Below are 72,089 nucleotides of genomic sequence, written 5' to 3'. Positions count from 1 at the left end.
TGAACAAAACAATGGGGTGTTTGTGTTTACGGACACAGTTGCCGGCCCAAGTACTGAAGAGCCTCATACTGAGAGTAAGGTGGTCCAGCTGCAGGCTCAACTCCTTAAGAAGGACGCTGAGATCCAGGAACTCAGTAACAGCAACAAGGCTTGGGAGGCCAAGTACAAGGCTTTGGAGGACAAGAACAGAGCTTTGGAGTCCACCAAAGGCCTGGATGAGAAATGTCTGCCAGGTCAGATCACTGAGATGAAGGCACAGATTGAGGAGATGGAGGCTGACATCAAGGTGCTCACCAGTAGGAAGGAGCGTATGTTTCAGGTCGTCACCACCACCAGAATCCAGCTAGAGAGCAAAGATGCTGAACTTGTTCAATGTGACAAAGCTTGGGAGGCCAAGTACAAAGCCCTGCAGGACAAGTTTGAAAAAGACCTAGCAGAACAACAATGGAGCTGGGAGTCCAAAGTCACCAAGATGACAGAGGAGAAGAGAAAGCTTGAGCGTATCCTCAAAGACCAGGCGAGGAATGAAACAGTCTGGGAGGAGAAGTACAATGCCTTGGAAGCCTTGAAAGCCAGAGACCTGGCAGAGACACAACAAGGCCTTATGATGCTGCAAACTCAACATCAAGAGCAGGTCTCGGAGCTGGAGGAGAGTTCTAGAAACCTTGAGTGTCTGCAGGTTGAACTCAAGGAGAAGGTGAACCAGATGGAGGAACATGTCCGCCAGAGGGACACTGACATCCTGAGTCTCTGCAAGGAGAAGGAGTCTCTCTCTCAGCAGCTCCAACAGACCAAGAACATGTTGAACAATGTACGAGCTGAACTCCTTCACAGTGAGACCGAATTCATCAAGGTATCGGAGGAGAAGAAAGAACTTGAGGAGAGTTTGGTGATGAAGGAAAAGCTGATGGAGACGGAATGGAATGATGAAAAGAAGGAATTGGAGGACTGTTGTCTGAACTTGAACAGGAAGAGGAAATGCTTCTTGTTTCGCAAGAATAATAATCCCGACAACAGAGAGGAGGAGCTGCAGAAGATAAAAAGCAAAATGCAGCAGAAGGGACTTAAAAAGAAGGAGAAGGCTGAGATACACAAGAAGAAGTGTGAAGCTGACAATAAGGTGGTTGAGGAGGTGGCTGCTGGTGGTTCAGCTCAGGCTGGACATCAGTAGCTCCCTCTTCCTCTTCCATCTCCCCCTCCCCTCCATCTATGTCACCCCCTCCATCAGGTACATATGGTTATAAGGTTTCCCCGAAATATATACATGTAGTATATAATATCTTTTAAAAAACCTTGATCGAAATGAGGGTTTTCTCCTGGTGCTCAGGTTAACCCGAAAATATATACATTAAAGGCTAATGTAACACTCTTTACAGCCCCTAAGTATATATCTTCAAAAAAACGTTTATCAAAATGAGTGAGTGACGATCCCATGTAGGGTTTTCTCCTGGTGCTCAGGTTTACCCGAAAATATATACATAAAAGGTCTAATTTAACACTCTGAATAGCCCCTAAGTATATATCTTTAAAAAAACGATCAAAATTAGTTAATAGTAAGTCACAATCTCATGTAGGGTTTTCTCCTGGTGCTCAGGTTACCCGAAAATATGTACATAAAAACATACATACATAACATACATAAAATGTAACACTCCGAACTCCGAACACTGACGATCTGGTTGCCCACATTTTTCTATATGGGCTTTTATTTTGAAAACAGCCTTCTTCTGGGTTTCCTGTTAGGCTACAGTGACCTCTCTGGCGTTTATTCTAGTTAACTGTTAGATATAGATAGATAGATAGATAGATAGATAGATAGATAGATAGATAGATAGATAGATAGATATAGTAACTTTGTGGGGCTTTTATTTTGAACATTATCAGTTAATATCTATCAGCTGAGTGAGGTCATTTAATAGAGAGTGCATCTCTCAAACTGTGAGTCCTAACAACAGAATAGTTTGCTCATCAGAAAATAAACGCTCTGCTGAACATGTTTATGTATTTTCATGTCTGTAGTTTACAAGCCCTGCAGCTATGGTAGACAGCTCTAGAATGTCCCATTGGAATGAATGGAGCTCAAACACTCTAAACGGGTTACATGACTCCTGACTATATTGGGTGATTGGGTATTTTGATCACTTGCACGGTTTTCCCAAATCCACTGTTAAAAAAAAACACAAAAAAAACACACTGTTAAAAATCAAACAAAAACCAAACAAAAAACCTGTGCTGGGTCTTGCAACTTTCACTCTTCATAAATCATTTTGGGGCAGATTGTAGAGAAGTTTTTGCTGGTCACAGACATCTTACTCTCGAATCAATCGGATATACAGATTTGGCTCAGTGAGCCTGAATTTGACAGCAACTCCAACAAACTGTCCCATAGAGACTAATGAGAACTGGGACCCTACATTTCTAGAGGAAAACAGAAAACGACAGTTTTCTAACGGATGAAGTTGCTCATTTTTTTTTTTTTTACTACAGACATGAAACCTATATCAGGGTGTTCAGTAGAGAATTTTCTATCTGATCATAGGGCTATTATTCAAAATAAATGTCCCATAGTTACTATATTTTAGTAGTTTAGCATAATAAAAGCCTGAGAGGAAACTTTCAGGCTGTTTCTCAAAATAAAATCCCGACAAAATAAATATATCTATGTAGTTTAGCAAAATAAATGCCTGAAGGGCCACTGTATTTGAACAGGAAACCCAGTACAAGGCTGTTTTTCAATATAAAAGCCTGCCACAGTAACTATAAATGTAACTATCCCATATGGTCTAGTAGGTTGAGATGGTTGTTATCAGCCCATTCAATGACCACTAACTCACAACTAAGTGGTTACGTTTAGATTAAAGGCAGCAGTGTCATGATGATTAAACTACAAAAAAAACTTTGCAATGTTTGGGCAAAAAGCCATGATAAAAGAAAGAAGATGAAGGGAAATAAATGCCGAAAGTGAAGTTTTTTACGAGGACTACACAAGTATCAGATGAGACACATTATATATGGGTCAGTGACAAATAAGGCTTGGCAAGATGTCAAAAAAAAAGATAAATATTAAATACTTCATCCACCTACATTGTATTTAATTGGACTTATACATATAATTACTTCATTTTAAAAAAAACATCAAATGAATTTATTTTTTTAGTATTTCTACATTTACACATTTCGTCAATATTGAGCAGAACAGATTCTAATTACAGCCATTTTTTTGACAAGTTTTGACAAATTATGTAAAATTTGTTATATACCATAGTGTTGCAATGTAAACGTGGATTGTATTTTTTTCTCATTTTAGTTCACATTTATTTCCCTGTTTATAATCTGATTTTTATGGGGAAAAAAAATACTGGCTACACCAACTGACACTGAGTTAGATCAAGTCATTGATTATGTGATGGACAGAAGTTTAGTGCTGTTACTTTCACCTTGACATTGTTCATAATTACCTCTAGAGGGAAAATACCAACAACACATGTTAATATAGCAGCACATTGAATAGGCTGATAACCAGTGGCGGTTCTAGACCAGTTTTACTGTGGGGGCCAAGGAGGGGCCAGTGTTTAATCAGAGGGGCACATTAGCACATGAAAAAATGGCAAAGATGATATTTAAGCATTCAAAATCTTTGAATGTCTTGAAAAAGACACAAAATGACCAAAAAAGACACAAAATGACCAAAAAAAGACAAAATGAGAAGACAGAATAACCACAAAAAAAATCCACAGAAGACATAAAAATGACAAAAAAAGACACAAAATGACCAAAAAAAGACAAAAATAACTAAAACAGACACAAAAAAGACACACAAATGACACCAATGACAAAAAAGACAAAAAATAACTAAAAAAGACACAACAACAGACACAAAATTACCAAAAAAGACACAAATGACCAAAAAAGACACAAAATGACTTACAAAGACATGAAAAGGATCCAAAAATGGACAAAATAGCCCTATAAGACTCCATAGAGTTAAACTATTATACAATGTTCACATTCTGGGTTCCTTTTGTGTCCAATGAGATATTGTTTGAACAAAAAAAAGGTTAGAATTGTTCCATTGTTCATTGTTATAAATTGATCATTTTATTATTAATTTGACACAGGGGCCACAGCAGGGGCCAAAGGCTTCTTCACAGGGGCAGTGGCCCCTGGAGGCCCCTGTGAAGAACCGCCACTGCTGATAACAACCTACTGGCCTGCTAGAAGGTGGAACAGGCTCCATACTTGTGGGATGACCAGTGCTGATAAACGCCCTCTCAATGATGAGATAACATCTGAATCGGGGTCTTTGGGCCCCTGGACCTGTGCCTGATAGGCCCATTCAGTAATCCATCCAACCCTGAACTCCAGCCAGCAAATTGTTATAGAATGATAGATTATTCCTGGTCTGCTGAACTTAGACGATTGCATCATAGTGAGGAAAACACCCACACTCCACAGATCCAATCCATATACATTCCACACGTCCACATATTTCCAGTACAGTGACACAGACAGAGCAACAAAGGGGCCTTACAGCACAGTGGAGGTGATTTGGCCCCGTACAACCCTGCTGTTTCTGTCTTCACATCAGACTTAATGACCTCAGGAAATGTTGGAAACGGCGGTTAGCGTCTAATGATCCTTTTCCTGTGATATCACGTGGATCTGGCGTGCTTGGGTCTGCTCGGTAATTGGCCTGACTTCACCGAAAGCGAAAACACGCGGTGACAAAATGAATAAACAGCATTCTGCTGCCTTTCCAGCCCCGCCGTAAGTGGCACCACCACTGTTATGTATTCTGTTTTCACAAGCTGTCCCCACGCCGCACTGAATGGCTCACTCATTGTAAGATGCTAATGCTAATATTTGAGCTTCTGAGCAATTAACATTTTTTTAAAGCACAGGTTTGGTGTTTGTAAGCAGTGGCGGTTCTACACATGGGCCTCCAGGGGCCACTGCCCCTGTGAAGAAGCCTTTGTCCATTTTTGAATCATTTTCATGTCTTTACGTGTCTTTGTAAGTCATTTTGTGTCTTTTTTTGGTAATTTTGTGTCTGTCGTTGTGTCTTTTTTAGTTATTTTGTGTCCTTTTTTTGTCATTTTGTGTCTTTTTTTGTCATTGGTGTCATTTATGTGTCTTTTTTGTGTCTGTTTTAGTTATTTTGTGTCTTTTTTTTTGTCATTTTGTGTCTTTTTTGGTCATTTTGTGTCTTTTTCAAGACATTCAAAGATTTTGAATGCTTAAATATCATTGTTGCCATTTTTTCATGTGCTAATGTGCCCCTCTGATTAAACACTGGCCCCTGCTTGGCCCCCACAGTAAAACTGGTCTAGAACCGCCACTGTTTGCAAGGGTTCTTTATTCTCACAAAAGCTTAGTTTTTGTTAAAAGGTTGTTTAAACTGTTCTTGTGCAGCTACAATATGGTAGTTTCCATTAAGAAAACTCTCAAATATGCTTTATAACTGTAGTTTTTTGTTTTTTTTGCTTCACCATAGAAATACATTTTGATATTACACTGTACAAGGGCTTGGTTATTGTTTATCAAAACCAGATTTCTTGTGATTTAATTAAATGCATGTTTGGGGATTTTCTCCGAGCAGTTAGACAGGAAGACAGCTGTGAAACTGTCTCTGAACTCTGACTTTTGTATTGTTGAAGATGCTCTGTAAGCCTGAAACGTGACATTAGGTGCTTCATAGATGGTCTTTAATTAAACTGAAACACCAGTATTCTTCTATGCTAAAAACAAACCTGACCCAGTCTGATGTGGGCCACATTTGGACCTTAAAAACTGATTTTGGTCTCAATCATTCACGTAATATTCAAAGTAAAGTTAAGCTATGAAAGCACAAGTTATAGTAGTATTTTTCATTAAATTCAGCCAATTAAGCTGTCTCATGACTTCACTCCGCTACTATCTGTCATTAAGACACAGTCTCAGGAGCTCAAAGGACAAGCGAGACACACTGTAAAAAATAATCTGTTTAATTTACGGAAAAATTGCCAGAACTTCACCGTAAAATTACAGTGAGTGGATTGTCTATTCTAAATTTAAATGTAAATATCAGCAAAAACTGTAATTTAGTCTGAATAATCCTGTTATTTGCATGAAAATGTTATATTTTACAGCAAAACTGTGTGTTTCTTCCAGTTTATGACAGAAAAAAGTAAAAGTGTTGTGCTATTCTTTGATTTACGGTAATTAAAAGTGTCTAATACGGTGATGTACAATTTTTCATTTCACGCCCTATTTCTGATGTATTTGACAGAGTTTTACTGTTATTTCTACAAACCTTTTTTACAGTGCAGCTAAATGATTTCTTTAAAAGTGTCAGACCTTGTGCCTTTTCACACGCCTGCTGGTTTTAATGCTGGATGAATACAATCTGTCTCTGTCTCTAGAACCTTCTGTATCCAGCTGCCAAACTCTCAAAACCGTCCAGCAAAGATGGAGAGGAACATTCCAGCTGCAGCTCCGGCTCAAAGCGCGCTCTGAGACAACCGGATTAACAGCCAGACAGAAAAATTCAGAGGTGGTCATGAGAGAAAGAGAGAGTCGTCAGCGCATGAAGTAACTGGTTCCAGCAGGAATCAGCAGGAGTGCATGTTGAACAGTGGGGAAGTAGTGCAGACAGTGATGACTGATGTAGAACCTTTAATTTGCTCACTATACGTATGTTGTGACTGGGAACATATATGCACAGTTCTGCCTCATCGCAGTAGGACCATTAGTCTCCTTGCCCCGCAGCTGTAACTGCTATTGAGTTTGCACCGTTTCATGTAATGACATCATGTAGCTGCAGTCAGGACCCTCGTTTGTAAAGTTCTTATGGGCCAAAATCTTACAAAAGCTTTAGACCGAGGAGGAAAAAAACACATCCAGTATGTAAGAAAAGCCGGGCCCGGTGTTGGTTGGTGACCAGCAACAGCATTTCCCACAGGATTTTGTGAAAAGATGATGGGTGGACCTTGGATCTTAAGTTTTGGCTACAACCCTCCTGTGAACCTGGTCTCACAGGAATCCGTGAAATAGCCACGGATTTCGCTTAACTCAAAATCCGTGGAATAGCCACGGAATCACTCAAATTTCCGTGAAACTGACACGGATTTCGCTACAATGCAAGTTAATGACAGTCATATCCCGTGGCTATTCCATGGATATTTGTTCCTATTGGTTTGTTCCAAGTCACGTGACTTTCAAGGTCCCGGCGGTCAGAACAAAAAACATGGCGGACAGTTCTCTCATTTTTAGTGAAAAAAAATCTATATTTTGACTTAGTTTCTGCATAAAAATGGATTTTGATCACATTTCTAGCGAGAAATATATGTTTTATTTTCTAAATATTCACTCAGTGAATGTACATAATCACTTTGTATGTTGGAATAGCCACGGGATATGACTGGCATTAACTTGCATTGTAGCCAAATCCGTGTCAGTTTCACGGAAATTTGAGCGATTCCGTGGCTATTCCACGGATTTTGAGTTAAGCGAAATCCGTGGCTATTTCACGGATTCCTGTGAGATCATGTTGCACAGGATTTTGTGGAAAAGATGATGGGTGGACCTTGGATCTTAAGTTTTGGCTACATTTTAACCCTCCTGTTATGGTTGTTTCTCAGGAACAGCAATAATGTTCGTGGGTCAATTTGACTCCCTGAGGCATGTTTAATTAATTAATTATTTAAATTTAATTATCCAGAAGTGTCAAGAACCAAAAAATCTCTATAAACATAGTTTATACTTCATGATTAACTCCATTACTAACAATCTCAATCAATATTTAGTGCAATGGTGTTCTTTACCTCTCACAGATCATGCTTCAATGAGGATAATTCGCTGTTTTTTCATAATAAAAACATGTTAAAACTTTTTTTTTAAGTACATTAGAAAGATCTACATATAAAATACAATAGTTTTACATGACAATGAGTTACTGAAAATTTTTATTTCGCATTTTTTATTTTTTATTTTATAGAGTGAGTTGACAAATTAACACGAGTCAACTCTACTGTTCAGGGTCAGATTGACCCGAAAAGTTTCTATGTAATATAAACACGCAAATATGTGAAATGAACCATTTTCATTTTATATGTTGATTACACTTATTTAGCAAAGCAGAAGAAGTTTCATCCCGAAAAAATACTTTTAACTATTTCTATTTATTTTTTTAACTTTCAAAAGGGTCAATTTTGCACTCTTCAATCTCAGAAATAATGGGCAGAGTTTGAACCTTTAGGGCCACAGCAGCTTGTTACTAAGGTAACGCTGGTGTATCCTGGACTAAGAAACATATATGCACCTTTTTGGCTCTCAAAAAAGTATGCATAGTTAGTTGAGGACCAAGGGGGACAGAAATTGACTTCCATTGTATTTCTGAAAGGGCTCATCATTGCATCTTAAGTCAACAACTTTGATAACGCGGCCAAACATCAAGCAAGTGCAACAACACAAGACATAGCAAGCCAGCTAATATTAGCCAACCTACTATACACTACTGGTCAAAAGTTTTAGAACACACCAACTTTTCCAGAATTGAATTGAAAATGATGCAGTTTAATGTCTCAGTGTACTCTGAAATTAATGCACATTTGCAACATTTAAATTCTTTATTGAGCATGATAGTGTTTTGAAAGTAAAAAAAAGATTCAAAATCACATTTTATGTTGGACTAAAGGACTAAAAAAAGACACAAAATGACCAAAAAAAGACACAAAATGACAAAAAAAAGACACAAAATGACTAAAAAAAGACACCAAAAGACACAAAATGACTAAAAAAAGACACAAAATGACAAAAAAAAGACACAAAATGACTTACAAAGACATGAAAAGAATTCAAAAATGGACAAAATAGCCCAAGACTCCATAGAGTTAAGTTGTTAACCCATTTCTTGTTCCCTGAAAAAGGCCTACTTGTATAATTCTGAAATGTACATTATTTTTCAGTTTTGCTTAACCTTACCTTTTTTTATTTACCTCTGGCAGTTCACCACTTACCTTTGGACCCTTTTCATTCCATTTCAACAAAAAACTGGAAAAATTGGGGCGTTCTAAAACTTTTGACCGGTAGTGTAGTTCAACAGTTAGAAGTCTTTCTGCAGCCTTTTATTTCACAAAGCTCTCCAAAAGACAGTCAGAGATTAACTCCAGTCCAGCAGCTTCCTGCTCGGCCATTCTTTCCTTTCTCTCTTCTTGTCTCTGTATAAAAATTCTATCCATCAGCGTCTTTTTCAGTCTCTTTGCGTCAGTCGAAGCTGCGATTTGTCTTGTCTCTCTTGACAAAGTCATGCTGAAGTCTGTTTTTCCCTCCATACAGTGGATGTCTTGATTCTTATTTCTTTTTTGTAGCATTTTAGAAGTCTGCTTAAAATTCTCTTCACAATTGAAAGGAAGCATGGCTACAATAAAAAGGCAGAAACTGGGACTAGTAAACTCACTAAAGAGAAAAACCCTCTTCTTTATTTCTCTTCTGCCAAGGCAGTGGTCACATTGTAATAATGGCTGTGCTTGTGAAATAGGTAATTGGCTCCAGTCTGAATTCTCACACTATTTCGCTCCATAATGAAATTCCTGCCACAGTCTATCAGAGCAAACCTTTATTTGCGAGCTAACATCATTTACAGCTGATCCTTCTTTCCCGTCCTCACTCCTAAATGCTTAATTATTTCCTTTCTCTACCAAAATACCAAAAGGTGCATTGGAACAGGGGGAAGGTCTGCATTTTTCTGAGTCTTTAGGTGACTTTATGAGATGTTCTTGCAGATGGGATCATCGACAGCCAACATTGACAGCTGTGGGTCTGCTAAATGGAAAAAAAAAAGTCAGACGATGTGAACAGAAGCTGAGAGTGGTACTCAAATCTGTGGTGACAGGCCTGGAGCCAGGGCACACCGTCCAATTTTCTTCCCTTCTCCTGCATCTGGGTCTTGTTTTTCTTTCTTTGAAAAGTGCACACTGAGAAAACAAAAATTGTCTGATTTCATAAATTAGTCTATTAAAGCTGGGGTAGACAGCTTTCTGGAAAAAGGCAAAAAAAAACAACAAAAAACGTTTTATAACAGCAATTCAATGAGAAATGTCGTCCTGTTTTCTTTGCAAGTCTGTTGGCTTGTGAAGTCCTTTGAGATGACTCACTGGATTTCTACAGCTACGTAAACATGAACTTGAATAAGCCGAAGCTGTGAACCATTGGCTATGGTTAGCAGAAGGCTAAACCATTAGCAATATTTTCTCTCCATCTCTGAAACGATATCGATACGTTTTATTGTGTTTATTGTCAGACTCTCTTTTAATCTCTTTGGGTTGCAGAGCAGGCAGTTGGTGCCAATGTTGTAATAGCAACTTTTTCTGCTGATGATGTGCGTGTGCATTGCTGACCTTCTTGGTTTTTATTCCGATGTGAAGTTCTCTGCAAAAAAACAAAGTGAAAATATGTTTTTATAGACATACTGACACTGTAACAGTATTAACACACCTTTCTCTACAGTTTTATTGTCTATATCTGTTGAAAATATCACAGACAATACAAAAAAATATATTTTTATCTCAATACTTCCCGTTTTCGGCCATTTCAAAATAAAAGCTCTGCAGCATTTCTGTTGACAGAATTCTTACATTTGTTGACTCAAAACTTTTATTCTGAAAAATTTGCAGGACAGTGTTGTGGAAAACGCAGTTAAATGTATTTAATTGTGAAAATAAAACGTGTCCCAAATGTAAGACATGCATACGGAAATTACCTGTGATTGGCCAAAGTCTCTGACTAGATTTTCTTGAATTACAATATGCTAAAAGGCTGTTTGAAATTTTTGACCAACAACTCAAAAACTGCCTACCCCAGCTTTAATATCCCATTTAAATAAAGGATGAACATTAAATATAAAAACTTAATCTAAAACCTTTTAAAGCAGCCAAATGTGAATGAAGCTATAGGAATCACCATTAATAGAAACAACCCTCTAGTGCTGTCATTTAGGATAAAATATACGTATAATGTATGTATATGCCCCGTTGCCCTGCCAGGAAAGCAATAAAAAGAGCGCCCACGAAGAGCTGATTATTTTTTTCCAATGTCCACTTCACTTCACTTCAGATGTTGTGAAGCATGAACATATTTCTAGCTTTTGCCAAATGGTAGATGAGACCCGTGCCCACCAACAAATTATGTTTATGATGACTGGATGAATCATATTTTCAGTCAATCACATGGATCACATAGCATAGGAAAAAGTTAGTGTGGGAAATCCATGACTTGTGCCAATATTTAAGACCAAAACTATATAATATAATGTAAATTTCCATCTTATGTTAGAAAGAATCAGAGCATCCACCTCTTGGCTTTATTTACGACAACCAGCTGCCAATGGAGAGATGAAAGAGAGCTGATTGAGGAACAGGAAACTGGGAATAATGAGAGTCATTGCTTGGGTTTTCTGCAGCAACTTGGCCTTGGGATCTAAGTCGCAGGTTAATAACTACATGAACAGGAAGTCTGCACAGACAGGTATGAGGTCAGTATTTCCACGCAGCTGACTGCTTGTTGTTCTTTCTGGTGGATGTTGGGAAACAGTTGCTGCTCTGGACTTTGTAACGTGATGACAGCGAAAAGAACAATGAGAAATGAAGACGAGGTTCATCTATTAGATTTAAAAAGTTGGAGGTGACTGAAGGGTTTGTGTGACTAGTTGTGTTTGTCTGAGCATCTTAACTGACTTGTAAGCAAAGTTGTCGTTATTTGACTGGCTAATTACTCCGACAAGTAGGAATTAGCACGGTGGATTTCAGCACAAAGAAGATGACAGTTAAATCAGCGGGCTGGGGGAGCAAAATGTTTTCTCTATAAGCAGTTTCTGCACGGGGAAACCACGTTAAAGAACTGAAATAGCAAGACAAACAAAAACACAAAGAATAATTCCTCAAATGTGAACCAGCTGTTCTCTCCCCTCCGCCTCTGCTTGTAACTTCGACAGTGAAAACTTTGGACAAAAGCTGAATTTTTTTCAACATTTTAGAAAGAACTGGGGCAGAGTTACGTGCAGAGCTGCATGTATAAACCCAATCCTCTCCTTGTAACATGCCAAATCCCAAAGACTGGGAAAGATTTATTCGTTATTGTTAGCCATGCTAGCGACTTTTAGCCACTTTGGTGCAGGCTAAAATGTGTCAAAAATATTGGATGGATGCCATTAAATATTGTATTCAGGGTGGTTGAATCACCTGCAAAACTGCAGCCTCAGGTGGAGTTGTGTTTGGTGCTAATTCACAAATATTGGCACGCGCTAAGATTTAGCTTTCACGCTAATATGGTGACCATATACTGTGTCTCAATGTGGATACTTTCAACACTGTGTACTTTCAAATTGCACACAGCTGAAATGACAGTCACAACATTTGACCACTTTTCTTCTTTTTAATGGCAAATTACAACCATGCAGAGCATTTCCATCGTTTAGCGCATTAGCTAGTTTTCGAAAAAAGATAAAAAACCACCTGAAGCGAGCATAAAAACATTGCACATTGCAGGTTTTATCTAATTTCGGTGTTTCCTCAGCTGGAGTTTGTGTTGATGCTAATTCACAAATATTGGCACGCGCTAAGACTTAGCTTTCACGCTAATATGGTGACCATGTGCTGTCTCACAATGTGGATGCTTTCTGTACTTTCAAATTGCACACAGCTGTTGTACATTTACCTGAAATGACAATCACAACTTTTTTCCACTTCTTCTTTTCCTCTTTTTAGTGGCAAATTACAACCGTGAAGAGCATTTCCATCTCCCGTTTAGCAATTTAGCTATTTTACAAAAAAGAGGAAAACCACCTGAAGCGTTTGTAAAAGTTTGTGTGCACATTTTTGAAGGTCTTCATTTACTTTTGGTGTTTCTGTCAAGCTTTTCTCATGCAAATCTTCAAAATGCACTGAGAAATTAATTGCTGGAAACACGTCTACAGTTGCTCCGTGCCAGGTGGAAGATGATATTATAATCAAAGTGATTTGGCTTATTCTTACTGTTTTTAATGCTCAAATAAAGGGAGAAGGAACGAGATAAAAGTACTATTTTAATACTGAATGTATGTGATTAATTCCATATTGGCTTAAGAGTCCTATGAGTGGAAATGTAAACATCAGATCCATGGCAACTAGGAAAACTCCGTCTCCTGAGGAAGATACAATCGAAAGCTCCAGCTTTTAAATTGACTTTGCGGTTATATAATAGTTTTATCAACTACTGTGTGTGTGTGTACTGTGGTAGTCACAGAAACCCTCCTCTCAGCTAGATGTTGACCTCAGCCAGCATTGGCTAACCAAAGTGAGACCCTGCCCTTCAATCTTTCTGCATGCAAAGAATGCAGCAAGAGCTCCAAGTCAAACGAGAATCTTCCTCCTTGTGATTTAAAGTTGTGCAGCTGATTGGGTCAAAGTTTTTTTTTTGTCACTAATAACTTCTTCTGCTGCAAACATGCAGTTCCACTAGTGGTTTCTCTCTGTTTTCCTCTCTCCTTCTCATGCACAGATACAGTGTTTCTCTTCCCTGGGCTCGTGCAGCTCCACCCACCTGCAGATAAAAGCCAAACCCTCACCAGAGCTGCTGTTCAGCGTCTGTCCCAAACTCCTCAAAGCTTTGTGATACTTCTACCCTGCAGCAGCCGCAGCATACACACAAAGGTAAGTGATGCGTCACCACTGGCACAGCAGGATTGATGATGTTTTGGTTGGCATGGCCGCCATGTTTAGGTTAGTTTGTGCAGCGGTAACATCCAGTAAGCACTCATTAGCTTTGATTTTTGATGCATTTTTCTTGCATGACTGTTCGATATCAATGCCTCGACTGGAAAAAGAAAACTTTTTTCTTTTTTTCTTCATCCTGCTTGAATTCTTGGAACAATGCACAAGCCACTTTCGGGATGGCACGTGAGCGAAAAAAAAAAAGTCCAAAATGTTTCATAAGACATCCTGCTTCACAAAAAGCTCACTGCTGTGAAGGCTCTGCTGACAGAAGTCTCCGCAGATAACATCTGACAGTTTTCCAAATGCAAAGAACATCCAAAAGAGACACCTGGGAAGAATAACTCAGGCTTAAGCTTGTTAAAATAAATGCACGGTGCAGCATCTTGACAGGATTTAGCACCAGTTAATGGAATGTCTTGACATTTTGAAGATTTCAGTTGCATGTCTTTCAGCAGAGAAGGAAAAGTGTGTGCACTTATTCATCCAATGTATGAGGAAGAGAGAGATTCGGTTTTTAAGATTACTGTAGTATTAACTATCCCACATTTAAAAAAAACAGGGTTAAAGTCAGTTTTCAAAGAGGTTTTCTGGCATCACTCTGAGAAATGAGTCAGAGATGGAAAGTTTGGGGTTCAGGAATTCTTTTAGGCAACTTAATGGATGGAGAAGTGAGTGTTTTCAATCTTTTGTATTCTTATGTATGCCCTGATTTACTTCGACATCCCAGTTATGTTCCCTACTGAAAATGGATTGTCTATGGACGAATCAAACAGTTTAAAATGGCTTCGATAACATGATGTTTCCATGTAAACTAACCAGATTCCCCCATTGTTTTCCTCTCTGTCCTCTTTATAATTTGATCACATATCTGAATGTGCACCTGCCTGGAAACTGTTCCCTGTGTCACACCTGATTATACCGGATTATTCACCCTTGTGCTTCACTTGTGACATTTTTGGCTTGTTAATTAATTAATTAATTCAATTCTTTTGTGTGCTGGTGAGAGTGTGAGGGGTTTTGTTTTGTCCAATGTTCAACTCCAGCTCCAATAATAAGTCGATTAAAACTTTGTAGCCAAAATACTGCCACTCCCACTCCCAAACCCATTAAAACCACAGCTATTACAGCATAAAAGCATGCATTCTTTTATATCAGCAATTCAATCTGGAGCTATTTTCCTGGTTTCTGCTATTGTTATTGCTGCTGTATTATAGAGCACTGCAGTGATTAATGAAATGCGTCAAAATCAATGTTAGTGCTAATTAATTGCATATCCCTTTTTTATTTTATTATTTTTATTTTATTATTTTAAACAGCAGTGAGATAATGTAAACAAATTGCCATTTAAAGGGTTAAAATTATTGAATATTTGGTAGGTGTGATGGTGACTGAGCTGGGTTAAAAGATTTAATCCAATGAGAATGGAAAATAATATTTATATATCGTATTTATATAGCAAGGGGCATCTTTGTCCTTTCAGGTGGTATTAGTAGTAAAAATAGTTTTTTATCACTGTAAAAAAAAAATTTTAATCTGTCAAACGTTATTTATTTACATGTCCCCCATGGCATTAAGTTTACAGAAAATAATTAAATGTTTGTGATTTTTTGACATTCTGTAAACATATTTAAAGGGTTTACATTCTGAAAGTGAATTAATATTTGGTAGTTATGATCACGACTGATGGTGGTTAAAATATTCAGTAAAAGTGGAAAATAATACAAATGTATAATTTATAACAGCAGTTTTTTCTGCAGACATTTAAGCCCTCTCAGGACGTCAAAGCAACTTTTTTGCAAAGGGAGTTAAACATGTCTTAGATTAAGGTGTTTCTGCTGAACGTGGGTGGTAAAATGTCTATTCCAATCACTTTTATAACTAAAATAGTAAAAGAAGTTCACCGCAGTATGAAGTGGAACTGTACTTAATGAGCCCAAAAAGCCGGTCTGATGAGCTGAGGTGATAAGTGTCGTAATAAACCTTAGATACCACAGAGGTCACTTTTTTATGGAACTGGGAGAAACGTTGTTAAATTCTCCGCAGCTGTTTGTAACTTTCAGCTCATTTCGAGTGATCATGTTTTCCCTTACTTAGAGAGAATAGTCTTAATTAGAGGAAAATGTGGTCAGCTCACGTAGTTGAGGTTAAACTAGTTGCACAATCAGATGGTTTTTTAATACCGTAACACTCGTAGAGTAATCCTCGGTGCTCTGAAAGGACTGTTGGCATCAGCAAACTGTGGTAGCGGCACCGTGGAAAACACACAAAACACCATTATGTAGATGAGAGGAAGTCACGCAAACTCAAGTCTCGAGGTTTGTGAATGGGGGCGGGACATTTGGTGCATGTCTGATTGTTAAGAAAAGGGTTGAATCCAAATTTGGGGTGCAGAAACGGTCATTGCAGTGTTTTTTGTGTGTGTGTCCAAGGGCCTGAGAGCTGCTGGATATTTTTCCTGTGAACTCTGAGGTTTGGCCACAGACAGGCTGCACAACTCCAAAATATTATGCATGTTTCTTCAAAGCCGTCACTCTGTCAGGAATTGACTGATTTGAAAGGGGGAAAATGCCTCATGAGACAGCATGTTGGTACTGAAAACCAAAACGAAGAAATGAGTGCAAAGTTTTTATTTTAACGCCTCGTCTTCTGCTCTTTGTGGCACCTTTTCCCTTTGTTTCTAGTAATTATGCTGAGCTAAGTGAAGCTAACTGACTCCTGGTTGTAGGAGACATTCAAAGCGTTTAATACACGTTAATATAGCTGCCCATTTATTGAGCTGATAACAACCTGCTGTACCTGCTAGTAGGTGCAGGTGAAACCCATTAAAACCATATTTTTTTTATTTTTTGACTTTACAGCATCAGATCACAAATTCTAATGTATCAGACTTTCAATTTAGAGCTTCAAAGCGTTTATATAGCAAACACGTTAATATAGCTGCCCATTTAATGAGCTGATAACAACCTGCTGTACCTGCTAGAAGGTGCAGTAGGCCCCTACTGGCCTTTACATATGGGATGAAAAGCACTGATTCACCCCATTCAGTGTGATAACAGTTCAGAATCAGTGTCACTAGTCCATTACAGGGTTCTCCCTATAAGACTAAATATCAACGTGGAGAGCAACTAGCTAAATAACAGTTTGTTTTAGTTGGTCCCCAATTGACTTGTTTAGCAAGTTTTATTTAAGCTTTTGAGGTTTATTCATTATCTTCTCTACAGCAACTTTTACAACTTGTGATAATGGTCCAAACTAATGTAGAAAAAAACCTTTTCATTGGGGAGGACCCCACAAATACTTGCACCTAATTGTTCAACAAACCTGGAGAAAACACTGAATTAGGGATGTATTTTTTATTTTTCCCCCAGAGGATTTTAATGTCTTTGTGAAAGCCTGTGAAAAAAACAATTGCCAGGCTAAATCTTCCTAGTTGTCTTTTTTTCTTTATGTATGAAAATGTTTTGGGGGAAAAAATTGGCAGGTAAAAAAAGTACTTCAGTCAGGATCATTTTTGTGTTTGTTGTTGTATTATTTATTACGGCCACCAGAGGCTGAAGTGCACAAAATGTCATCTTCTATTGGCCCAGATTAAAATATATTTGTATCCATAAGAAAGACAATGTAATGTGACAAAAACAAAGGAAAATAATGTATATCATGTCTTTAGAGTGTGAAATACTGGAAGATAACATAAGAGCTCTTATTTAGAACATGGGTATACTGTGAACTTCAGCCCCTTGTGGCCAAAATGAGTATTACAGCAACAAACACTTTCTGACAAAAAAACCAACATGGTCTCACAGGAATCCGTGAAATAGCCACGGATTTGCTTAACTAAAAATCCGTGGAATAGCCACGGAATCACTCAAATTTCCGTGAAACTGACACGGATTTGGCTACAATGCAAGTTAATGCCAGTCATATCCCGTGGCTATTCCAACATACAAAGTGATTATGTACATTCACTGAGTGAAGATTTAGAAAATAAAACATATATTTCTCGCTAGAAATGTAATCAAAATCCATTTTTATGCAGAAACTAAGTCAAAATATTGATTTTTTTCAAAAAAAAAAATGAGAGAACTGTCCGCCATGTTTTTTGGAAATTTGAGTGATTCCGTGGCTATTCCACGGATTTTGAGTTAAGCGGATCTGTGGCTATTTCACAGATTCCTGTGAGACCAGGTTCAAAAAAACACATCTTCTTTTAATAAAGGATCTTCAAAAAGAGTATTCTAGCAAAACCTCCTTTTCACCTCGTTGTTAGAGAAAAAAAATACAACTTAGATCAGACTTTATTCAGCTGAATGTTTTGGCCTCTCAGGGCTTCCGTAGCATGCTGAAGGCTGCAGAAGCAAACCTGTGGCACGGTTGCAAGTTGACTCCTCAGACTGCGTAGGAAATATCTGTGCAGGGAAGCTTGTGTCAGCAGGCTGTGACTTTACATATTTGTCACTGTGTTAATGTGTCCTGACAGTGTTTTCACACTCAGACTCCCTCCCAGTTCTCACCTAGTGAACAGGAAGTGTCCCTGTAGCTCAGAGGGAATGTGTCTCTTGATCCTGCAGCTGTGGCCTCTGTGACTCGACGCCATGTGTCCTAACACTCCCCTGCTACCGTGCACAGCAATCGAAATAAATCACTTTAAAACTGCAATTGTTGCAATATTCGTGTGGTATCTAAGTTTAAAAACACGCTTTAAATTTCTCAGATTTACTGCAAAGTATCTCCTATCTAAACTCCTAAGTAGACAGAGTCGTAGCTCTTATTATCCCTCGTAAATACTCCACTGCAAAAACATCTGGACAGTAGGGAAGATCATATTTTTTCTCAGAGTGGCATATTTTACGGTGTGACTGTATAATGCATTAAGCTTCCCGGGACCGTCGTTAAATCCCATTACTGCCACCGGACAGACCATGCATGCATGTTGCAGCAGGAACTAACTGATCTGGGCTCATTTTATGATCTCAGTAAGTTAATATGTGCGTAAGTAAGTAGTCAGTTTGTAAATGCAGACGACTAAAAAGCCCCGTGACTGATCGCTCGTCCAAGATCGGGCATTACATTTAGAGTTACAGTTGGAAATTTCTCCAGGGAAAGCATCAAAGTGTCAGCAATAAACCCAAAAAAACATATAATTACTAGCTTGTCACCCTCCAAATTGGACCAAATATTTCTCTTCTGGAAGGTCTTATCTGCCCACTTGTACTTTATTGTTTGATGTCTTGTGTGTTTGAATGGCAAAAGCATTAATCTTAGGATGCTGGAAATCTTACAAGGTATTTGTGGCCATTTTGGAGCTTTTCTGACATTTTTGTGCCTTTATCAGATTAATTGGCAGCAGAGACGGATGTATTCTGATCCTTTATTCACGCAGCAATATACTTTACTGGTTTTCCAGTAAAAATGCCCCTGTGACTGATAAATTATCAGTAGTAGGAGAAGTTTTCAGATCCCTTACTTAAGTAAAAGTACTAATACTACACTGCAGAACTACTCCACTACAAGTAAAAGTCCTGCGTTCACAACTTAGCGAAGTAAAAGTACAAAAGTATCAACATCAAAATGTAAAAGTGCTTATTCTGCAGAATGGCCCACTCTGATCGTTCTATATATTCCTATTGGATTATTATTATTGATGCATTTATGTAAGCAGTATTTTACTATTAAGGTAGGGCTCATTTTAACTGCTTAATATACTATTATTAGGTTTAATAAAAGTTGTCAGCTGATATTTGCCTGCAAAATTGAATTTAATTACAGTTCTTGAGTAAATGTACGTAGTTATATTATCATAAATGACATTATTAGATTAATATTGTTTAATCAATGTGTACATGAAGTTGAACCACTTTATATACAGTTATATTTATGTTTGGTTCTCAGATGTAAAGCCTCCAGATATCTCTGAGGAGTCCTGAGATTATTTACTCTTTGCATTTCTTGGGATATTTTTGGCTTTTTAAATAAGGTTGTGAAGGTCTTTTTTTATTTTGGAAGCTCTTATAAATCATCTATAATGAACTGTGTATCCAAACTGAGACCCTTAACGACAAAAAATTCCCCATTGAAACCCATTAAAACCATATTTATTTATTTTTTGGCCTTTACAGCATCAGATTACAAATTCTAATATATCAGACTTTTAATTTAGAGCTTCAAAATTGTCATTTTTCAGCTTTTTCACCATCAAAATCAATGAGAAAAAGCATTAAGTTCATAGAAAAAAGTGATTTTTTTTTGTTTGTTTGTTTGTTTTTTTTCGTGTTTTTCTCACTAAAAATAGTGGCATTATGTAAACAATTAAAGCGGAACATATTATTAATTTATGGTATTTTATAGCAGGTTAAGAAAGGAAACAATTGTGTTTTTTAAGGTAACACTTTTTTGTTTTTTGAGTGTTCATCCCATGAAAAAAATCCTCCTAATAATGTATTTTTCATCTCTGAACAAAGTCCTGTAAATGAGTGCATATTTGTAAGTTATGATTAGGACTTAAATTGAATAAATGAGTCATTTTAAGTGGAAAATAATATTAATATATAATTTTATGGCCACATTTGTCATTACTTTACACAATAGGTTGTGTTTTGTAAGCTTATCATATGTCTTTGTTTGTTTTATGTGAATAAGTGAGCGAGACAATTGTAAAAGTACAGTATTTCACACTGAAATCATCATACTAAGATACTACTTCAGACTTGTAATGTGTACTTGTACTTGAGTAAATCTGTGCAGTAACTTTCCACCACATTTCATTGAAAAAGATAGAAACAGGAGACAGGAGACAGCGTGTGGACAGTTGCACAGCGTGGGCTGTTCTTTTGTGATTTACACACTACATAAAATATATTTATGCAGCTGCAAACGGCAGAATTCCCCACTGGAGTCTGTGGTTTAAGCCCAGTATAAGTGATCAGATCTGATTATTGGCCAAACTTTGTTATTGCCTATGAAAATAATCCTCCACTAGTGGAGCGTCCCTCTGAGAGCCAGTGCAAATATGAGAGAGAGAAAGAAAAAAAAAGTGGCTAAACCACATGAAGTTCAGGCAAATGTTTGGAAAAGTCTGAGAAGCCTCACAAGTGTTTCCTTCCTGCTGAGCAACATGGTGGAACATGTCATGTAAAATAAGCTCGCTTCACAGTAAATATTCACCTTCAAAAATGTATTTTTTGGTTCCCAGTGATTTTTTAGGAACAACTTCTGTAAAAGTATGAAGTGCTTCTTAGTTCTGAAGTGCTATTTAAATGCCGTCCACTGACACCAGATACTGTGTTTTGACAGAACTCAGAGCTAATAGGAAAATAATTCTCCTCCGGCTTCCATTTTTGCCTGAAATGAAAATTGTGGCCAGACACTGTGTGACTTATGGTTCCCAGAGCTGTAGGAGAGGAAAAATCTGTCCATAAGATGGGTGAAGAGGTCGGACAGACACACTGTGTGTGTGTGTGTGTGTGTGTGTGTGTGTGTGTGTGTGTGTGTGTGTGTGTGTGTGTGTTCTTGTACTTCCTACATAGTGAGGACCAGAACACGTTTTTAACCAACAGAGTGAGGACATTTTTGCAAAGTGAGGACATTTCGGCCGGTCCTCACTTCTTTAAAGGCTTTTTTGAGATTTCAGACTTTGTTTTAAGGGTTAAAGGTCACATGATAATGATAATTAACTGAAACTGTATTGTGTGGTTACAAAACTAACTAAAATTATAGTGAAAATGTCCTTCGTTTTCATCTTTGTCAACTTTTTTCATACATAATGAAGATTGATAAACATAAAGGAGGACATAAAGGCAAAATTAACTGTGACCTCTTTTAATCTTCCACCCAACAAATACCCCATTACAAAAAACTAATAACTAATAAAAACTAAACTAAAACTAAAGCATTTCAAAAAAATAAATACTAAACTAAAACTAGAAAACTCACTCTAAAAACTCATTAAAACTAACTGAATTTGAAAACAAAAATGCACAACAAAATTAAAAAATACAAAACTATTATAACATTGCAATGGAATTCACTGTTCCAATGAGGGTCCCCACAAAGATAGAAGTACAAGAATGTGTGTGTGTGTGTGTGTGTGTGTGTGTGTGTGTGTGTGTGTGTGTGTGTGTGTACTTGTTCTTCCTACATAGTGAGGACCAGAACACGTTTTTAACCAACAGAGAGGGAGCATTTTTGCAAAGTGAGGACATTTCGGCCGGTCCTCACAAAACTAACTAAAATCATAGTGAAAATGTCCTTTGTTTTTGTCTTTGTCAACTTTTTTCATACATAATGAAGATGGATAAACATAAAGGAGGAAATAAAGGCAAAATTTACTGTGACCTCTTTTAATCTTCCACCCAACAAATACCCCATTACAAAAAAATAAAACTAATAAAAACTAAACTAAAACTAACAAACTCACTTGACAACTCATTAAAAGTAACTGAATTTGAAAACAAAAAAATCACAACGAAATTAAAACTAAAACTAATGAATAATTCAAAACTATTATAACCTTGCAAGGGAATTCACTGTTCCAATGAGGGTCCTCACAAAGATAGAAGTACAAGAATGTGTGTGTGTGTGGGACGTGTTGGTGCAATTATGTGCATGTGCAGGTCAAAGGTCAGAGGAGCAGTAGGCAAACACTGTGGTTGCCAGTTCTAAACCCATCCGGCTGCTGCTGCTTCCCCTCGTGTGTTGAAAACGAGGTTTTCCGGTCCGTCTGCAGGTCAGCTGACCTCTCGTCCACCTTCAGGTCTGAGGTGGCGTCCGTCTCCACGAGGCGAGTCCGGCCTTCGCCCTGCAAAGAGATCGAGTAGGTGTGAAGGAATGCTGTAAAAGAGCAGAATGGGTTGGAGAGGAAGGAAAAACTCCCATCGAGATAAGCTGAGCTGCCTGGGGAAACAAAAGCGAGCCCTATTTTGGAAGCTCTTATATATCATCTATAATAAATTGCGTATCCAAAACTGTGACCCTTAACGACAAAAAATTCCCCATTGAAACCCATTAACCCTATAAAGCCTGAACCATTAAATAATTGCCAGAAAATTCTTCTTTTTTTTAAACTGGAGTGTTTATTGAACCTGCTGACAGGTAATTTAAAAAAAAATCCAAAAACAATAGGGATATATGATTCTAATTTGTATGATATTTGATACATCGGTTCTTTTTGTGCAATTTGTTGCTCACAGTTTGTTTTTCTTGAACTAACAAAAACATATAAAACCCAAAATTTTTAACCTTTTAAGGCTTTACTTTCTTTTAACATTTTCCTCAAACATGCAAAATATTTTTTTCCATATAACACAACATCATACATCTGCTTATATGTAGTTTTCACGCAGCAATGACTGATCCACCAGTGGAACCTGCATATAAATTTTGCTATATCTTGTATTTTTGTGCAATTTGTTGCTCTTTTTTTTTTCTTCAACACATGTATACATCAGGTTTTTCAGGAAAATAATATCACACTGATGATGTATAGGTCTCAAAAACTTGTGTATCAAATATGATACACTTGGCTTTATAGGGTTAAAACCATTTTTTTATTTTGTTTCTTGGCCTTTACAGCATCAGATCACAAATTCTAATATATCAGACTTTCAATCTAGAGCTTCAGAATTGTCATTTTTCAATTTTTTCACCAGACTTTTTCTGAGGTTGTTACTGCTTTATTATGGAGCACTGTAATGTTGGATGCAATGCATCAAATCAATGAGAAAAAGCATTTAGTTCATAGAAAAAAGTGATTTTTTTGTTTTTGTTTTTGTCCACTAAAAACAGTGGCATTATGTAAACAATGAAAGTGGATTCTTTTATTCATTTATGGTATTTTATAGCAGGTTAAGGAAGGAAACAATTGTGTTTTTTAAGGTAACACTTTTTTTTGAGTGTTCATCTCATGAAAAAAATCCTCCTCATAATGTATTTTTCATCTCTAAACAAAGTCCTGTAAATTAGTGCATATTTGTAAGTTATGATTAGGACTTAAATTAAATAAATAAGTCATTTTAACCCTATAAAGCCAAGTGTATCATATTAGATACAGTTATTTTTGAGACCTCTACATCATCAAAAACCTGATGTATACATGTGTTGAAGATGAACAAACTGAGCAACAAATTGCACAAAAATACCGGATGTAGCAAAAATGATATGCAGGTTCCACGAATGGATCAGTCATTGCTGCATTAAAAAACTTCATATCAGCAGATGTATGATGTTGTGTTATATGGAAAAAATATGTATTTTGCATGTTTGAGGAAAAAGGAAAAGTTAAAAATGTTGTTTGATGTTTTTGTTAGTTCGAGAAAAACAAACTGTGAGCAACAAATTGCACAAAAAGACCTGATGTATCAAATATGATCCAAATTAGAATTCATTTATGAAATTTATTTATTTTTTAAAAATATGTCAGCAAGTTAATAAGCACTCGGTTTTAAAAAAAATTGAATTTTCTGGCAATTATTTCATGGTTCAGGCTTTATAGGGTTAAGTGGAAAATAATAATATATAATTTTATGGCCACATTTGTCATTACTTTACACCAGGGGTCTCAAACTCAAATTACCTGGGGGCCGCTGGAGGCAGTATCAAAATGACCAAAAAAAGACACAAAATTACAAAAAAGACACAAAATGACTGAAAAAACACAAAATGACTTAAAAAAAAGACATAAAATGACCCACAAAGACACAAAATGACCACAAAAAGACACAAAATTACAGAAAGACACAAAATGACTGATAAAGACACAAAATGACCAAAAAAAGACAAAACATGACCAAAAAAGACACAAAAGTACAGAAAAAGACACAAAATGACTGAAAAAACACAAAATTACTCAAAAAGACACAAAATGACAAAAAAGGCACAAAATGACCAAAAAAAGGACAAAAAATGACCAAAAAAGACACAAAATTACAGAAAAAGACACAGAATTACTGAAAAAACTCTAAATTACTTAAAAAAAAGACACAAATTGACCAAAAAAGACACAAATTAAAAAAATTATTTTTAAAAAGACACAAAATTACAACAAAAAAAGACACAAAATTATTTTTAAAAAGACACAATTATTAAAAAAAGACACTAAATTATTTTAAAGAAGACACAAAATTACCAAAAAGACAAAGAATGGGACCTTCCAAACACAACACGGTAAAGTGCCATTCATATAAAACTCACATTAAACTTTCATATCAAGGTGGGGGCCACAAAATATCGTCACGAGGGCCGCAATTGGCCCGCGGGCCGCGAGTTTGAGACCCATGCTTTACACAATAGATTGTGTTTTGTAAGCTTACCATATGTCTTTGTTTGTTTTATGTCAAGGTTAGGGTTGGTTATTTAGTTGTGATGGTGAAGGTTAGGTTAAGGGTAAGAGGCTAGGGAACTCACTATTCCAATGAGGTAAAATGAGGTAAAATGCTGTAAAAAGCAGAATGGGTTGGAGAGGAACCGGAGCAGACGAAGAGAAACTCCCATCGAGATAAGCTGAGCTGCCTGGGGAAACAAAAATGTTACTGGATGATTGAGGGATCGGGATAAATAACCTGCTCCGAGACGGGAAAGGGAAGAAAAACAGCTTCAGATCCAGAATATTCTCCCAATATGATTTGTGGTTTGTGAGAATAATGCACGGTTCTAGAAGGAAAATGGCCAACGTGGTGCACAAAACCAACGTCCAGTATTAATTACACTGAAAACAAAAGTAAATTTGACCGTACACTGTAAAAAATAATCTGTTAAATTTATGGTAAAATACCGGCAGCTGTGGTTGCCAGAATTTCACCGTAAAAATGACAGTGAGTGTGTTTTTCTACTGTGAATTTAAATGTAAATATCAGCAAAAACTGTAATTTAGACTGAGTAGTCCCTTTATTTAAAGGTAATTGTGTCCTTGAGACAATATGGTATTTCTCCATTCATTTTACATGATTTTTTAAAATATTTTTACAGTAAAATTGTGTGTTTTTCAAAAGTTTTGTTCTATTCTGTGATTTACAGTAATTAAAAGTGTCTATTATGGTGATATGCAATTTTTTATTTTAGGCCGTATTTCTCATGCAATTTGACAGCATTTTACTGTAATTTCTACAAACACTTTTTACAGTGTAGAATGTGTTTCAGTTTTCTTTCCGGTGGAAGCAAACTTATTTCTGTCTGTGGAAAAATACCAGTAAACAAGAGAGACTGATACAAGTATTGAACATAATTTAAAAATAGGGTAACACTTGACAATAACCAACTAAGTAGTGTTTATAGATGGTTTATAGACCAATTATTAACCATTTACAAATTGCTATACACATTTAATCTTTAAATGTTTTCAATCAATTTCTTATATGAATCATTTCAAAATCATTAACACACTTAATATGGTGTTAAAAATGTTAAAATGAGTGCAACTAAAACTATTGATGAACTATTAATTATAATTTAATTGTTTGTTAATGGTAAAGTAACTATAAACTTACATTAATATACCATCTATTTGTCATTCATAAATGATTTAGTTAGTTAAACATTAATAAATTATGTATTTACCATTCTAAATGGCCTTTTTACGGTTTATAAATGATGATTAAACATTAATAAACTATCTGTTTACCATTTATAAATGATGGTTATTGTAAAGTGTTACCAGAAACCGAGTTTGGCGCCCTCTATTGAAAGCTGACTGCTGTAATTTGTTTTTTTGCAGTGAGATTTATCATTGTCAAAATGTTATTTATACAAGTATATATATATGCGTAAAATATATTAACCTACAATTTTGAGAAGCTAATTTTGATTTAATTAATTTAAATTAATATGAAGTGACAGTAACTAAGTATTTATTGTACTGAAATGCTTTAACAGGCAGCCAAATGTCTATTTTATCACTTCATAAGGAGAAGTAAAGTGTAAATTATAAATGAATATTTAAATATTTAACCAATGTAAAGCTCTATTACATTTTGTTCCTGATATTCACCCTCAAGGCAATCTTCTGCTTGGATAAGACTTTAGATAAGACCCATTTTTAAGATTTGATCCAATCCATTACCTAAAACCTAACGAGATTACTTCTGAACAACTGGGCCCATGTAATTTATGTAAAATGTATCAAAGTTGCCCATTCTTATTGTTTTGACGTAGTTCTATGGAAGCCCAAAGAGGCAAAAACAATTCTGGTGATCCATTTTCCAAGTATGAATTGAATTAAATTGTTTTCTCTCCCGTGTTTATAACTAAAGAACTCTTCCATACACAGCTCGGTGTGCAATACAAATACCATTTTTAGAATACCTTTCTAGCCAAAAGAAAGACATGACAGTAATGATACATAACTTGCGATCAGAATACATGTCTTTTGTCTAGAGCAGACTGGGCATTGGGCGGCCCGTTACCCAGAAATCAATATAACCGCAGTGCTTTTATTTTGGAAAAAAATAGCAAACATTAGCATTAGCACTAGAGCTAACAAGCACTTTTATATACACTTCACTATAGACACTATAGTTAAGACAACAAATATAGCCACTAATATATATGACAGAATAAAATAAACTTTAACAAACCTTGTGTCCTGTCAGTCAGCCACTATAGAAGCCTTTTGATACTTTATATCAACTTTATATGAATTACTACGCACTCATTATTATTTACCGTTCGTTTTTTCATTTAACCGTTCTACTGGTTATTTCCTGTCACTAGCTTTCAAAATTAAAGCACTCGTTTTACACTGGACGGCACCTTTTCAAAATAAAAGCATCACAACATTGTAAAACACCTTGAAAATGTACAAACATGAAAAACAAGCTATATAATACAAAAACATATATAGGAACCTTGCTAAAGGCCATTTACAGTTGTGTTTAAAATAAATGGAAAAGTGAAATAGTGATTGTAGTATTTACTACTTTTTACTGCTATATTTTATTTACTCCACATTAACAGTCTTATCATAACATGTGTTCCTATCAGTAGCAGCTCAAAACCAGATAATTTACTGTATTTTATAAAGCGATTACATTAATTTTGAGCAGAATTTAGTTCAGATTTTTGGTCCGGCCCCTGCAACCTTCGTGGTATTGGTCATGTGGCCCCTTGGGAAAATGAATTGCCCACCCCTGCTCTAGAGAGTATAGAGACATTAAAAGGCCCTTGTAAGAAAACCTAAATCAGCCACATTTAGAACATGGGTTAGTGGTGAACTTCAGCCTCTTGTGGCCTAAATCAGTATTACAACAACAAACACGAAAAAGACCCTTAACTGTTTTTCTTAACCTTAACAACGTAGTGTTGGTGACCAACAGGATGTCCAATCTTAACGACAGAATAGATCGTCTGTCAATACCAATGACCCATAATTGTCAAAATGGCTACATTTGTCAAAGAACCCATATTTGAACATTTTGCGTTACAGAACGGAACGTTGTAAAATAACTAAATAGTTACCGGTTGCAAAGAAGAAGAAAAAAAGGCTGCAGTTATGTTGAATTTAGACTACAAATTTCTGCCCTATGAAAGACAGTTTAAAAAGTAAATAAATGTATTTAAATGACAGAAATTAAGTTGTTACGAGGACGGGTCTACTGGAAGTGACACAGTAACATAAAATCATGATGAAGCTAATATTTTTGAGGGGAAACCGACCGGTGCTTAAACCTAACCAAGTACTTCTGTTTCACAATGTTAACCACATGTGCCATTTCACAGCATCGAATGGAAATGTCATATTTTGTAAGATATCATACAAACCCGTTCATAAGAATACATTGGGGAAAAAAGTGGAGGAAAAAAAAGGATCCCGGTTGAAAATGGTCCTTTTAAAAGTCAGAAACAGGATTAAAAAAATAAACAGATCAGCCTGAGAATAAATGCATCACTTGATTTATTTTATTTATTATGGCTCTCAGGGTTGCCATAGAAACTCCAACCGCAGTGTGAGCACAAGAGAATCACAGGCGAGTGTTTTTCTTATAAAGGTTAGATAATAACAGTAACAATTCACACACACATGCATACAAATCATGACACACACACACACACACACACACACAGGTGCATTCTCCAGATGTTGTCTTGGCGCTGATGCTGCTTCTGTCAGCTGATCGTTGCATTCCTTTGTGTTTGTGTGTGTGTGTAAACGTTTCACACTGCACTGACAGAATACCTGCATGTATTTTGCATTATTCTGCAAGTATGTGTTAGAATAAAGCCAATTTTTTGGGGGGAGGGATTGAAAATTATACAGGGTTTACATACACTACTGGTCAAAAGTTTTAGAACACACCAAATTATGCAGTTTAATGTCTCAGTGTACTCTTAAAATAATGCACATTTGCAACATTTAAAATTCTTTATTGAGCATGATAGTGTTTTAAAAGTAAAAAAAAGATTCAAAATCACATTTTATGTTGGACTAAAGGGCTAAAAAAAGACAAAATGACCAAAAAAAGACACAAAATGACTAAAAAAGACACAAAATTACCAAAAAAAGACACAAAATGACTAAAGACACAAAATTACCAAAAAAAAAGACACAAAATGACTTACAAAGACATGAAAAGAATTAAAAAATGGACAAAATAGCCCAAGACTCCATAGAGTTAAGTTGTTAACCCATTTCTTGTTCCCTGAAAAAGGCCTACTTGTATAATTCTGAAATGTACATTATTTTCCAGTTTTGGTTAAGCTTACCTTTTTTTATTTACCTCTGGCAGTTCACCACTTACCTTTGGACCCTTTCAAGCTGTTCATTTGACTTGAACTGCTTGAATTTCAATAAAAAACTGGAAAAATTGGGGTGTTCTAAAACTTTTGACCGGTAGTGTACCTTCAGGTTTATAATCTTGCTTTATTCACATGTGACCCTAAATATTTAGATGTCTTTATTATGTTGTTTTGAGCTGCCCATTCTCATAAGAAAAGAAAGACCAAATCACACAAAAGCCAGGCTTGACCACAAGCAATAAAGCCTGGCACACGTATCTGTAAGCAATGACATGCCCTGTTCCTCATGGTTTGTTGGGCGAGCCGTAGATTCCCCCATCTGGAATCGGTCAGCGGAGGAACACATCGCTGAAATGGAAATTTGATTATTTTCAAAGCCAAGCTGGAGGTGATAAAAGACTTGTGGCTCATCACCAAGCCGAGCAGGCTGTGGTTGTAAGTGTTGGCAGGGAGGTTCAGAGGACCAGCATCCACTCTTTGTTGCATGGGGCTGTCATCAGGAGAGGGCTGAGGAGGTGTCGGAAGAGTTTTCATCAGAGTTTGTGAAAGATCTTTTTTAAAAATAAGCAGTCTGAAAAAGAATTCCCGTTTGGTCATGGTTGTTGAGACTTAACAATTTCAAGTCAAAGATATTTATTGTCCAACAATCCAAGTACACATATACGGTGTTCTTTTAGTAACATATTGCAGCAATAACAAAAAGCAAGACAAAGGACGAGTGAACATTAAGGCCCCGTTTACACCAGGACGCTCGCAGGTAAAAACGCCAAAATATTTTATCGGAAGTGCCTTTCGTTTAGAAGGTGACGGCGTTTATGGGGCTTAAAGACGCAAAAATCTGAAACCACCTTCCAAAGTGTAAAAGTTAAATCCTCTCCTCCGTAGCGTGTCGTCTACACTGACAAGACACAAAACTCTGATCTGATCTGCTCACGTCACGTATGTGTTTACGTCACATACATGCTCCAGGACAGGAAATAAAGAAACGTGGGATTATTTCCATGGTGGGACCTTCAAGCTGCTCTGGCAGCTCTAATAAACTTACAGGAGTCTTTCCACCAAATGTCCAGGATATGTACAGATAGTATTAGTGAACAGAGAAGGATCTGGAATTACCTCCATCACATTCTGGATGCAGCGATTGGTGGGAGGAGCCAGACGGCTGTGAACGAGACCTGGGAGATCTAGTGATGGAGGAGAACTTTGTGGAAGGAGTAGCTGATGAAAATGTGTGGCGTGAAAACTTCTGCATGCCCAAAGATGCTCTTATGGCTTTAAGTGATGCCGCCTGGCTGCATACAATCCAATTTCACACACTTTTGCGTCACCGTATGCAGCAGATTTCCTCCCGAAAACGCTCGTCTAAACGAGGAATAAAAAGTGAAGACGAGACGCCACTTTTGCGTCTTCTGTTCAGACCGTCCTCGTGTGAACGGGGCCTGAAAAAGAATTCCCGTTTGGTCGTGGTTGTTGAGACTTAACAACTTCAAGTCAAAGATATTTATTGTCCAACAATCCAAGTACACATATACGGTGTTCTTTTAGTAACATATTGCAGCAATAACAAAAAGCAAGTATACTGTTCTCCCTGTGCGTTGAGTACTTCTTGTACGTTATCACAGTTCAACAGTCAGCCTAACTCAGGTATGACACTACACTTGAGCCAGGATTAGAGCGTCTTGCTCCCTTTATTTCCTTTCTAATATGGTGAAATACCACGAGTGAAACTGCAAAAGAAAATAATACAAAACTCAGTTTCCTTTACAGCATGTTCCCAATAAACAATGTTGAATTATACTATTAAAATATAACACAAGAACTGCGCACCAAAAATAGCCATTCACGTTAACAATAGGCTAATACACTATCATTGCTAGCGTACAATGTGGATACACACTTACATTAGCTCATTAAATTATCTTGTTGCATGACTTATCAGTCAACAAACATATGTTGTCACACTAAACTTAATGTCATGTATTCCTAATCATTCATATAAACTCCATATAAAGATTCAGAGAGTAACTGTCCGTCTTTCTAACTGCTGGCTGCTAACGTCGCCGCTAATGTAAACACTACGGAGCCTCTGATCACGCTTCAAAATAAAAGTCGCGTTTTCAAATAAAGGTCCAGTTCTCTTTGGAACTATAACAACTGAGTGAGTGTTTTTCATGTACAGTCCTACCACAATATTAATATAATACAAATAATGCAAACATTTCAAGTATCTTAAACTATGAAAACAACTCTGAGGGCAGAACACCAAGACAAAAGACTAGTGAACATTAACATAACAACATAACAAATTTTTCCTTTTCAATTCAACAAAGATTTGTGCAAAAAGTCATTTTAACTTAAAATATTGAGTCAAATAGCAAGATTGATTTGAGTTAACTCCTTTGTCTTTGTTGTCTTGACATAAAATTCTTTCGCAGCATCGACACTCAAACATTTTAGTTGAAACAAGTTGAGTTTTACAGTGTAGCAGCTAATAATGCTAAATCAATACATACTTTATAATGTAACTGTAGTTGCCAGAATTGTATGTTGTAGTCCATGTTATGTAATCTTTTTGGATAGTTCAGTGTAGTTCCTTAATTGGCCCATTGATAGGAAAGAAACGTACTAGTTCTGTAATCTCTTGAGTAGAAGCTGTTTTCCTTTCAGAAAACGTACGGTATTGTTAATATTCTCTTTTTCCCTTTACTGTTCCTTTTATATATATATATATATATATATTTTTTAAATTAAGTTTTCTGTATTATTATTTATTCCGTTCAATTAATTTGTCCGTTGTGAGGAAAAACAGGCAATAACGTTATTTGAAGTCAAGTCTCGTTTTTTCAATATCAACATAACTATAGCCGATAACTATATAATAGATTTAATTTACTTTTTAACTATCTTCTATAACGTCTAACCAGGAACTTTTTTACCCTAACAATAGAAAAGTAGTAACATAATGAAAATGTGGCCTGGCAAAACATAACAGTTAAGTTTTCAGCAACCAATTGAATATGCTGAGAACAACCTACTGCACCTACTAGTAGCTGGAGCAGTCGCCCATTCTTATGAGAATAAGATAACGCCCATTCAGTTGTGTGAAACAGGTACTTCCTCCTGCAGCTCTGCTCTCTCTGTCCTAATCTTTCAGTGTCAGCAAAGAGTTTTTGAGAGACGGAGAGGAAAGGTTGCTAATATTTTAGCCTCAGACTCTTTTCAGTTCAACTTCAGATCTGCTCTTTTGATTATATCCATGACTAAACTCTCCAGTTTGCATATTCTGTTATTTTGTTAGAAACATGGCTGTACCATGAAACATCAGACATTTTATGGAATTTTCCCTCCCCAGGGCTTTCACTTAAAATAGCTCAGCAAGTCTTGCATGCTCGCTGATCAATATGTAATAATTGAAAGCATATGTTGTGCTTGAGCCAGCATGCACAATACCAGAACCTCCCCGAAGAGGATGCTGCAGCGATCAATTGCTTTCGCATTACACTGTCTGGAAACCAAACAATGAATGAATTCAAACTCCTTTCTTTTCAAAGTAAATGGAAGCTAAAGAACAGTAAAAAGGAGGCAGATATAACATACAACCAGATAAAACTGGTAAAATAGTTATTTTATTTAAAAGGATCTTAGATTAAAAATTATAAATACATTAGAGGACGCTTTATAATAAAAATGACTAACTTTTTTTGAAGGGAAAATTGGAAAATTAACTGATGTGCTTATGATTTGAAAAAACAATATCGGTCAAAACAAGAAAATATTAAGTGTGTCATTAGTAATCAATAGTCAAAAACTACCCCTGATGAAATTATCTACTCCTATTTCTAGGCTCTAAATTGTGAAATCTCTTAAAATAATTCAGTATATATAGACTTACAATAGTATCACTAGACAGATTTGAGAACTGCACAGTGTTTCTGCAGTAAATATCAAGAAAATATTATTAAGATGAATAACTGTATTAATTTCACAATGGAAATTCAACCTCTACCGCAGTGGGTAGTGCATTTCTGCGCCCGGGGAGCTGTGTGGGGGGGTTAAGTGCCTTGCTCAAGGGCACTTCAGTCCTCCACCTGTCAGTCCTGGGATTCAAACCAGCGACAAGACTGATTCCTAACCTCTAGGCCACCGACTGCCAAATATATATCAGGAAAAGTTTTTTAAAAAGTGGATACAGAATCAAAATGATTGGCATTAAAGACAAAAAAAAACCTATTAATCAGACAGTTTCCCAAAAAAGTAAAAAATACATCTTGAAAAATTAATAGAAAACTGGCATGTTTAGCACAGACCCAGTGAAAGAAAAAGTCCTCTACGTCTGAGACGTTAGGTCACCAGTGATGAAGCTCGGAAGCTGCATCCAACTTCCCAAATGAGCTCTGCTACTCATGCATCTTGTCGCCTAAATGGAATCGGATGTGTTTTTGTCTGCTTCGTCTCTGTAGGCCATGAAGACTTGACACATCCTTGGAGTTTGGAGGGAACATGTGTTTCCAGGCACCCGTCTGTCCTCCTTGTTTTGCTGACTTATTGTTTTCAAATGGAGGTCGTCTCGTTTCCTCGCCAAACACATGTTCCCTTTTTCGTGTGTGGAGAATAGGTTGCATTGTGGGAGTACAAGGGGTTCTGACCGCAGTGATGATCAGTTTAACATCCCCATGTGTGAAATCATGTTCAATTAAGGAGATCAATACTTGAGGATCTGTCCCTTTTTATATCAGAGAAAGATGTTTAACAAATGATTTGCTCCAGCACTGGGGCTTGCCCAAATGTGCAAAAAAAGCTGTTTAGAGTGGTCATAATAGCTGGTTGTGGCATTGAAACACGCTTTTATTTAGGCTTTAAAATTGTCTGCCTGTCACTTTCATTAGGAATTTGAAGCACACATGTAGGCCAACCACATGTCTTCTAGTCCCCATGTTGGACTAGCCTTCCAGTTTGATTGATTGGTCCTGTTACAGTACTGTTACATTTATTTTTAATACCTCCATCCCTACATTCCTCAAGGAAAAAATGTGTGTCTCAGCATAACTGTATCAAGGCCAAAATATGTCTACCAGGTGGAGATGGCAGCTGAGTGTTACAAACCCCAGGCCTCTGCAAAAGGTCACCACCTGACATTCATCAAACATGACATTCATATTTTCTCAGGGCCCAGCAGGACTGCAGCTAGCACCTGGCTGGATCCTCCGTGCATGGCCGCCTTCCCACTCATGCCTTGGAAAAGACCCAGAAAAGTGACCCGAAGTGAGGGGAAGTAGAGGAAGAAGGGCCAGCAACCACCTAAAAATCAGAGTAAGAGAATTGGTCATTTTGCAGGGTGGAACTTGTGGCTTTAAGATGAATATAAAAGACAAAATCAAATATAAAAAGGTGAATACATTTTAATATTAATACCATAAAAGAGTTTCAAGGAAATTAAAAGACCATTTAAACATCAAAACATCCTAAATTATATGACAGTATCTTAAAAAGTGAGGTTTTTAGCTCTAAAGCTATATTAAGCAAGGTCTGTGGCAACCATGTGAGGAACTATTGGATGATTTGATGGAACAAAATTTAGATTTCAATGCAAGAATGTGACGAATGAAGTTTTTTTTTTTTTTTCGAAATGAAAGATTTGCAGAATTTTCAACCCAGTCCAGTGAATAATAAGCCATTGGTGAGGCTTAAAGTACACATACAAAGAATTACAAGAATTATATTTAGCCCAGAGATCTAACTAAGAGATCTAACTCTAAATGTTTGGAGCAGTGTTATAGGATGTTGCAAGGTTGGACAGGAATTAGGATGTTTTGGTGAGTTGGTTTGGAGTGACCCTTCAGTGAAAATCTGGGAAGTTAAACTACAATAATTGTTGTACAAGCGTCCACTTGGACTCAAGGATGAACTCATTCAGTTTTGCAGGTTATAGATTAAAGGTTAAGGTGAGTGTGATCTCACATCTGACTCATGCTTGTGAACTCATTCTTAGGACTGCCTTGAGGGAATTTTGTCAAATTTTCAGATTTTCGGCAAATTTGCCACAAACATTCACTTGGACAAACGGGTGAGCGGATTGAGTTTTGGAGGACCTCACAAAATACTTTTGTCCATAACTCATTTGGTAACCATGACAAATGCATAAAATTGTGCTCCTTTCCAAAAGGTCAGAGGTCAACTTCACTTTGACATAATGTTTTGCAAATACCCTCAGGAATAATAACTTAGGAACTCAGATACTGAATTGTTGACACTAATCTTGGTTGCACACTCTGAAACTGTTTTGACTGAGTCTGGACAGACAAACTACACCTTGGCGAGTTGGCTGAGGTGTTAATTCCAGGTTTTATGCTTAAATGTATTACCTCATGATGGTAATCTAAGATTTGGAACGAAATTACAAAAGTACAATGACTATGAAATGATTTAGCTTGTGTGACAAAGTAGATGGGAACACACCATTGTCCATTTCTTTTTTCCATCATTATTGCATTACTCACTAATTTAACCTTGCTTGGTGTTCTTTTCATTTTAGTCCTATCTTTGATTTGACACACGATATCCCGGGTTTGTTCGTGTCTAATATTGTATTTGAGGACAGTTGACATGCCTTGACACCTTAGGTTAAGTAAAACATTTACACTGATACACTATTTGTACAGATTTGTAGGGGCTCGCTGTACAGTACACCTATTCAGCCTGATACTTAGCTTGCTTTTTCAGTAAATGCCCAGGAAAATGTCTTATTTCCTAAAGTCTTTTATCTCTTCTATACTGTTACAGGGCAAACAAACACCACAGTGGAGGAAAACAAACATTCACCCAAGCACTGCTTATTTTCACTCTTCTCTTGGCAGCACTTAGCCAATCTCCTTAGCACAGACATGTTTAAAGGATTAGGGATTATGTTCAAAAATGACCATGTCCCCTGTGGGGCCTCTTAATTACAATATATGTTTTAGCAGCATGTGTTTTGTGTAATTCGCCTCAAGGATAAAAAGGCTCTGAGGCTTTTACACAGTTTGTTTGAATAGATGTGTAAACAAGGGAAAAGTAGGACCAAAGTCAGCCAATAGATGGTTTTTGTTTCTTTTTTGGTTTGACCGCAGTGGGTTTGAGAATTTCTTGACTCAGCTGCAAGATGGAAGAGCACAGACTGCTGGTCATGGACTAACATGAAGACAAGTTAAATGGTGTTTGTACAGACACTATCCTGTTGCATTATGGGAAGTGTATGCTGTACCCCCCTCGTATTTCCTTAGTTGCAAAGGTGACCTGCAACATGTGTCACACTTTTACTTCTTTTCTTCTTCACTGCAGATAATGGCGGCTGTACCCCTCCACTCTCTACTCATCACAGTGTCCCAGTTGTGTTTATTACAACAGGCCCATGGTGGGGCGTATTATGGACATAAACAGCCACCACAGCAGCACCCGCCTTTGCCACAGTACAATGATGGGTACCCTCAGCAACAGTTTTTGGGAAATGAGATGCCACAACTGCCTTATGGCAACGAAGGGCCAGTACTGCCTCAGTATGGGAAAGAGCTTCCTCAGCTGCCCCTGACTAAAGGCAAAGGTGAGAAACTGCTATCATATAAATTAACTCTTGACTGACACTCAGCAGACAGGCTACCATTTGGCCAAGGGCAAACTTGCTCTTTTAGTCCAATAGAGTTTTGTTTAAAGAACATTGGATGTGAAATTGCCAAAATGAAAACCAAAGTATTCTTAGTGATGATGGCTGTATTCCATGAGTTGAGCCAGTTCCACAGCTCAATCACTGACTGGGACACTTATGGAATTGAACCACTCTTAATGTTGATATAATTGATACCTGTGCTTTTACTGCTCTGACAAGTCAGCATGTTTTATAATTGCTCATGTTAACGCCTCAATTGTGTTTATATATCATCACAAAGCTTGATGTCAGATAAACGGATGTCAGAATATCAGAACCATTTGTGATTGGTGTATTTCATTGATCAGTACTCATTGATTTGGTCCGTATTCACTTGTTTCTACCAAATGTGCCCTCTTGTTTACAGGACAAACATTCCCCAGAGGGGCTAAAGGTCCACCCCCACTTGTTCCTGGTGGAGAAGGTCTTAGAGAGGGACCACAAGGAGTTCAGGGCCCCCCAGGACCAACAGGACCCCCAGGACCACAAGGCCCCCCTGGGCTACCAGGCCAGGGATTGCCAGGGCTACCAGGAAAGCCAGGGCCTCCTGGTCCTCAAGGCTACCCAGGAATCGGGAAACCTGGCATGCCAGGATTGCCAGGAAAACCTGGAGGACCTGGATTGCCAGGACCAATGGGTGAACTTGGTCCTCATGGCGGTGAAGGACCAACTGGACTTCCTGGGCCTCCAGGGCTCCCAGGTCCCCCAGGACTGCCAGGGATTTCAAAACCAGGAGGTCAGGGGCTGCCTGGCTTTCTGGGCTCTCAAGGGGAGCCTGGCCTAAAAGGACAACCTGGGTTTCCTGGTCCTCCAGGCCCCAAGGGAGAAAAAGGAAATGGTCAGCCTGGCTTGCCAGGTTTGAAAGGACCATCAGGACCACCTGGTCCATCTGGAAATGTGGGTGTCCCTGGTGTTGGCAAACCTGGCTTAAATGGTCTACCTGGACAACCAGGAATACCAGGAAAACCTGGCCCTCCTGGAGAGTCAGGCCCGGCAGGGCAACCTGGTGACAGAGGCCAACCAGGCCCACCAGGCTTGCCAGGAATTGGAAAACCAGGAAAAGATGGTTTCAGAGGGCAACCAGGACCTTCTGGAGGGAAAGGGGAATCAGGGCCTCATGGTTTACCAGGGGGTCCAGGATTGCCAGGTTATGGTAAACCAGGGTTTCCAGGCCCAAAGGGTCACAAGGGACACGCAGGTCTTCCTGGACCTACAGGCCTAAAAGGTGATAAAGGTCATGGAGGTCTACCAGGGGTCATCGGTGCCACTGGTCCTAGTGGTATTCCTGGCCCACCAGGACCGATCGGGCCTTCCGGTAGTCTTGGCTTCCCAGGGCAAAAGGGAGAGGATGGTTTTGGGGGGCAAAAAGGAAATCCAGGAATGAAGGGTGATTTAGGTCCCCCAGGTCTTCCGGGACAGCCGGGTATGTCGGGTGGGGGTGGACAACCAGGACCAAGAGGTTTACAAGGGCCCAGTGGCCCAAAAGGAGAAGCTGGTGTTAAGGGTGTACCTGGTGCCCCTGGTGCTGCAGGATTAACTGGACCAAGAGGAGAAGGGGGACAATCTGGAGATAAAGGCTACCAGGGACCACAAGGTATCCCAGGGCTTACAGGACCAGGGGGACCAATTGGACCTCCTGGACTGCCAGGACAAAAAGGCGAAACTGGCCTACCTGGTAAACCTGGATATCCTGGTGAGGGAAAGCATGGACTCCCTGGTCATATTGGTCCTCAAGGTAACACCGGGCCAAGTGGCCCAGCTGGACTTCCAGGGCAACCAGGACCACCTGGACCCCCAGGTCCTCCAGGACTGCCTGCTGCATCTCCTGACCTCGGACAGATCCTTCCTGTGACGGGCCCCTACGCTGGCCAAACTTACAAGAAGCCAAAGAATGGGGGCGACATTGGTGGAAATGGCGTGGAGATGCCTTCGTTCACAGCTAAGCTCACGAATCCATTCCCTCCTGTTGGCTCTCCTGTCATCTTTGACAAGCTCATACACAATGGCAATCAGGACTACAATCCCCAAACTGGCATTTTCACCTGCAGTATACCAGGTGTCTACTACTTTGCCTACCATGTCCACTGCAAAGGGGGTAATTTGTGGGTTGCCCTAATGAAGAACAATGAGCCAGTAATGTACACATATGATGAATACAGTAAGGGCTTGTTGGATCAGGCGTCAGGGAGTGCTGTACTCCCGTTGCGACAAGGAGACTCTGTGCATATACAGCTGCCATCTGACCAGGCTTCAGGACTTTATGCCGGTCCGTATGTCCACTCCACATTTTCTGGATTCTTATTGTACCCGATGTAAGAAATGTGTTCAAATGGTATTTTTTGCCATATTTATGGTAAAACTACTGCAGTCTCAAAGGTACAATTTAGGTCAGGTTAAATAGTTTACAATGAATGGAGGCAGAATAATCTTTGCATCACATCTTACATACATCAATGGAGTCTTTAGGCAGCAGTTAAACAATTGGCAGTTTGTACAGTGTATGAATATATGGCGGTTGGCAATGATATGTAAGAAACAAACATTCATATCATGGTTATGGAGGGCAGAGAGGGTCAAAACACTACCAAATATATCTGTTGTCATGACTCTTGTATGTTTACATTGAGCATTTATTCTTATATCCACCCACACACAATATATCAATGTTCATGTCACAGCTGGAATAACTTCTGTAACAACTTTGCTTAACAACAGCTTTGCATAACTGTATCATTTTCACTCAATTTTGGCTTTACAGTATATACTGTATACAGGGCACATAACATATTGGTTTCATTGTACAATGTATTTACTCACAGCCATTAGTACATAATGTTGGGTTATGTATTTAGGGTCATCATATTAACTTATTGTTTGTCTTTTTACATTATTTTGAAAATGCAGCTTTTTATACAACAAAATCTTAATAAATATTGACATATCACAGTATTTGGGTGAGTTTTTAATCAAATTTCATACCAGTCAACAACAGAACAGTTTTGTCCACAGTTTGGCATTATTTTTTAATAATTTTCATTTGACCATTTGATGTCATGATTTGTCTTGTTTGGTTTGAATAAACAATAAGTTTTTTTTGTGTGTTTTTTTTTCAAGTTTTTTTCAGTTTGTCAGTATTCTCTATAATTTATTTGTTTGACTACTGATTATTTGGGATTGTTGATTTCTGTGTGTTGACAGTAAATGGTCGATTTCATTCCAAAATGCAGAACGTACATTTTTAGTGGCAAAAGGTAAGCAATATTAAAAAAATGTGTTTAAACCCATCACCATCCATACCATCATGTGTTAGTTTCTTTTTATTTTGTACTTTATTTCTTCAAACTGTGGATGTGCCATTTTGGAATGAAATTCTTTAAGATGTTTTTTTCCCCTCTCCTTCGGACAATGGTGCACAGCATGAAATGGGAAATTGTGCCTTAAGTATGTGAATATTGTTCCTATGATTGGTTAGATATTGGTTTAATAAAGAAATAAAACCATTTGTTGTGACTTTATTTTCATTATCGTAGGTACAGTTAGATAATGATGAACAAAGCAGAAAATGAAATGACCTACTTGGTTATTATTACTTGCCTTTCATTTATATCAGGCAACAGATGCGTCAGACATCCTAAATAAAAATGCTTTATGTCAAAACTTCAGCCTTGGCATGAAAATACACAATGTAAATGTGTTCAGCATGCAGAATGGACTGACTCAGAATATATCCCATAATTTAATTAGTTATGCATTTATATATAAGCATTAGGGGTGTCAAGATCTAATTAATTTTAATAAAAAGAATTTCACCGCTGACAGCTATGCCATTGTTACAGTATCATTCACATGTAACATGTAAAGTTTACTTTCCAACCCTATACTAAAAATCAGAATTATATTAATTATTATATATATATATATATATATATATATATGTATATATATATATATATATATATATATATACATATATATATGTATATATATATATATATATATATATATATTTATATATATATATTTTAATATATTATATATTTATATATATATATATTTTAATATATTATATATATATATATATATATATATATATATATATATATATATATATTATATACGGAAAGTATGACGTCTCACACTCTGATTGGCCAAACTCATTCTCGCTTTATCTCGCAAGTTCCCGTTATATATATATATATATATATTATATATATTATATATTTTAATAATTATTTAATATATTATATATATATATATATATATATTTTAATATATTATATATATATATATATATATATTATATTAAATAATTATTAAAATATATATATATAAATTAATATATATATATATTATATATATATATATATATATATATATATAATATATATATATTATTATATACATATATATATATATATGTATATAATAATATATATATATATCCATAGCAGACTGTGGTAAGTGCAATTACTGCTTGGTTTTAAGTTGGATTTTGTGGTTTTTATATAATTATTTCTCTGAAATAAAACAAAATTGAAATCTTAAACTTTGTCACAAGATAAAACAGACATCAATAAGTTCATTTTAGTTATAACTCAATTTTCCCCAAAAATGTAGTGACTGAAGTGAGGCTTTGTACGGCAGTATCCGTTGTCCCTTGTGCGAGAAGTAACGGGAACTTGCGAGATAAAGCGAGAATGACTTTGGCCAATCAGAGTGTGAGACGTCATACTTTCCGTGCCTTGATCCAGACAGCTAGCAGGTCTCCCTCATTCAACTTCAAGCAGCGTGTTTATGGTGTATTGCTTTTTATGAACAACTACAAATAAAAAGTAAGTGCTATAAACAGTAAGCATGCATATGTTTCCACTCATGTTACGTAACAGCGTCCAATTTATCTCAAGCTACCAGGCTAACACTTCCTTCTGCATGAGCTAACGCTACAGTAGCTAACAGTAGGCTATTATTAGCCTGTTAGCTCAGCTGTTAGCTGTTAGCTGTTAGCTCAGCTGTTAGCAGCCTTATATCCTGAATAAAACCACTTCGCTTCACCTGCTGACTTTAAAGAGGACACACGAAGTTTGAATCACATTTTCCATTCTGACTTGTTGATTGGGAAGACGTGGCAGGACAGTCACCGTCTCATAAACTAGCAATGCTAAGTTAGCAACGCTAGAAAATGAGAGTTAGATTCACTCAAGGGCAAAAAAAGTCTTCAGATCCTTTAAAAGTTTTATTCCTACACAGAGAAAATACTCTGTTACGAGCAAAAGGCCTGCTTTGATAATGTCACTGTAAAAGAATGCAATAAGAATCAAGGAAATGTGCAGAAATGATTAAAAGTGAAAGTAACCAGTGCAAAAAATATACTATTATATATTATATCTTGAGGTTATAGGTGGAGGTTATTATTATTATTATTTTTTACTATTTTACATCTGACTGCAACTGCTTATCATTTGCTCTATTAATTGGTTGATGTTTGTTGCTAAGCAAAAATGACAAAATATAAACAAGGAAATTATTTAGATAATTAAAAGATGTTCACATATGAGAATTTTGACATGTTTTTGTATTTTAAAAAATACTTCATGTGGCTTTTGTGCATATTTTCTTAATTCAGTAAACTAACAAGTAAACAAGTACCTTAATATAAGTACAGTGCTTGAGTAAATACATGTATTTGATCTTTGGATTAGGGCTGGGCGATATGGCCCTAAAAGAATATCACAATATTTCAGGCTATTTTTGCAATAACGATATTCTTGACGATATTAGGAAATACTTAAAAAGATATAGAAAATATGATTTTTTTTTAATAGTCTGTATAAATAATTAAAAATCTAAAATGTAGTTTGAAGTGCAAATCGCAACAGTTGCCAAATACAAAAAATTGACTCTTGACTCTTGAGTATGAGCAAATAATAAAAATAACCATTTAGGGGTATGGGGGCATATTTTAATGGAATTTTGTAAAGGAGATTAAAGGTTCTTGTATGTTTTATTTGTTTTAAGGCATCTTATTTTGACAGTCTTCTTGTAAGTTCTGTGGTGGATTCTGTTAACACACTGTGCTCTTATTTTGAAAGCTGCATGTGTTTAGCGACAGAGAGTAAGTAGCTTTTTGTGATTAAAACAACTTTAACCACTACATCAAGAAGTAGGAACGTTGCCAATATCATGATATGCATTTTTTTTAACCATAAAAAAAATATACCGATATTATCGTGAACGGTACGATATGGCACACCCCTACTTTGGATATATTGCTTTCAAGTAACAGCACTACAGCAGCGGTAAAGCATATAATGTACAGATTGATTCATCTTGCTTATTAAAACACAATCTTGTTGTAATGTTAAGATAAATTATTCTGACAATAATAAATACCTGCCTTGCAATCTGCAATAACATGCAGTATATAATGAAATCTTCTTAACCTCTGTATCATTTAGCCACCATTGCACTTTTTCCTCAACCATCTCATCCTCTGAAAGCGTTTTCTTCCTGCTTTGACGTGAAACGATGATGTTGAATTTGTTCTGTTTTGCTTCAAGGTCTCCACGATGGCGTCTCGAGCAGGTCCGAGAGCAGCAGGGACCGATGGCAGCGACTTCCAGCACCGGGAGCGGGTCGCCTCACATTACCAGATGAGGTAGGCTTTGTTTTTTTACCTTTTAAAGTGATAGAGTATTATGTAAGGCATAAGAAACAGGGGAGTGTCTATCAAGAGCTTAGGTTTAATTCAGCAGTCAAAGTGAGTTCATTAATTCATTAATCATATCAACATACAGGCGAGGGGTTAAGCTAACAGTAACAAATAGCCCAGTTTTATTTTAGTTCATGAAATAAAATCGTATTTTTTTCTGTCATTTCTGTTGCAAGCCAAAATGTTGAAAGAATGTGCAGTAACATATCCCAGTAAGCTGTGTTTCACTAAAATAAGTGAGGTAATATTACATATTACACATTACTTAACCCTCTGAATCACGCAGGTTTGAAAAGGCATGTTTTCTTTTAAAAATACGAGAAATTATGCCTCTTGTCAGGGAGAGAAACTGTAAAAACAGAAACGATCTTCAGATTTTAAGACTCATTCACGGAATAAATTTGTGTGATGATCGATTCCACCGGGAAAGAAAAATTATAAATAGTGATACTTCATCAAAATCACCATATTCTACAGGTCTCCTTTATATTGTCGCCAAAATGAAGGAGTTTACACTGACCAGATTCTAAAAAAACATATAATTTTGCATCCTTAGCACAACTGGAAGCCATGCTGATCAACAGTCAGGTGACCTGCCCAGTGTTTACACAGATCAGAGTGGAGAGGACAAGAGAAGTTTTAACTATACTGCCCTGCAAAGCCTAACAGCAGTAACTACATTTTTGGCCAAAATTGAGTTATAACTAAAAATGAAGTTATATCCTTGATGTCTGTTTTATCTTGTGACAAAGCTTTAGATTTCAGTTTTTCTTTATTTCAGAGAAATAATGATATAAAACCCCCAAAATCCAACTCAAAACCAAGCAGTAATTGCACTTACCATGGTCTGCTTTGGATATTTATACTAATTTAAACCTAAAAATAATAGAAGTTATAACTTTATTTGAAAGGGAAATTATTATCTAGATAGTGATGAAGTAAAAGAGTGAGATAAAATTATATTTAGACTAAAATATAACATTACTTTATAATATTAAGTCTAAAATACACAAAACTTTGAATAGAGTTGTTCAATACTTTTAAATACACTTATAGCAAAATCAATATGAAAATGTTTATTCACTGAAAACTAAATATAAAAGCTGAAAGACAACAACATTGTAGTTACTGCACTCTGTTTTTTCAATACTATTAGAACTTTTACAGCAAAACCAGAGTGCAGTAACTATGTTTTTGGGGTCAAAGGTCAAATAAATCGTCCTGATTTTTGAGCATAAAAATGACATCATCAATACATGTAGAAATAAGTGTCATATCACTGACCTACCTATAACCCATTTGGCTGGCCAGTTAAAACACGTTAAAAAACTTTAAAGCAGTTTTTTTTCAGTTTTTCCATTTGTGTAGTTACAGCAGTTAGACTTTGTAGGACAGTATACTGCCCTACAAAGTCTAACTGCTGTAACTACGCAAAGGGTAAAGCTGAGAAAAACTGCTTTAATGTTTTTTAACTGGCCAGCCAAATATGTAGATAAGTGATATGACACTTATTTCTACGTGTATTGATGATGTCATTTTTATGCTCAAAAATCATGATGATTTATTTGACCTTTGACCCCAAAAACGTAGTTACTGGATTGCTGTAAAAGGTTCTGATAGTAATGATTAACAGAGTGCAGTTACAATGTTGTCGTCTTCTTTCAGCTTTTATATTTTATTTTCAGTGAATAAACATTTTCAAACTGATTTTGTTATCACTGTATTTAAAAGTGTTTAACAACTCTATTCAAATATTTGCATATTTTAGACTTAATATTATAAAGAAATGTTATATTTTAGTCTTAATATAATGTTATCTCACTTTTTGACTTAATCACTATCGAGATAATAATTTCTCTATCAAATAAGCTTATAATTATTATTTTTATGTTTAAATGAATATATATATCCAAAGCAGATCGTGGTAAGTGCAATTACTGCTTGGTTTTTAGTCGGATTTTGTGCTTCTTATATCATTATTTCTCTGAAATAAAGCAAAATTTGAAATCTAAAACTTTGTCACAAGATGAAACAGACATCAAGGAGTTCATTTTTAGTTATAACTCAATTTTGCCCAAAATTTAGTTACTGCAGTTAGACTTTGTAGGGCAGTATAAGTTGTATATATTTTTTAATGATGAGATATTTTTCAGTTCTGAGTTGGACATAATGCAGTGAAAACGTGGCTAAAATCGTGACTAAAATGAGCAGAAAACACTTCAAATCTGTTGTGATTTGTTTTCCCGTGGAATATCAGCGAGCAGGCTGAACTCTTGAACTCGTGTTTGGTGTGTGACTGTGCCTGTGTGTCTCATTTGGCACAGCGTTGCCTTGAAGTCTGAAATCCGTAAACTCAACATCGTCCACGTGCTGGTCTGGGTGCTGATGGCCGCTCAGGTAAGACAAACCTTTAAAAAATATTTTCTTTGACTAACAGCAGAGCTAGTTGTTTTTTTTTGTTTTTTTTTTATTGGTGAAATGACGTAACAAACAGGTGACATGAGAGACAAATACATACAAATACATAACACAGGTGTATATGTGTGTGTGTGTGTGTTTGTGTGTGTGTGTGTGTGTGTGTGTGTGTGTGTGTGTGTGTGTGTGTGTGTGTGTGTGTGTGTGTATGTGGATGAGGGGCAGATGCTACGACATATGTATAAAAATATATAACATGGCTCATTTATATGTATCACACAATGAAAATAAATAGGCAAACAAAGCGAGAAGCGCTAACGAGAGAAAACAAATAAACAAGAAAATGACTAAAAAAGACACAAAATTACCAAAAAAAGGACAAATTGACTCAAAAAAGACACAAAATGACAGAAAAAATCCTAAATTACTTAAAGAAACAAAATGACCAAAAAGACACAGAATTTGAAAAAACAGTAAATTACTTTGAAAAAGACAGAATTACCAAAAAAGACACAGAATTAATTTTTAAAAAGACACAAAATGACAGAAAAAAACCTAAATTACTTAAAAAACAAACAAAATGACCAAAAAAAGACAGAAGTGTGTGTGCGTGTGTGTGTGTGTGGATGTGGATGTGGGGCAGATGCTACGACATATGTATAAAAATATATAACATGGCTCATTTATATGTATCACACAATGAAAATAAATAGGCAAACAAAGCAAGAAGCGCTAACGAGAGAAAACAAATAAACAAGAATAAATAAAATAACTAATTAAATAAATTTAAAAAAAATAAATAATAATAATAACAAAAAAAAGAGTAATATTGAAAATAATAACATATATCAGCAATTATATAACATATAATAACATATATAAAAATATAAAAAATAAATAAACAACATATAATATAATATATAATATCGTTAGCCTCATAGCATATTTGCCTAAGTCATATTTGAAAACAAGAAAAAACACAATTTTTAGTAAGCCCATTGGTATTTTTAATTGATATTGTAACAGTAAGTTCAAATAGAAGTGTGAACAAGTTTGCATAAAAAAATAAACACATCGTTTTCATAACAGATAAAAGTGACTTAGGCAGAATATGCCCTGACTAAGGCAATTTTTCTCTTACATATAAATAATGTAGTTTGGTTTGTATGTAGCGGCAAAAATGCCTAAGTCAAAGAGATGACTAAGGCAGAAAGTGATTTTGGACTCTAACAAGTGTTCTGATAGGGAGAACATAGGCAATAAATAATAGTTTTTGTGTCTTTTTTTGTCATTTTACATTGTTTTTTGTTCGTTTTGTGTCTTTTTTTTGTCATTTTACATTGTTTTTTGTTCGTTTTGTGTCTTTTTTTTGTCATTTTACTTTTTTTTGTCATTTTGTGTATTTTTTGGTAATTTTGCAAGTATTCTGATAGGTTGAGAACATAGGCAATAAGGCAGAAAGATGCAGCAGTGGTAGGAGAGTAAAGTTAGGCAGATATCACAATTTGGCCAAAATATGACTTAGGCAATTATGCTATGAGGCTAACGATATAATAATACAGGGGGATGGGAGACATCTTACACAGTGACAACAACATAATACGTGGCAGCAGAGCTAGTTATAACGCTTCATTGTGAATCTTCTCTCAGGTGACAGTGAGCCAGTTGAGCCTGGTGTCCCACAAGGTGGTGGCGTCTCCGTACCAGTGGGAGTACCCGTACCTGCTGAGCATCATCCCCACCGTCTTCAGCTTCTTGGCGTTGCCGCGTAACAACATCAGCTACCTGGTCATCTCCATGATCAGCTCCGGGCTGTTCTGCGTGGCGCCGCTGATCTATGGCAGCATGGAGATGTTCCCCGTGGCGCAGCAGCTCTTCCGCCACGGCAAGGCCTACCGCTTCATCTTCGGCTTCTCCGCCGTGACGGTGATGTACCTGGTGATCGTCATCGCGGTGCAGGTGCACGGCTGGCAGATCTACTACAGCAAGAAGCTGCTGGACCAGTGGTTCACCAGCACGCAGGACAAGAAGAAGAAATGAGCGCTGAGGCAACATGGTCTCACAGGAATCCGTGGAATAGCCACGGAATCGCTCAAATTTCCGAGAAACTGACACGGATTTGGCTACAATGCAAGTTAATGCCAGTCATATCCCGTGGCTATTCCAACATACAAAGTGATTATGTACATTCACTGAGTGAATATTTAGAAAATAAAACATATATTTCTGGCTAGAAATGTGATCAAAATCCATTTTTATGCAGAAACTAAGTCAAAATATAGATTTTTTCACTAAAAATGAGAGAACTGTCCGCCATGTTTTTTGTTCTGACCACCGGGACCTTGAAAGTCACGTGACTTGGAACAAACCAATAGGAACAAATATCCATGGAATAGCCACGGGATATGACTGTCATTAACTTGCATTGTAGCGAAATCCGTGGCTATTTCACGGATTTCTGTGAGACCAGGTTGGCTGAGGCCTGTGTGGACAAGTGATGTCAGTGGCTGAACTGGTGGATTGAGCCAGCCAAGACCAAGAAGAGACTCAAAAGTGTTGTGGTCCTTCATCTTTTTCTATATTTATATTTGACAGTGAAAATCATTTCCCAGACTGCTTGTGCCATCTCTCTGTACATTAATCCTACAAAAGAATAAGGTAATGTTATCTGTTTGCACCTCATTATTTTAGGTACTGACGCTGTAAACAGACCTGGAAGAATATTGCAAATGTGAGTTGATGTTTTGGAAACGAATCCCAAAATAAATTTGAATATTTAAACTTGATCGTCAACTTTTCTGCACATGTTTGATGTCATTCTGTGTTTGGAAGTTTTTATGCACCTGCGTCAATGAGTTCCAACGAAGTGTCTGACCTTTCAAGCTCTATTGTGTGTTGTAAAAACACACCCTGTAGGGCAGGGGTCTCCAACTCAAATTACATGGGGGTCGCTGCAGGCAGTATCAAAATGACCAAAAAAAGACACAAAATGACTAAAAAAGACACAAAATGACCAAAAAAAGACACAAAATAACCAAAAAAAGACACAAAATGACCAAAAAAACACACAAAATGACTAAAAAAGACACTACACCAAAAAAAGACACAAAATGACCCAAAAAACAAACAAAATGACAAAAAAAAGACAGAATTACCAAAGAAGACACAAAATTATTAAAAGACACAAAATTACCCAAAAAAAGACACAAAATGACTAAAAAAGACACAAAATTACCAAAAAAAGACACAAAATTACCCAAAAAAGACACAAAATGACAGGAAAAAAAACCTAAATTACTTAAAAAACAAACAAAGTGACAAACAAAAAAGACAGAATTACCAAAGAAGACGCAAAATTACCCAAAAAAGACACAAAATTACCCCAAGAAATACACAAAATTACCAAAAAAAAGTAATTAAAGGGACCTTCCACACACAACACGGTAAAGTGCCATTCATATAGAACTCATTTAACTTTCATATCAAGGTGAGGGCCACAAAATATCGTCACAAGGGCTGCAATTGGCCCGCGGGCCGCGAATTTGCGACCCATGCTGTAGGGCGAGGCATGTGTGAGGAGTTAAAAAAGGTCACAGCTGAGAAAGCACATGAGGTTAAAGAACCAATGCTTTTAAATATGATTTATGAATCCAGAAACAGTTTTGGAAACTGTTTCAGGTGATGTTTGCAAGTAGGATTAGGTGGAAATTAAGTGCATTTAAATAATTAAAACAGTATATACTATGAAAGAAAAATTAAAGTTTCACTGCGAAGAAACAAGAAAATTTTTTTTGTAATTTACTTTATTTTATATATACCGGTATACCACAAACAGATTAAAAGTAATTTCAAAATATTGACATGTTGTATAACATTTCCATACAAGTCAACAACAAAAAAATATGTGCATAATAAAATGTGTGTTCAGAATTTGTCAACACAAAGCTTGCCAAAAGCACTTTCAATATCTATTGATAGCAATATAATCTCTATTTATTATACATATGATGCTATTAAAACAGATCTACAATCATTTTATGATCCAAAATAACACTAAAAGCAATAATAAGCAGTTTAAACTTCTGGTATGAACTTCATTGTTTCTTCACAACTATTCATGATATTAAACCTTTAAGAAAACACATGCACATTTTTTAATAAACAGTATACAATGGTCTAAAATAAACCTGCAACATTTAAACTGGTTATATATTTCTAAATATGAAGCATAACATTTCCTTTCACCTGAAGCACATAAACCAAAATCATGCAACAAAAGGTTATAACAGTGAATTCTCTTCAAACAGTTTCATTAAAATAAAGATTGATTCCAAAATAACTTTAATTATCTGCATAAAACGATAAAAACAAATCATAAGGTGACACTTTAATAAGGGTGCAAATGCATGAATTTATGCTTCATATTCCTGTAAAAACAAATACTAATTTGATCGCATATCAACTAATGTATTACAGATTGTTAACAAAGAATGAATGCATTAATTCATGCATTAAATCATGAGTCCTGCATTAGTTAAACTTACTAATTAATGAACAACATGATTTTACTGCTATTATAAAGTGTAATTATTCATATCCTCACTTTCTCTTTTACATTACATTACATGGTAATGAACAATATTTTCATGTTTCCTTGAAACAACAAGCATCTGCCTTGTTATGGCAAATGATAATATGATAATATATTCGACCGTCTGACTGACAGTGGGTTTGAGCACTTAAGCATGACAATATCTCCCTTTCAGAACCTGCAGCACCTGGAAAAAAGAAAGGCATAAGTCACTATCAAACTGACTTATTTTTTGCTTAATGACCTGAATATTAAGATAAGACTGATTAGATCAGGGGTGTCAGACTCTGGCGAGGCAATACCAAATTATTATCTTATTATTGTACTATAAAAGCTGACCCGCCGGTATTATGCGGCGCATTTACAGCTAATACTACAAATCCCACAATGCCCTGCTGTTGTGTTGGCGCGTCAATCAGGACAGGACCCAGAAACGCTCCTCTGTGACAGTCGTCATAGCAACCTCAAGCTAGAGCTGTCTCCCAGCTACCCCTTCCCAAAAATGGAGAAAAGAAAGGCAGAATTTATTAACCTGTTGAAAAAGTTTATTTTGATATTTAAATCAGAAGGATGCAAATAGAAAAGAGGCATACGATTTTTATTTAATTTTTATTTAATAAATTAATGACATTTTTTATTGGAAATTTGATTTTGCATGTCTGCACTATTTAGTTATATATTGTATGTTTATAAGCGTTGCTGGTTCCATATTTAATGTTAAAGCAAAACATGTTTGGTATATATTAAAAGGTTTATTTGTTCAAAGTTTAAAATTTTGGCCCATTGTGTATTTGAGTTTGACACCCCTGGGTTAGATATTGAAGTGTCACGTCTACCTTTTCACCAATGGGTCCTTCAGGCACCAGCTGAGACGGCAGCTCGTTGTCATGGTTCCTGGCCCCGGGGTCGGCGCCTTTCCTCATCAGCAGCTTCACTGCTTCCACTTGAGCTGCGTGCTTTTGCAAAGAGCTGGCAATGTGCAGGGCTGTGTTTCCACTGAATGTCTGAAATACAAATGCACGTTATTATAAGTTTATCCCCCACACACACACACATTTTGTTACTTGAGTTTCTTTACAATTACCTTCACATTTACAACTGACAGTGAAGTCGGCTGGTCAAGGAAAATGCTTAGCAGCTCCACATTTGCTTCCTCAGCTGCCATGACAAGACACGTTCTTCCACTTTTTAGATCCTGCAGAAATTAAATATAAACACTGCATGAGAGCAAGATATTTATCACAAGACACAAAATGACTAAAAAAGACACAAAAAGACCAAAAAAAGACGCAAAATGACCAAAAAAAGACACAAAATGACAGGAAAAAAACCCTAAATTACTTAAAAAACAAGCAAAATGACCAAAAAAAGACAGAATTACCAAAGAAGACACAAAATTATTAAAAGACACAAAATTACCCAAAAAAGACACAAAATCACAAAAAAAAATACACAAAATTACCAAAAAAAAGTAATTAAAGGGACCTTCCACACACAACACGGTAAAGTGCCATTCATATAGAACTCATTTAACTTCACCTGAAACAGTTTTGGATAACTGTTTCAGGTGATGTTTGCAAGTAGGGTTAGGTAGAAATTAAGTGCATTTAAATAATTAAAACAGTATATACGATGAAAGAAAAATTAAAGTTTCACTGTGAAAAAACTTTTTTTTTGTAATTTACTTTATTAAAACGATAATAAACAAAAACAAATCATAAGGTGACACTTTAATAAGGGTGCAAAAGCATGAATTTATGCTTCATATTCCTGTAAGAACAAATACTAATTTGTGCCTGAAGATATTTATCTCAGACTTAAAGTGCGCTTTTTTTTTTTTACTCCGCCGTCAGACAGCCCTGTTTAAGTTTACATGAAGGGAAATAAAGCTAAATAAATAAATGTCTATAGCCGAGTTTAGGTACTTTCTGAGCCGCTACTAACTAGTTGACACCGATTAGATAAGGTCAAGGCAGCCATTTTTCGTGCATGCATGCGTCATTTACAGTATATGGTGCAAACTGGACTCTGAGGGGTTAACAGCTGAGGCTGACTGCAGCTGGGAGAGACTGCTGCGGGAGGACTGGGCCGCTTGTGAGTGCTTTGGGACGGCGCCTGGTACTCGTTAAGAAGAGTAGAAACAGGTCTCCTAAACTTTTTCTGGTATTATTCTCCAATAATACCAGAAAAAGTTTAGGAGACTTGTTTCTACTCTTCTGCAACCACAAAGTTGCTAGATTTGTTGCTTTTTAGAGACCGAAGGAGTCTGAATAGTCACTAAATATAGCAACATAGTCACTATGTTGGCAACTCTGGGAACAGAGGCCGAGGGGAACTAACTAGTGGGCGGAGCCAAAATACACGGCCACTTTACAAAAAGTACTCAAACAGTACTCAGTGGAAACACGCCTTAAGCCACCAGACTCCATTGTGAAAAACACAAATTTTCCCCCGCAGGACATGCAGATTCAGATTCACCATAGTCTCACAATAACAAAAATAAACTAAGGTCACATATAGAGTCTGGTGAGATTCAGTGGTGAAGTTGAACAACATTGTTGAATTTTTCATTTGGTTTGGTTTGCGTCCCATATCAAGGTCATTTAAATGTGTGAAATGTGAGGGAAAAAGCTGACACTTTAATGTCTTGTTGGCAGACTTTTTTTTTCACTTTTATGTGGCATTGATTGTGTGATTAGCCACCATTCTGTTGCTAAATCATTTTTAGGAATTTGTTTTTTTTGTGTATTGTGATCGTCTGACCATATTTGGATAAGGACCTTTATTTTATCATTAGACCACGTCTGTCCATGAGTCTTTTTTAGAGCCTGCTACTACCTTGTCAGCCCAATTTAACCTAGAATGCTCTGTGGTTTGGTTTGCTTCCTACGAACCAAACTGTGGTACGCTTGGAAGCGAAACCGAGTTCCCCCGTTTTTTAGCGGAACCAGAGTTCGTTTGAGCGTTCACACCAGTAAAACCAAATGCATTATCCAACAAAACCCACCAGCAGTTAACTCTAACCAAACCACTAAATAAAGGACACTAAAATTGTGTTTGTGGGCCAAAAGTCAAGTTCTCTTCAGCAGTTTCAACAGTTACCTTTGTCCTACAGGAGGCGCCCATGAGCAGCAAAGTCTGAATACACTCAACATACATCTTGGTCCTCTGCACCAGCTCCTTCACCATGTAGGAAACAGGATTCCCCAGACTCCTCAGCTCTCTAACAGCACCGTTGTGAGACTGGACTGCTGCATGTAGCGGAGTTAGACCTCCAGACAGAGAACGGTAGCATTCGATCACAATCTGGCTTTACATAAGCATCATAAATACAAGAACTTAATAAATACTCACCATCATAATTGAACATTTCAATATCAATCGACTGCCCACTCCCCATTAGAGTCCTCCAGATGCTCTGTGGAGGAAATATGTGTTGAGAAGCCAGAAACATGACGGCTCAAAGGTCTATGGCAACCAAACACCTGATAAGCTAATATATCTTTGTGTTTAATTTTTACACCTACAGTTACATATTAACCTGGCAGATAGATAAGCTGCAGTAAGTGCTGGTGACTCAAGCAGGTGTAGATTTGACTTAAGGGTTTAAGCATGATTTTTAAGTTCTAAAAGCCAATTTCCCAGGAAATAGAAACTTTTTTTCAAATAATATAGCGTGAAATAAAACATGCTTCCAAAAATATGTTTGGCAAGTTTTTTAAATTAGCTATTGTTGTAATATGTGGCTCTTTTCCTGGATCAGATCAAGTCGCCGAACTAACGGAAGAAAACTTGTAAATTCAGGGGATAATTTCACACTTATCAGCTTGTTATGAACCTGCTTCATGAAGACTTATGATCCATGAGAGACAGCATGAGAACAACAAAAAGAACTGGAATTTCTTGTTGTTGTGGCAGCTTAATTTTATGTCAGTTAAAATTCAACCAAACTTTAAGGATTGTAAAAACTTGAATGAATTTGAGGTATTCTTGCCCAATCTTGGATACATTTGGGTCATAATCAAACATGGTACAAGTGCATTTTATTACATGCTAAAAGCAGTACTTGTTACCTGAAGACTGAGAAAATGGCCTTTCTCAGCACACAGGTGCAAAGGAGAACGACCCCAGAAGTCTCGAGTGTTTATCTGGGCTCCATGTTGCAGCAGGTCTTGGACGATGAGGTGCTGATTGGTGGCAGCTGCTATCTGAAGAGCCGTCTGAGCACAAAGACACTCGTTAGATGTGTGTTATGAACTGAAAACATATAACCTTGTTGTGAGTTTGTACCTGTCCGTTGTGCTCTTTCATGTCCAGAGAGCCAGACTGAGCCATTTTTGAAGCGAGCACATAAGCCAGAGCCCGTCTACCTTGTGCCACTGCTATGTGAAGATATCTGACAGTTGGAATAGAAAACGGACAATTACAATTTAGAAATTGGGATCCCAAAATGAGTTCCCAACTGGGAAAAAATCCAATCTATCCGTTTAACACAATGTTGCTTCAACACTGGATACATGTATTTTTGGTATGCGGTAACATAAGGCGCATTTCCATTAGGTCCTTTTCCCTCTAGTGAGCTGCTATCGGTGTAGCTTGGGAGAGAGGATCCAACCAAGATCTTCCCAACTGTACAGGTTAGCGGCTCAGAAAGTACCTGCCTCGGGTAGGTATTTTTTGAGCTGCCACTAAGCAGCAATTACAGCGAGAGGACTGGGCCGCTTGTTAGTGCTTTGGGACGAAGCCTGCTACTCGTTAAGAAGAGTAGGAATAAGTCTCCAATAACACCAGGAAAAGTCGCTAGATTTGTCGCTAGTCGATTTTTGAAAAAGAGTCACTAGCAGGGTCTGAATAGTTATTAAATATAGTGACAAAGTCGCTACGTTGCAACTTGCAACACGCGCTGGACTCCGTTGGTTAGCCGCTACAAAAGTCCCTCTATGGCATGGGTCTCAAACCTGCGGCCCGCGGGCCAATTGCGGCCCTCATAATGATATTATGTGGCCCCCACCTTGATATGAAAGTTTAATGTGAGTTTATAGGTATGGTACTTTACCGTGTTGTGTGGGGGAGGTCCCTTTAACTACTTTTTGGGTAATTTTGTGTCTTTTTTTTGTGGTAATTTTGTGTCTTTTTTTTATAATTTTGTCTCTTTTTAAAAAAATGATTGTGTGTGTTTTTTAAATAATTTTGTGTCTTTTTTCGTAATATTTTGTATAGGCCTATATATATATATTGTAATTCTGTGTTTTTTTGGTCATTTTGTTTCTTCTTTAAGTAATTTAGTCTTGGGTCATTTTGTGTCTTTTTAAAATGATTTTGTGTCTTTTTTGGTAATTCTGTGTATTTTTTTGGTAATTTTGTGTCTTTTTAAAGTCATTTAGTGTTTTTCTGTCATTTTGTGTCTTTTTTTGTTGTTGTAATTTTGTGTCTTTTTTTGGTTATTTGGATACTGCCTCCAGCGGCCCCCAGGTAATTTGAGTTTGAGACCCCTGCTCTATGGGAACAGAGGCTGAGGAGAACTAACTAATGGGCGTAGCCAAAACATTGCTTTCCAAAAAGTACTCAAAAGTACCCAGTCGACCAGGCTGCCTCTTCCCAACTCTGTTATCTCTATCAGGAGTTCAGCTTTCCTCATCTATACATACGTGTCACCATCTGCATCTTGCATGGCCAGCACCTCAGGAGAAACTCCTCCTATCTTCTGCATCTCTCGCTGTATTTGCCAGTGAAATAAAGTCATTTTCACTTCACCAGTCGGGGCCATTTGTCCCTGCAGAGCCAGACGTTGCGGTTGTTGTTGTTGGGGAATGTGGCCGTTTTCATGAGAGGCAAAGAGGAAATCACTGGTAAAAACATCGTAGTGAACTGGTCCTGCAGGTTCCAGCAGGTGTGGACTCAGGTCGCTGCTGAAAGTTTCAGATTTTGGAGATTTCGACTTATGGATCATGTTGTTTTCGTCGTGCAAGCAGTTCCATTTCTGAAAGAGAAATGGGTTATTGTTGTTGCGTGTAAATGATTTGCATACTAAACTTCTTCCTCATACTTAAACTTTTTCCTCCTCATGAACTAAACTAGACAGGCAAACACGTTTCATAACATACTGTATATATAACAGGTAAAACACTATAATGTTCTTCTTCCTCAATCCAAAAACATGTCTAATCATGTTTTATGCTTGTACAAACACAGTTAGTACCTGGCGTCTCATCATGAGCAGTTCTTTCACTGTCTTCTTGTGCACATTCTGGGCGTATTCTGCTGGCCTGGCACCAGGGACAGGAAAGCCTCGGGGGTAAAAAACAGACTGGTATCAGTGCCAACTCTACAAATATGCATTAAAAATTGTTCTTAGGGAAAAGCATCAATTCTGTAGGGAAGAAAAACCCACTGTGTGCTATTATGGACAATATTAGAGAATATAAAATGCATAATGTGTGGTATCATTTCAATCTTTACTGTATTTTTTTTATGTTAATGTCAGATAAATAAAATCAGATTGTGAGGTAAATGTATGGAATAATTTGGACGATGAGATTAAATAGAACTTAAAAAACTGTATTAAAAAATTGGAAAATATTGGAAAATATTGTATCATGTTCTGGGATTATTGTTTTGCCTTTTAATATGCATTTTTAGTTTGGATTTTTTTATAATGTAAAATTGGTGATCTGTTTCATTCTGAAGCTTTTTCAAAACCAACATGGCTCAGTTCAAAATTATAGATATTTATCGAAATGTAAGTAATTTCTTCTAATATATATAAGCATATTTTTTGAAGCAAATAGGAAACAATAAGACATGATATGTACAAATTAGTCCATCCTACTCGTTTTCAGACATTTCATTTCAATGTTTAGGGTATTTTTATTTTCATTTTTCTGTCATGTCTGAAAGAAAATTCTAGGAATAAATAGCATACAACAAAAATAGCTCATAAGAGTTTAATTTAAGAGCTGATATCTAGCCATTTTCCCTTTCCGTTTTCTTGATAATAACCAAAATCATTATCAAGAAAACCATGAAAAATGGCTAGATATCAGCTCTTATGGGCTATTTTTGTTGCAAATGTACCTTTAGTTGTACCAGGCATTAAAATGAACAAGAAAGCAAGGAGAGGTTTTCCATGACTGTAAATGATACAGAAAAAAAGGCACAAAATCTCCCTCTGAAGATCAGAAGGCTCTCAGTAATGTCAAATACCTCAAAATTGTACTTCAATACAGTTCTTGGGTAAATAAAAAGATTCAGAGTCAAGGCTTTACTTTCATAATGTACATTATCGCCTAAGGGTAAACTTTGCTAGATTTTAAAATAACTTAGTTGTGTTAAAGTGATGTCATGAAGTATTCTAATAGCAGTAAGTACTTCCTCATTGTCCTGTGTGGGATGAAATGTTAAGCGTATGTTTGTGTATTCATATGGAATAACTTGAACTAACCTTTGTTCTGGTTGAAGTTTGTCCCCATCGGCAGGATCTGGTTTCCTCCGGTGTGGTTCCCTCCTGGATCCACCATGTTTAAGGAATCATTTATGAACACGCAGCTCATACTGGGAACTTTTTGAGTCCTTCTCCCTGAAACCAGGAATGTAAATTGGCTGTCAACACACTGAGTCAGGTGTCAACGACAGGAGTGTTATAACAAAATGCCTGACTCACCTGTGTGTTTGTGCCTTTTTCGTCGTCACCGCAAGGTCAGAAATGAGGAACAAGTGGCACACAGATCGTCCCACACCTGACTCAACTTCCTGGTTGACAAGATAAAATAAATTGTTTTTTGTTACAACTTAAAGTTATTAATTGAAATAATGTGTATAAAGTGCAATTTACTTTCTGTTTTTTTTTTGGGTGCCAAATCTGCAAATAGACTTAAAAGTTTCAGTCCACGACTCAAACTGAAAAACGAGGTATTGTGGATCAGTTAATATGTAAATTAGCATTTGGTCGATAAGCAAATGTGCAAAACAGCCTTTTTTAGCGAATCATTAACTAAACTGCAGAGCGAACAAGAAAAAAAAGGTTGTTATGTTACATAAAACAGACAAAAACTGTTGTAAATCTACTATTTTGTAACTTTTTTGAGTGACATTTACAGATAAATGATGTTTTGACATGAAGACTTACTGCCCAAGCTGTTCATCACCATCAGAAAGAAGCCTCGGTGTCTTGAAAAGTCCTGACGTACACTAACTTGAAGTGCAGGTATTGAATTACTTGCTTTTATTATTTGCTGAAACCACTCCCAGAGCTCCCATTGTTGGGATTTCCCCCATGAAGAAAGGCAGGTTGTGACTGGCTTGAGTGTAGAGGAAATAAGTAACTGAACAGAGAAGTGAAAGGTGTTGGCAGTCAGTGATTAAATGGATATAAATTATATTTTATTTTGTCGAAACCACCCTCAGTATCTGGATAGGAGAGCACATGGGAATGTCAGGCCCTGTCAGCTTTTTCACTTCTCTTTCTTCTCAGGGCGCTACAATTTGATTTAAATAAAAACTCATCAGTGATATAATATCATATCAGTTAGGATTTCACATTTCTTGTTGTGTACTTTTCAACAGGTTGATTTGGGGAGCAGCAGTTTGAAGCCAGTGTGTGAAAGAGGAGGTGAAGATTTGCAGCTCTTTTATTCATCCAACAGATGGCGCTGTTCGTCTCATAAGCATTAACTGTATAATAAGGGTTTTGTTTCTGTTTGTTTTTTTAATTTGTAGAATTTTGTGTATTGACCAATATTTAGCAGTTTTAGGTATTTCAAAATTTGACCAATTTTGACATGCTATAGTATAACTTTTTTTTGAGGGGGTCACTTTTGGACATCCCAAAATATGGTGTTTTTCTGTAATTTCTGCCCATATTATGCTCTAATATGTATCAACAGACCCATTGTAAGCAGTTTTAGGCATTTTAAGATTTCACCAATTTTGACCAAAATCGACATGGGGGAGTATGACTTTTTTTTGGGGGAGGTCATTTTGGAAATCCCCAAATATGGTGTTTTTCTGTCATTTCTGCCCATATTATGCTCTAGTATATATCAACAGACTATCATTGACCCATTTTAAGCAGTTTTAGGCATTTTAAGATTTCACCAACTTTGACCACAATGGACATACTATAGTATGACTTTTTTTTTTGAGGGGGTCATTTTGGAAATCCCAAAATATGGTGTTTTTCTGTTATTTCTGGCCATATTATACTCTAATATACAGACTGTAATTGGCCCATTTTAAGCAGTTTTAGGCATTTTATAATGTGTCCAATTTTGCCCCAAATCGACATACTATAGTATGACTTTTTTTTCAGGGGGTCACTTTTGGACATCCCAAAATATGGTGTTTTTCTGTCATTTCTGGCCATATTATGCTCTAATATGTATCAACAGACTATAATTGACCCATTTCAAGCAGTTCGGCCTCCCTGTGATCCTGCAGTTCCCAGGATGCACTTCAAAGGATGGTGTTTCCATTCAGCGCTCTCCTGTCAAGACCATTTGCATGCTGTCTGCTCTGGTCTCATATGTGGCCTCACTCCTGTTTAACAAGAGGATCCTTCCTGAGAGGCTGGACGTGTTCAAGGTGAAGTCACAGGAAGCACCAGCAGATGGTGACAGAGACTCTGATTTTGAAAATGAAAAAGACACATTTGCCTCTCCACTCATGCTCGATACAGAATGCTAAGGATAGGATGCTCCTATTTATCTTGTTTGTGTTTTTTGAATATGGGGTAATAGCAAAGGATTTATACTACTTACCATACTAAGAGTCCATATGTGTTGTCTGACCTTGGTGTTGGCTGCTTTTCTTTTCCCCAAGGTTGTCTCTAACAACAAATATTTTGTTTATTTTTCCAGAAAAATTTCGACATACGATAATATGACTTTTTTTGAGTGTTTTTCTGTCATTTCTGGCCATATTATACTCTAATATGTATCAACAGACCCATTTTTAGCAGTTTTAGGCATTTTAAAATTTGTCCAATTTTGCCCCAAATCGACATGCTATAGTATGACTTTTTTTTTCAAATTTTGAACAACTCAAAATATTGTGTTTTTCTGTCATTTCTGGAAAAGCCACCCAACTACGTTTATCAACAGACTATAAGATAAGACTATATTGAGAGTATCGGGGCATTTAAAAATTTTAAGGCTTTGTCCTGAAAAATTTCGACATTATAGTATGACTTTTTTTTGAGGGGGTCATTTTTGGACATCCCAAAATATGGTGTTTTTCTGTCATTTCTGGCCATATTATGCTCTAATAGACTATAATTGATCCATTTTGGTGTAATATGGTGTTTTTTGTTATTTCTGGAAAGCCACCATACTAAACGTAGCAACAGACTATAATAAGACAGAGAGTTTTGGGCCTTTTGAAAATTTTATTTATTTATTTATTTTCTTTTCCCCCCACAATTTCGACATGCAGAAGCGATAAAGCAGATCGCTCATTGCCTTAAGTGATTGCTTATAAGACGGAAGGTTGTTGGTTCAATACTTATGAACCGCAGTGAAATTTAAAGCTTTACATCCCAAATGAAGAAGTCAAGTATACGAAGAGAAGCAGTCATGTAGCACATAGCTCAGGTGACAGGTTTGGAAACAGGAGGTTATGGGTTCAAACCTTATGAGGTGAAATTTGAAGCTTTACACCAGAATGAAGAAGTCAAATATACGAAGAGAAACAGTCACTTCTGTCTGAGCAGATAGCTCAGAGTGATAGATGAATAGTTTGAAGACAGGAGTTTATCGGTTCAATCCTTATGAGGTGAAATTTGAGTCTTTACTCCCCTAGTAAAGAAGTCAAATACACAAAGAGACACAGCCATGTCTGTCAGCAGATAGCTCAGTGGGACAGATGACACGATTGGTAACAGGAGGTTATGAGTTCAAACCTTATGTGCTTAAATTTGAGGCTTTAAAACTTGAATGACAAAGTCAAATACACAAAGAGACAGAGTCCTGACTGTTAAAGCAGATGGCTCATTGCCTTAAATGACTGCTTATAAGACGGAAGGTTGTTGGTTCAATACTTATGAACCGCAGTGAAATTTAAAGCTTTACATCCCAAATGAAGAAGTCAAATATACGAAGAGAAACAGTCATGTTTGGCAGAGCACATAGCTCAATGGGGTAGGTGACAGGTTTGGAAACAGGAGGTTATGGGTTCAAACCTTATGAGGTGAAATTTGAAGCTTTATACCAGAATAAAGAAGTCAAATATACGAAGAGAAACAAGCACTTCTGTCAGAGCAGGTAGCTCAGAGAGATAGATGACTGCTTTGAAGACTGAAGGTTGTTGGTTCGATACTTCTAAGGTGTGGAGAATTTTGAGGTTTAACATTAACAATGAAGAGTTAAATACGCAAAAAGACGAAGCCAAGTAGCCAAATGCACTGGTGGACAAGTGGTTTGTGGCAGAGTCCTCGAGTTCTCACCAGTAGTGTGTAGCAGAGAGTTCGACCCCGGGCCCCTGCCAGTGTCGGGAGGCGGCGGTGGGGGCATTGTCCCCACCGTTGTTTCTGAGAGATAAATGCGGGGGGTTATATAAAAAAATCACACGACCAGCTGAAATGTTACTGACGAGGGAGAGAGTCATACTATAGCATGTTGATTTTGGTCAAAATTGGTGAAATCTTAAAATGCCTAAAACTGCTTAAAATGGGTGAATTATAGTCTGTTGATACATATTAGAGCATAATATGGCCAGAAACTACAGAAGAACACAATATTTTGGGATTTCCAAAATGAGCCCCTCAAAAAAAGTCATATCAGAATCACTTTATTAGTCCCTTGAAGGGAGATTTGTTTTACAGCACGACACACAAGACAAGCTACACAACGATAACATAATAAGACCCAATAAATATCTAATAAAACACAGTTCAAAGAAACGCATATAAAAGATCACTGACACATGTTCGTTGCAGAGCGGATACCCCTAAATGGAGAGTTACTACCTAGTATAGGTAAAAAGTGCAATGTGCAAGAAACAGACTTGTGAAGATGAGCAATTTGAGGACTACTTTCTAGTAGTTAAATAAATGGCAGTTGGTATAAATGAGACCTGTATCAGAACCTTTTTTTCTGTCATTTCTGGCCATATGAAACTCTAACATGTATCAACAAACTATAATTGGCCCGTTTTAGGCATTTTAAAATTTCACCAATAATAGTATAGCAACAACAAGAATCGCCTTCGTAGGCTGGTCAATACTGCTGGAAGGATTTCAGGAAGTCAGCAGGAAGGCGTTGTGTCTCTGTATAACAGACAAGTCCTGAGGAAGGCTAGCGCCATCATGGATTGTCCTGATCACCCTCTTCGGAATGAATTTGAGCTCTTGCCCTCAGGCCGTCCTCTCAGGACCCCTAGGTGGAGGACTAAAAGACTCCAGGTCTCATTTATACCAACTGCCACCTAGGGGCCCTAAGAGAACAGCCTGAGGGCAAGAGCTCAAATTCAAGAGGGTGATGAGGACAATCCATCAGGACTTGTCAGAACAGACTTCCTCAGGACTTGTCTGTTATACAGAGACATCACGCCAATCCTTCCAGCAGTATTGACCAGCCTACTCAAGGCCATTCTTGTTGTTGCTATACTATTGCTTGTACTATAGCATGTCGATTTTGGTCAAAATTGGTGAAATCTTAAAATGCCTAAAACTGCTTAAAATGGGCCAATTATAGTCTGTTGATACATGTTAGAGTTTCATATGGCCAGAAATGACAGAAAAAAAGGTTATGAGATAGGTCTCATTTATACCAACTGCCATTTATTTAACTAATAGAAAGTAGTCCTCAAATTGCTCATCTTCACAAGTCTGTTTCTTGCACATCTGCACACTGCACTTTTTACCTATACTAGGTAGTGACTCTCCATTTAGGGGTATCCGCTCTGCAACGAACATGTGTCAGTGATTTTTTATATGCGTTTCTTTGAACTGTGTTTTATTAGATATTTATTGGGTCTTATTATGTTATCGTTGTGTACCTTGTCTTGTGTGTCCTGCTGCAAAACAAATCTCCCTTCAAGGGACTAATAAAGTGATTCTGATATGACTTTTTTGAGGGGCTCATTTTGGAAATCCCAAAATATTGTGTTCTTCTGTAGTTTCTGGCCATATTATGCATCAACAGACTATAATTCACCCATTTTAAGCAGTTTTAGGCATTTTAAGATTTCACCAATTTTGACCAAAATCGACATGCATAAATCATGTGACCCTCTCCCTCATCAGTAACATTTCAGCTGGTCGTGTGATGTTTTTATATAACCCCCCACATTTATCTCTCAGAAACAACGGTGGGGACAATGCCCCCACCGCCGCCTCCCGACACTGGCAGGGGCCCGGGGTCGAACTCTCTGCTACACACTACTGGTGAGAACTCGAGGACTCTGCCACAAACCACTTGTCCACCAGTGCATTTGGCTACTTGGCTTTGTCTTTTTGCGTATTTAACTCTTCATTGTTAATGTTAAACCTCAAAATTCTCCACACCTTAGAAGTATCGAACCAACAACCTTCAGTCTTCAAAGCAGTCATCTATCTCTCTGAGCTACCTGGTCTCTACCTGACTGTTTCTCTTCGTATATTTGACTTCTTCATTCTGGTATAAAGCTTCAAATTTAAGCACATAAGGTTTGAACTCACAACCTCCTGTTACCAATCGTGTCATCTGTCCCACTGAGCTATCTGCTGACAGACATGGCTGTGTCTCTTTGTGTATTTGACTTCTTCATTCTGGTTTAAAGCTTCAAATTTCCCCTCATAAGGTTTGAACCCATAACCTCCTGTTTCCAAACCTGTCTCCTACCCCATTGAGCTATGTGCTCTGCCAAACATGACTGTTTCTCTTCGTATATTTGACTTCTTCATTTGGGATGTAAAGCTTTAAATTTCACTGCGGTTCATAAGTATTGAACCAACAACCTTCCGTCTTATAAGCAGTCATTTAAGGCAATGAGCCATCTGCTTTAACAGTTGGGACTCTGTCTCTTTGCGTATTTGACTTTGTCATTCAAGTTTTGAAGCCTCAAATTTAAGCACATAAGGTTTGAACTCATACCCTCCTGTTACCAATCGTGTCATCTGTCCCACTGAGCTATCTGCTGACAGACATGGCTGTGTCTCTGACTTCTTTACTAGGGGAGTAAAGGCTCAAATTTCACCTCATAAGGATTGAACCGATAAACTCCTGTCTTCAAACTATTCATCTATCACTCTGAGCTACCTGCTCTGACAGAAGTGACTGTTTCTCTTCGTATATTTGACTTCTTCATTCTGGTGTAAAGCTTCAAATTTCACCTCATAAGGTTTGAACCCATAACCTCCTGTTTCCAAACCTGTCACCTACCCTATTGAGCTATGTGCTACATGACTGCTTCTCTTCGTATACTTGACTTCTTCATTTGGGATGTAAAGCTTTAAATTTCACTGCAGTTCATAAGTATTGAACCAACAACCTTCCGTCTTATAAGCAATAACTTAAGGCAATGAGCGATCTGCTTTATCGCTTCTGCATGTCGAAATTGTGGGGGGAAAAGAAAAGAAATAAATAAATAAAATTTTCAAAAGGCCCAAAACTCTCTGTCTCTGTGGTTATAAAGCCCCCCCCCCCCTTTTTTTTCCTCTTTCTTTCCCTAGTTATTTATTTATTAATTTTATTTTTTTATCATAATTATTGCTATCATTATTGTTATTATTTTTCCTGTGTGTGCCTTCTTGTTCTATGTTGTAAATTAACAAAATGTGCAATAAAAATATGTTTAAAAAAAATAAGGAGACCATTTTGAGAGTATCCGGTCATTTAAAATTTGTATTACTTTTTCCCGAAAAATTTCAACATGCTATGACTTTTTTGGAGGGGATCATTTTTGGACATCCCAAAATATTGTGTTTTTCTGTCATTTCTGGAAAAGCCACCCAACTACATGTATCAACAGACTATAATAAGACTATTTTGAGAGTATCGGGGCTTTAAATTTTTTTGGGAATTGGCCTTTATCACAGTATCATTAGTGCTACAATGTGCTGAAATCCAAATATTTTCATTTTTATATTGAAAACCTAATATACCTAATAACATGTTAACACATGAAACCACATATTTGCATTAATGGCGACACCCTGTGGCCATAAGAGGTAACTGCATTCTGTGCACACTGCAGAAAAAAACACAGTAACCAAAAACATGAACCATAAAGTTCTTCACCTGTAAAACATATTTGCATCTGTAGGAAAAAAAGAGCAAGATAACTTGTACATAATTTTCACATGTAAAAAACATTTTTGAAGCTGTAGAAATGTGGTGTTCATATAATGTATGCAAGAATATTTTTAACCAGTCTGTGGATGAGACACTGAAGTTTTTCAACTCAAATTAATGACCCTGATTTGTGTCAGTAGATTTGGATCTCAAGTTAAAACGTGTATGCTGTATACTATGTACATATACTACATATACATATACTATGTAAACTTCCAGAGCAGAGTAACATCAGAAGTTGTTGCAATTTCCTGTATTTGCCAGAAGAGGGCGTTAAAACACTACATCAGCACAATGAGCTTCATGACAGGTTTTATGTTTTTGAACTGAAATTGCATGTGCATAATTAATTTTCTGTAAACTTTATGTAAGAACATGATATATGTGTAAGGGACAGACAGGGTTTAAGCATATCCTGTGCTGACCAGCTTTTCAAAATAAAGGGTTTTGGGCATTTGTTATACTGTGAAAGACAAAAGTAACAAAATCAAAGAGGCGAGTCAAATCAACATAACTGCGTGCTTTATTGATATACAGTAAAGCATTTTATAATACAGTAGTAAGGCATATATTTGGTGGAATCTGATATGTTGTGAAGTATTGACGCGTTATTTGAAAAATGATGTGAAAATGGAACACAAACATTAGAAATGACAAAAAAACAAAAATCAAATTCAGTGTCTGGATCAAAACGAAACCATCTTGGATCATGCTGCCAAAAACAAACAACGCTGTTTTCTCTGAGTGGTTATTAATTAAATAAGGATGGAATTTATTTAGTCACACATGCTAACATCAGAACACCTCACACAGCACAAAAAGCTTTTTAACCAAAGACAAAAAGACACTGCTAGAATAAACGCATCCTCCACACATTAGACAAATATCTAGTATGTCCAGGTATGACAGTAGTGCACACAGAGTCGTTGGATTTGTGTAAAATGCTATTTTTTAAATGATTTTTTATCTCTGACAGAGATGAGAAATGCAGAACATTCAGATTGGAGGCTCTTACAGTGCAGTAGGACGTATGGAGCGGTTAGAATATCTGATGCCAGTAATAATCATAATAATAATTATTATTATCTGAGGACTGTGGGGATCATGAGTACAGTAGAGAAATTGTCTCCCAGCTGGACTTTGACAATTCAGATGAGGTAGAGCTTATGTTACTGGGCTTCCCAAAATATTTCTGTTAGCATTCAAACAGAACTCAAAAAATAATCTCAACTTGCAGCCGTGTAACATCGTAGTGCTCAGATTCAATAAAGTCACATTCGTCTAAGTTTCCTCTTACAGTACTTCAGACTCAGTGTACTGTGTGCCCAACAGGGACTCTCATCCTGACAGAGGACGGATGGGCCAGTGCAATAATCAGGACGTCTCTCTGGGCCTGATGCAGAACTGAAAATAAATACCTGTACCTGTAAAAACACCTATTAGAATTGTGAATTTATTTTGAAAATCCACAAGTTGACTTTTATAACTCCGCGTGACATCACTGTTGGCTGTGGCCCCTTATTATTAACCCACTGAAGCCTGGAAAGCAGATACGTCGTTTTGTAGTATTTGTATAAGCTCTCAAATACTTTTTGAATTTCATTTCTATCTGCTACAGAGGCTGAAAAATCTATTATTTAGTAGAAGAGTTTTTTTCCCAGAATTTCCAGAAAATTAGAGGCTTATTTTAAAATCGCCCAGTGGTTTTTCAGGCCTCAATGGGTTAAGGGGGAAATTAATAAAAAACAAATATTTATTTAAAATTAAAATAAATACATGTGAAGAAAAAATACATATCTCTCTATATATATTTTTAATATATTTTATTTTTAAATAAATATATATATTTTCCATAGTTTATGTCGGAAAATGAAATCCAAAAGATTATATCTGTCATTTCTGACTGGTCTCAGTTCTGAATGAGGCCCGTTACAGCACACAGTACACTGAGTTCAACACAAATGCAGGGAGAAAAAATGTTAATCATAGGGATGATAAACAGATTGATGGATGGATGGATGGAGGTGTAGACAAATGAATAATTAAAATATAATATATATTTATATATATTATATAATAGAACGTTTGTCAGCCAAAGCAACAACAAAAAAAAGCCTTAATGTAAAGGGGAAATTAGGCACCACCACACAAACACACATACACGAGTTCTCACACACACACACACACACACACACACTCTCTCAGACTTGTACTGTAAAGATCCAGGATGCCTGCATTACCTCGACAGTAGTGTACGCTGTTATAGAAAGACATGTTCCTCTTAGAAAGCACCCTTTTGATTACAATCATCCTTTTTTTTGATACAAATCTCTAAAATGCTTTAGCCGTTTCCCCGGTAACAAAGAGATGGCGATTATTCGACCACACTGAACACACTTATTTGTATCTCGTCTCTCTTTGCGCCGCGCCGCGCCCCCCCTCCCCTCCCCCCACTCTTGTTTTATACAATTGCATAGAAGTTTAAAAACCAGCCTCTGTTAATAATAAAACAACTTCAGGACGTTTTAAGAAACTACTGAAATCTACAAGGTCTGATGTTTTTCTTTTGTCGTTTTTTTTTTTTTTTTTTTACGTGTTGGAACTGCAATCTTTCACAAAAATAGACGTTATATATTCTCTTTGTAAACTGTGTTTCCAATCCAGTTGTTTTGACTAGAAAAGCATGCGATAGGTCAGCAGGGAGGAGGAGAGGAGGAGGAGGAGGAGAGGAGGAGGTGGGGTGATCAGGTGCATCAGAAGGGCGGCGCCTCGTGCTGGTCGGCGCTCTGCTCGTCTGTCATCACGCTGACTAGTGACTCCATGGCGCGGCCCAGATCATCCGCCATGTGGAACAAACTGCCAAGACTGGGACCTGAAGAGAGAAAGAGGAAACACACTATGATAGTGATCCACACACTTTTATTTTGAAGAGGTGACTTTTATTTTGGTGACTCTCCGGTCTCCTTACAGTTAGAGGAGTCCTGTTTTGTTATCCGGTCGAGAAATTGAAGAGCTTTTATTTTGAAGAGGTGACTTTTATTTTGGTGACTCTCCGGTCTCCTTATGGTTAGAGGAGTCCTGTTTTGTTATCCGGTCGAGAAATTGAAGAGCTTTTATTTTGAAGAGGTGACTTTTATTTTGGTGACTCTCCGGTCTCCTTACAGTTAGAGAAGTCCTGTTTTGAAGAGCTTTTATTTTGAAGAGGTGACTTTTATTTTGGTGACTCTTTTGTAGTGACCCGATTGCTACTCAAAAAAGATGCCACTAGTATGATGGGATCACGTTTATAGTGTGGTGTATATGTTGGAAATATAACTATTTGTTTAAGAAAGAAGTATACCTTTGTTTGGAAACGTTAAAATAAACTCAGTTAATTTATATATAAACACTATAAACGTGATGTCATCATACTAGTGGCATCTTTTTTGGGTCACTACACACAGGGAGCTTGACTTTTTGACCTCCGCTATCTAAATCAGATCATCCTTGAGTCCAAGTGGACATTTATGTCAAATTTGATGAAATTCCCTCAAGGTGTTGCTGAGATGTTGTGTTCAGGAGAATCAGGTCTCAGTGACCTTCATCACCAAAATATAATCAGTTCATCCTTGAGTCCAAATGGACATATTTGTGCCAAGTTGAAGGAAATTCTCCAAATTTCGGAGATATTCAGGGTTCGTACACTTTTTCAGTGGTCAAATTCAAGCACTTTTCAAGGATTTTCAAGGTAAATTTTCAAGCTTTTCCAGTATCTTACACCTGTTGTAAATTGCATGTTTTAGATGAGTGATCTGTTTCATTCTGAAGAGTCAGCTTTTTCAAAACCAACATGGCTCAGTTCAAAATTTTGATAAACAGAAGTTGAAGTTGAAAAGGTGGCAAAATAAATAAAAAAAAAACACAGCATCAAAATTCTGCTTCAAATATTCCCACTAGCTATATATAAATATTTCCTGAAGCTTTCTAGCATTTTGACGAGTCATAAAAGGGGCAGATTTCACTGAACCAGACCAACAGCGATGGTATTACACTTTTAGGAGGAACGCTCTTCATTTCAGATAGTCTACTCATTATTTTTTACATTGAACATGTGATTATCTATAGTCTATAGATGGATATAGTCAGATTGCAAAAGAAATACAGGAAGAATTTCAAGCATTTACAAGCACTTTATCCAAAATCAAAGCACTTTTTAAACCTTGAAAATACATTTAAATTCAAGCATTTTCAAGGATTTCAAGCCCCCGTACCAACCCTGGATATTATGTGGCAAAAAACAGCATTTTATAATTGTATTCCAGTCTTAAATTACCATTTTAGGAAGAATATTATTTACAGCCTGAACAACACAGAAGTTTGTTGATGGCTACTCGTTTTTATCACATTAAATTGTGAACTGTGAACAGAATACATCACCTCATCAAATCTCCATGCATACAGAGATATTCTGTGCACACACACACACACACAAGCTACTTTCTACTGTGCAGAACAGAACAACAGAGGACAGAAAAGGAAATTAAAGACAGGGGAAGGAAGGGAGGACAGATATTTGTTTTCACTGTAGCATGATGATACCACTGCTGGAGGTTTTGTGCACAGTTCTAGTTGCTATAACAGCCAAACATATCCCATTATTAACAGATTTATACCATGAGTTTGTGTTGTGTACAAACGTTAGAGGAGGTGAATGGGGAGAGGAGAGAGAAAGCTGAGAAACTAACCTCTCATGGGTGTCCCCTTCTCCCTCCTGGCTCACGGAGAAAAAAGAGGAAATAAGGAAAAGAAAGGAAGAAAGAGGGAAAACAATCAGCCGTATGTCGGTAATAGAGAGGAAGAAAAACTTCATTTAAGGCTCACAGATAAAAATTAGTTAATTAAACCTACAGTCAGTGGCGGTTCTACACAGGGGCCTCCAGGGGCCACTGCCCCTGTGAAGAAGCCTTTGGCCCCTGCTGTGGCCCCTGTGTCTAATTAATAATAAAATGATCAATTTATAACAATGAACAATGGAACAATTCTAACCTTTTTTTTGTTCAAACAATATCTCATTGTACACAAAATGAACCCAGAATGTTACATTGTATAATAGTTTAACTCTATGGAGTCTTATTGGGCTATTTTGTCCTTTTTTTAAATCCTTTTCATGTCATTTTGTGTCTTTTTTGGTCATTTGTGTCTTTTTTTGGTAATTTTGTGTCTGTTGTTGTGTCTTTTTTAGTTATTTTGTGTCCTTTTTTTGGTCATTTTGTATCTTTTTTGTCATTGGTGTCATTTATGTGTCTTTTTTGTGTCTGTTTTAGTTATTTTGTGTCTTTTTTTGGTAATTTTGTGTCTTTTTTTGTCATGTTTATGTCTTCTGTGGGTTTTTTTTGGTTATTCTCTCTTCTCATTTTGTGTCTTTTTTGGTCATTTTGTGTCTTTTTCAAGACATTCAAAGATTTTGAATGATTAAATATCATCTTTGCCATTTTTTCATGTGCTAATGTGCCCCTCTGATTAAACACTGGCCCCTCCTTGGCCCCCACAGTAAAACTGGTCTAGAACCGCCACTGCCTACAGTATGCACATCTAAACTGTTTTCACCCATAAAACACTTTTACAATCTGCATTTTAAACTCTAAATACTAATACAGTATTTGATGCTCCACAGTTGTTTTGTGTCAAGTACAACTTATCTTTATTTGTTATTATCGTACTTAGTCAGCAAATGTGTTACTTGTTTTATCCATTAATGGATAAGTATTTATTAAAATAATCTTTTATTGGGAAATGTTTTATTTTTACACGGCAACATTGTTTATTTTTTAATGTATTTTTTTTATTAATTCAAATTGTTTTTTTATAAATCTAGGTCATTTTTAAGCTATGTTTATTTATTTTAGAGTGGTATTATTTTTTTATTGTTATAGCATTAATCACAGAATGGGCTTCAAAAGTTGAAGTGCACTTATATATATATATATATATATATATATATATG

The 72,089-nt window shown here is 36.8% G+C and overlaps 4 protein-coding genes across 6 annotated transcripts in view; 2 read left to right on the top strand and 2 right to left on the bottom strand.

Moving 5' to 3' along the window:
• Window positions 1–13,707: 13,707 nt before the first annotated feature.
• On the top strand, window positions 13,708–40,621 carry LOC131962843 (collagen alpha-1(VIII) chain-like). The gene is made up of 4 exons (XM_059327934.1): window positions 13,708–13,910; window positions 34,614–34,757; window positions 36,765–37,023; window positions 37,493–40,621. Exons 3-4 carry the CDS (start codon window positions 36,768–36,770, stop codon window positions 39,439–39,441), a joined length of 2,205 nt encoding a protein of 734 aa, XP_059183917.1. The 5' UTR covers window positions 13,708–13,910; window positions 34,614–34,757; window positions 36,765–36,767; the 3' UTR covers window positions 39,442–40,621.
• A 1,223-nt stretch (window positions 40,622–41,844) lies between these two features.
• On the top strand, window positions 41,845–48,434 carry LOC131962852 (protein jagunal homolog 1-B). The gene is made up of 4 exons (XM_059327945.1): window positions 41,845–41,957; window positions 43,683–43,780; window positions 46,159–46,231; window positions 47,900–48,434. Exons 2-4 carry the CDS (start codon window positions 43,692–43,694, stop codon window positions 48,287–48,289), a joined length of 552 nt encoding a protein of 183 aa, XP_059183928.1. The 5' UTR covers window positions 41,845–41,957; window positions 43,683–43,691; the 3' UTR covers window positions 48,290–48,434.
• A 1,128-nt stretch (window positions 48,435–49,562) lies between these two features.
• LOC131962854 (NF-kappa-B inhibitor zeta-like) lies at window positions 49,563–58,450 on the bottom strand. The gene is made up of 10 exons (XM_059327947.1): window positions 58,282–58,450; window positions 57,040–57,128; window positions 56,489–56,820; window positions 55,131–55,236; window positions 54,914–55,060; window positions 54,195–54,258; window positions 53,943–54,112; window positions 51,925–52,035; window positions 51,677–51,844; window positions 49,563–51,027 (listed from the first exon to the last, which is right to left on the bottom strand). Exons 1-10 carry the CDS (start codon window positions 58,388–58,390, stop codon window positions 50,989–50,991), a joined length of 1,335 nt encoding a protein of 444 aa, XP_059183930.1. The 5' UTR covers window positions 58,391–58,450; the 3' UTR covers window positions 49,563–50,988.
• Window positions 58,451–68,610: 10,160 nt separating this feature from the next.
• The window catches only part of dmd (dystrophin), a 432,308-nt gene continuing 428,829 nt past the window's right edge, over window positions 68,611–72,089 (bottom strand). For all 3 annotated transcript variants that reach the window (XM_059327929.1, XM_059327930.1, XM_059327928.1), the window contains one exon: window positions 68,611–68,978. In XM_059327929.1, coding sequence (XP_059183912.1) covers window positions 68,860–68,978 — 119 coding nt within the window. In that variant the 3' untranslated portion in view covers window positions 68,611–68,859. The remainder of the gene's footprint in view (window positions 68,979–72,089) is intronic.

This window comes from Centropristis striata, chromosome 24 (genome assembly GCF_030273125.1).
Source record: "Centropristis striata isolate RG_2023a ecotype Rhode Island chromosome 24, C.striata_1.0, whole genome shotgun sequence".
In the NCBI taxonomy this organism is placed as follows: Eukaryota; Metazoa; Chordata; class Actinopteri; order Perciformes; family Serranidae; genus Centropristis; species Centropristis striata.
The sequence above is the reverse complement of the archived record's forward strand: the minus strand, read 5'-3'. Positions and strand labels throughout refer to the sequence as shown.

What these genes read in the sequence shown, in the direction of transcription:
- LOC131962854 (XM_059327947.1), bottom strand. Translation starts at nt 58,390, where the DNA reads ATGAGCTGCGTGTTCATAAATGATTCCTTAAACATGGTGGATCCAGGA. An exon ending in TGCTCATGATGAGACGCCAG is followed by an intron (nt 56,821 to 57,039) that starts GTACTAACTGTG and finishes TTTCTCTTTCAG; the next exon opens with AAATGGAACTGCTTGCACGA. An exon ending in GCCATTTTCTCAGTCTTCAG is followed by an intron (nt 54,259 to 54,913) that starts GTAACAAGTACT and finishes TTTCCTCCACAG; the next exon opens with AGCATCTGGAGGACTCTAAT.
- LOC131962852 (XM_059327945.1), top strand. Translation starts at nt 43,692, where the DNA reads ATGGCGTCTCGAGCAGGTCCGAGAGCAGCAGGGACCGATGGCAGCGAC. An exon ending in GCCTCACATTACCAGATGAG is followed by an intron (nt 43,781 to 46,158) that starts GTAGGCTTTGTT and finishes CATTTGGCACAG; the next exon opens with CGTTGCCTTGAAGTCTGAAA. An exon ending in GGGTGCTGATGGCCGCTCAG is followed by an intron (nt 46,232 to 47,899) that starts GTAAGACAAACC and finishes ATCTTCTCTCAG; the next exon opens with GTGACAGTGAGCCAGTTGAG.
- LOC131962843 (XM_059327934.1), top strand. Translation starts at nt 36,768, where the DNA reads ATGGCGGCTGTACCCCTCCACTCTCTACTCATCACAGTGTCCCAGTTG. An exon ending in GCCCCTGACTAAAGGCAAAG is followed by an intron (nt 37,024 to 37,492) that starts GTGAGAAACTGC and finishes TCTTGTTTACAG; the next exon opens with GACAAACATTCCCCAGAGGG.